This window comes from Anguilla anguilla, chromosome 3 (assembly GCF_013347855.1).
Source record: "Anguilla anguilla isolate fAngAng1 chromosome 3, fAngAng1.pri, whole genome shotgun sequence".
NCBI classification, from domain to species: domain Eukaryota; kingdom Metazoa; phylum Chordata; class Actinopteri; order Anguilliformes; family Anguillidae; genus Anguilla; species Anguilla anguilla.
In genome coordinates, this window is record NC_049203.1 from 33608726 (window position 1) to 33680814 (window position 72089).

The 72089-nt window shown below is 42.1% G+C and overlaps 2 protein-coding genes across 7 annotated transcripts; both read right to left on the reverse strand.

Moving 5' to 3' along the window:
• Positions 1–5345: 5345 nt before the first annotated feature.
• On the reverse strand, positions 5346–31903 carry atf2 (activating transcription factor 2). Of its 4 annotated transcripts, XM_035411405.1 has the most exons (12): positions 31591–31903; positions 28578–28647; positions 28380–28476; positions 26733–26851; positions 26468–26593; positions 25233–25411; positions 24451–24565; positions 23347–23433; positions 18187–18342; positions 16923–17129; positions 12245–12350; positions 5346–7310 (listed from the first exon to the last, which is right to left on the reverse strand). In XM_035411405.1, exons 2-12 carry the CDS (start codon positions 28623–28625, stop codon positions 7129–7131), a joined length of 1422 nt encoding a protein of 473 aa, XP_035267296.1. In that variant the 5' UTR covers positions 28626–28647; positions 31591–31903; the 3' UTR covers positions 5346–7128. The 4 variants fall into 4 exon arrangements, with proteins under 4 accessions (XP_035267296.1, XP_035267297.1, XP_035267299.1 ...); XM_035411406.1 differs by lacking the exons at positions 28578–28647; positions 31591–31903 and adding an exon at positions 27444–27545; XM_035411408.1 differs by lacking the exons at positions 28578–28647; positions 31591–31903 and having other exon boundaries at positions 26468–26552; positions 26733–27545.
• Positions 31904–32058: 155 nt separating this feature from the next.
• On the reverse strand, positions 32059–35013 carry atp5mc3a (ATP synthase membrane subunit c locus 3a). Of its 3 annotated transcripts, none has more exons than XM_035411414.1 (5): positions 34920–35013; positions 34602–34696; positions 33573–33650; positions 33157–33347; positions 32059–32680 (listed from the first exon to the last, which is right to left on the reverse strand). In XM_035411414.1, the coding sequence occupies exons 2-5, from the start codon at positions 34638–34640 to the stop codon at positions 32566–32568; spliced, it is 423 nt and encodes a 140-aa protein (XP_035267305.1). In that variant the 5' UTR covers positions 34641–34696; positions 34920–35013; the 3' UTR covers positions 32059–32565. The 3 variants fall into 3 exon arrangements, with proteins under 3 accessions (XP_035267305.1, XP_035267304.1, XP_035267306.1); XM_035411413.1 differs by having other exon boundaries at positions 34905–34990; XM_035411415.1 differs by lacking the exon at positions 32059–32680 and having other exon boundaries at positions 33153–33347; positions 34905–34992.
• Between the last annotated feature and the right edge of the window lie 37076 nt (positions 35014–72089).

Below are 72089 nucleotides of genomic sequence, written 5' to 3' on the forward strand. Positions count from 1 at the left end.
TCTACATTTTCAAATACAAATACGTATTTGTATTTGACCCAGGTCTGGTTGCCACAAATGTAACAGTTTTTGGATTTTGCCCATTTGCTCAGAACATATTTAGCCTAGCACTATGAAATTTAAAGTTACAATCTCGAAGATGTCCGTTTCGTTCTCTTTGGCAGTATCAATGGCGAGAAGCGATAATTGCAGGTGTGTTTTTGGATCTCACTTCCCATAGATCCAACTGGATCCAGTGTCGCCTGTGTGACGTCAGTCAGTTGGCACCTGGGCCACGCCAACCATAACACTTACTGAATAAAAAATGGTTGTTATAAAAGTAACGTTATATACATACTCATTCATTGTCTAACATTAGGCTAACAGACCTGGGGTAAAATTAGAGATGATCAATTTCCACAAACGTTCTTTATCCACGTTTTGCCCGGTATGAACATCTTTACACTGCAGAGAATAATTCGCGACATTCGCTGTGGCTTGTGCAATTAGCATCTCGTGCACAATAAGCAGTCTTTTTCGTGAATGATTGTTGTGTGATATTTTTGAAACAACTGCCTTGCAAAATGTTACCCCTGGTGTTTCTGGTTTTGCTAGTTAAACTGTTCGAGAATAAAGCTGAGCTGGGTGTTAAATTAGCAATCAGAACAAGAAGAATAAAACAAAAACAAAGGAGATTTCATCAAAAAAGGGCATCAAGGCTGAAGGAACATATGAAGAAGCGTAATAAAATAATAACAACGCTAATCCATACTGCCGTATTCTTTTATTTAGTTTTCTCCGACTTGACATCTTTACACAGAAATCAGACCCGGCTCTGCTCCACCTATTCCCCGGCTTTATTCCGATCAATATATTGAGGAACTTGAAGGCAATGTAAATAACGGTAACGTTAAGGCCAGTTCAGATCAATGATTCGCAACGAGACAAAATGGTTTTAGAATGTTGCAGAGAAAATTGCAGTGGTGTGAACTGGTTAGTTGCAGAGCGTCTGAAGCCGTTCCCTGGGGTCTCAAAAGACCCACCTTGTCAAATCTCCAAGTGCAGTTTTAGAACGTTTACAATCAGACGTCCTGGAATTTTGCAAGTTGCGTCCAGTCTCGTTGCGAATCATTGATCTGAACTGGCCTTTAGTTAGCTACATTGCAACGTTGAAACAAGGTAGCATTGCATTCGAGAGACGGTTTGCGAGGTCGGTACCGGTCGGTAGCGTTAGCTAGCGTTTTTTCTAATTGTTAGCTGACATTAGATTGTGTTCATTACATTAGCTAGCTAGCTAGCTAACGCAACGCTACCTGATATGAGAGATGGATACTGCGCTCAACGTTGTCTAAACTAATGTTGCCTTTCTTGACATGGTCCGGTAGCTAGCGTTAGCTGTGCAAATAGCTATGTAATTTAGTAACGTTACATTGTCATCAAATGTAATACGAAATGTACATCAACAAATAATATGACCTCTCATGTTACACAAAAACTTTTTAGGGTTCCATAACTCCCCCAACCCCCCGAGCCTGTTGCGTTAGCTCTGCCTACCCTCTCTGACGGAACAACCACTGATGGTGGAAAACGCGTCACTAACTATGCGCCGCTTGTGAATTTTTCCCGGGAATGTCGCCACAGACACCCAGTTCTTTAATCATAAATTTTTATAATAATAATAATATAAATATAATATAATAATAGGCTCAATCACCATTGTGTTACCTAATTCGGCGATAGATAGTGACTTAACAGACATTTATTTTAATGAAAATCTTCGAGATTATTACTTGAACTTCAAAGCTTTGACATGTCATTAGCCGTTTCAAGTGCTTTCATAACTTAATCAAGTCAAATACAATTAAAACCAATGTACACACAGTCCGATGTTACATTCATGCCACCTAGTATGATTGTAACAGAGGTGTGGAATAATTGTGACAATACATACTAATGTTAATAAATGAAAACTATTTCCAGTTGTAACTTGAGGCCAGCCTCATCTTCTGATTATGAAGCATGGGGCTGTATTCATGAAAAAAGACATGCGTCTTTTTAACGCAGAAGCAACTTCCTAACCTACTGTGAAGTGATTTGTGGTAACGTCCAAATCAATGAAGAAGACTGTCAACGCAGCAAGCAAATTAGCAGAACACATTTAACATTAAAAACTGAACGAATTTAAAAAGTCAAATGCACTGATGTGTAAATCAATTTCTTTAATAAATATTAAAACACAATTTCAAATGCCTAAGATCTCCCAAAAGGGACACAAAATGTAGATAGTTTATAACACAATCTAGTGCCCCGAATCTCCCAAGCTGAAGCCCTCTCCATGACCTGCCTGTGTATCAACCCTCTTTTTTCTCTTTAGATGGCATTCTGTAAACATATAACTGCAAAAAAAAAAACATGTTCGTTATAGCAACTCAGAGGCAATATAACAGCTGTTTCATTTATAGAAATGGGGCATCATGTTTTTTTGGTCACTTAAAATCCAGTTCCCTCTAGGATGCACTCCCCCAACCAACTTTTCAAGGACCGATAAATGATGTATGATTTGATTTATTGTAAATAAAAATAAAGTATATACAATAGATAAAGCCTAATACCTGAAAATTACTTCCAGAACAGATTTATTCAGCTCGCTCTAAAACATAAAAAAAAAAAAAACATTTCCCACAAAAGTTATCATCACATTGCTCCGTTCCTTTGGGAGGTGGTAGAATGCTGAATTTATATAATTTATATAACATTTATAACGACTCTCCCCTACATTAAAAGTTGGCATATGTGCCATAGCAGACGCCTGAATGGCACGCCTCTTCGGCACTCTGACTGTTTCATTCTTTTATGCAATTAAGTGGATTCTACTGTAGTTAATTTAGCGTTTTCTGGTTGTACATAAACTGCACGTCAAAACTTTCAAAACATGAAATGCCATATCGTTCACAACAAAATTGTACCAATAAATTCACAACAAACAATTAACCTGTCTGTTTGAAGGTAGCCAATTTTGTTATTTATAAGACTGAGAAGAAAATTGAAGAAAGCAGAGAAAATCACTTGTAAAAAGCAGGAAATACAATACCCTGCACATTCCTGTATGAAACAGGGTTAGCCAGGTTTACTTTATTCTTTCAATTCATTATCAAAAGGACAACACTAGAGGACATTCAAAATGGGAACCTTTCTAACTCGTTTCAGTTTACCTCCAGCAGACAGCATACTCATGCCCTGAATCTTGCAGATGCTGCAATATGGAAATATACTGCTGAGACCTTGGGCTTCTCAGCATTCCCTGTGTTCATGGACGGCCCTCGTCAGCAAAACACCTGAGTTTGGCAGGTAACTTCTGTTACAGTGCTTGATTTCACATTTTGTCTGAGTTCAGACAGTTTACATCATGGATACGCAAATCTGGCTCTCAAATCCAAATCTGGCCCTGGTTTTCATTTATCCAAGGTAATTAACTAGACAGTTAGTGCTGCTGATTGGCCAGACTGTTTTCACACCTGACTCCCAGGTAAAGGGAGGGTGGAAAACCAGCAGTTCCCAGTCCTCAGTGACCATGATTTGAGTAACAGGGTTTTGATTGTCAAAACGGCAACGCCAGTAGTTTCATTTTGTGGGCCATTCAGTGCTCTAAATGAACTCAATGAGCTTTATATGGGAATCTGTGTGTAGAAGCCATTGGATTGTGTGTACGCACATGTGTATGTGTGTGTGTGTGATGTTTTACCAGTAGGTGTCACCACGCTATTTGGCAGTAAGATGAAAGGTTATAAAGCTGATGGGCACACTTGTGTCAATCATACTTGGGTTACGGGAGGTCACACGGTTTTACTGTAATGTAACATAACACACAGCATCGCGCCACGTGCACGCACAGAGCACTATTGTACAAAAAGTTTCCAGTGCAATCCGTCCAGTTGGAAGTTTTCTTCAACGGGTACTATCAAGGTAAATTTTTAACAAGATGTGTGTCAAAAACAGTATCCAGCAAAGTGACTAATTTTGATTTAGTCAAGATAGTCACTTCACTGTTTTTCTTCACGGGAATGTCTAAGTTCTGACAATATTATCAGAGCAATCAGACTCAAATACCTAAAGTCACTTGCTGAAGTCATAATACCCCTTGGATTGACCCAGACACTCTTCAAATGCTTAACCAATCTGAAGATGGTACAGTTAAAAGGGAATCAAATGTCAAAACTAGAAAAACACATATTTGCTCACTGCACTCACACAATAGAGCTTGACCTCAGCAGCAGCTTAACCTATATTGTGGAGGAATCGGCAATGGCAGATTTGGCACATCTCAGGGTTGTGAAAGTCACCCACAAATAGATTGTGCTCAACTGTCATTTGTAAACACAAAAAAGAACCTCTGGAGCTGTGGTGGCAGTCTGCCTTCCCTAAAAAATAGCTGGAGGCTCCATCCAACAATTTCCTCTCAGCTTCTGTCATGTGCAATAAACCAGAAAAGCTTACAGGGAGACACCTTGATCCTTTAGGTAGAGAACTGATTCTAAAAACAGACATTTCTTGCAGTGCGTAATTCTTTTTGGTGAATCTGTGACAAAAATTTCCTCAAGCGCGTTGTGTCTAGCAAGACAAGACATCCTTGAAAGGGAGGGAGGTCTTTCCCGAGGCAAGACAATCACAGCCGCCCCCTTGCTGTAATAAAATCGGAATAAAACCATAATGTTGTCACAGCGCAGTCAAGACAATACCAAGACTGGCCATCAGCAATAACTTCTGGAGAAAACGCCACTTCCGCCAGATCAATATTTTTGCTGTGATATTCAAATCCATTATGGCTCAGAGTCTTGCAAAACCAGAATCTAGGATGTGTATTTCAGTATTATAAATGCCACTTCGATGCAAAGCCAGATTCAGCGTCAAACAGGATGTAGTCTGTCATTTCTGTGACCCTCACACAGTTCCACACTTAGAAAAAGTTTAAATAACTGAATAATGCATCACGAAAAAAGCACTGCTGATGGTTAGTTGGCATTAATAATTGCTAGTAAATGGACTGTTAAAATCAAACTCAGGAAACTCCATATACAGGTTAAAATATACACTGCTTAGATAGGAGTACACAGAGTGATATTGCACATTGTAAACATCAACTTTTGTAATATGAAAACCCTGGCCTCCACTTACGCAAATACCATTGTCTTTAATTATTGTTACTACTATTCTGGCTGAGATCAGAGATCAAATTTAGCCACAAGATGGCAGTGTTCTCCAAAAGAAAATTATTCTTGTCCACGTGTGAAAGCTAGCTCTAGCTGTACAAGTAGATTATGAAAAATCATGATGATTAAAGCAAGGGTAAGCAAAACAGGAGCCAGTGCTAAAACAGTCATTATTTTACTATAGGGGAAGCAAATTAAATACACTGTCGTACAAATTTAGAGGGTTTACATATACTTTAAAATAGTTATTAAAAGATTTATTACTCTATATTCATCTAAAAGGCAAAATGCATAACCTTTATGTTAAATGTTTACTGCCAACACAGTAATATAACATGTATTTTATGGACTTAAACCAGGATGAAATTACTTTCAGGACCAGTCCTGATCCCAAAGGCTCCTGGTAACAGGCAACTCAAGGGGATATAGCATGGGCAGTTTTGCTTATTAATCTGAGACACTGCTGTGAAACTGAGATAATTTACTCATGCAAATAGCACAAAACAGTAACTGTACAATTGTAATGCTTGAGGAGAAAGAATTTTCTATACAGGATTTCTGAAGTCAAATAATGTAGTGAAGCCTCATGAAACTACACAGTAGTAAGCCATTACATTTAAAGAGGAAAGACTAATAGATTCAAAATAACAATTCTGTGATTTGGAAGCTACAGTAAATAGCTGACATTCTCCATAGAAGCTTAAGTAACTTTTTTTTTTAAATTCTACATTGTCTTACATTTTCAACATGTGATTATATTCATATTTTGATGATTGTATTGTAGTTAAAAAATACGACAGACCTGTACAATCCCACAAGGTTTCGATTGGGATGATTTTTCCTTGTAAAAAGAATTATTATTAAGCTTATTACTGTGTCTTTAATACAGTATTAAAACAGTCATATTAAAGACATAGATCTTTTGAAAAGTCATTTAAAATTTTCTTAAAATGCCACACGTACAATTCCTTTGGAAAACAAAGAAAAACTATATTTGTTTTGCTTGATACCAATTTCTTGAACAGTCACTTAAAAACAACTGGAAATGCTGTTGTTAAAAATATACTCCTTGATCAAAGTAATTAGGTGGACAGAAACTTTTGTCAAGAGGACAAAGAATCTGAGTGATTTTGTTTTGCATATAGAACAGTCTTAGCAGGAAAGTAATTATAAAAGAAATAATAGCACATTCAGAAAAGACAGCATTAAGGATGTGTCTGAGTGATGTTGTTCAATAAAGCTACAACCACTGTATGTCACATTCAAACTGCACATGGAATGTCAGTCAAAGCACTAAGTTATTCAAAGATTACATTTCACAATTAGCGGCACTGTCAGCATTAAAAGCACACTGTGCGAGTGTTTCAAGTCTCACTCTGTCTCTCTCTCACACACACACACGTACACAACCAAACATAATGCAAAGTCAACATGCCTTCCCACCTCTTGTGCAAAATATAAAACACAGTAATGAAAGTGCCTTGTTCCTCCTATGCCTCTCTCTTCCAAGTAGTGTTTAAAAAGATAAAGTTAAAAAACAGCCATTTTATAAATAAGCCAGAAGACATGCTTCAGCTGGGATGCCTCATTATCGAAGCACTGTTAACCCATTCAAAACATCCCATCACCATTCACTAATTTTTACACAAAACACACACACACACATACACACACATCAAATAAACACAGTACATGTTAGAACAAAGGAGAAAAAAGACACTTCTGGCAAAACCATGAGGAGATGATTCCTCCTGCATCCGCATTCACGTCAAATGAGACACATTTGAACAGTGTTAAAGAGCAGTAATAAATTGCTAAACCACAAAGAAACCAATTCAGACATAAATACAGCATTTTCCCACATTGAGATAGTTCCCAAAGCGTCTTCCCCGTCCAGCTCCCTTGCCAGTGTGGCTCGCTGAGAAGGGCGTGACCCCGAGGCTCATGTGATCAGCTCCCTGAGAGCGTGGCTCTGCTCCGCCACTGGTGCAGGGGTGGCAGCCGGGGCGGAGGAGGAGGAGGAGGAGGAGCCCAGCCCGTTGGAGGTGGTGATGGAGCTGTGCTGGATGGCCCCTGTCTGGGGACTCCCGGGTGCCTCCTCGCAGGTGTCCTCCTCTTCAGCGCCTGGAAGATGGGCACAGCAACACATGCAATGCCATCAACCCTCCCACTCCGAAAGTTCACCTTCAACAGAATGACTGTTTGCCCCTCGTTTTCACAGTTGTGTTTGTAGGTGCGTGCCATCGCTGAAAAACTTTCCAAAATTTGCGCGGCCAGCCGTGGCTTGTTTGTACTTCACAGTTCACCGGCGGCGCTGCACAGATATGGTACTGAAGGACGACACTCTGTGTGTGAGTGTCTGAACAAGGCGGGGAACGGTGTGCCAACTGCAGCTCTGCCTCCCTGTGCAACGCCAGTGTCAATATGTGCCACTCAGTTGACCCTGGCATGTTCAGGATTGGACTCCAGACTGCACGGGGTCTATCTGGCTTGCACTATCCCAGAGCACTTCTTTCTATTCATTGAGTATAATTGGATGTAATGTGATGTGGTCTGTTTGACAAACGCTTTTTTTTTTCATTGCAGATAGTTGGGTTACTGCTCACGTACACTGACGCCTTTTAGATAAACTCTGCCCTGCATGCACTATGGACACCTGACAAAGACCTGTTTATCAAAATGTTCCTTTCCCTCCCATTGTTTTTGGGAATGATGCAGTATTGTGCTGCATAGTATTTATGTTTTTTGGGAGCCTGTTTTAGAGCATATTGACCATAAACATTCACAATGTCCGTTTTTGTAATTTATGCATTTGCTTGGAATTGACCACGATCTGACAGATGGATCTTCGTACAGCTGGACCTCAACTAGAGGAAATCTGTTACAACACGTTTCTAAGGGGTATAAACAGCAGTAGGGTACTGGATTTGAATCCTGTGTGCTAATTCTCTGTCACGCCTCTAGGAATATGCAGTAAGAAAAAATCCCACAACAGGAAAGACAGGCTACCAGAAAAATAAATATAAACACAGTCTGCTATTTCAAATGTGACTTTAAATGTGACCCCAAGAATTGGAAATATCAGCTAAAGGTTTGACTCCATTTTGCTGAATTTAAGATGTACAGAAAACAAACAATGCTGCTCTGCCATTTATATGAGAATGTGCCCGCCTGTGTGCGTGTGTGAGTGTGTGTGCGCATGTGTGTGTGTGTTTTATCACATCGTGTGTTTTAGTATCCTTAATTAAAGTTACAATGTCAATTTAAACCAACATCATAAGGCTACATTACATTCTTTGGCACACTGTGGAGTTTGAGTATCCCTCATTGTGTTTCCATTTGTTTTTTGTTACCTTGCCAACTACTGCAGCGACAGATGATTACAGCACCTGATCTTAATGATGCTCACACTGGAGAATATGCAAGACTTGGAGTCGAAATGCCACCAGCTGTTAGGCAGTTGCATTGAATTAATTGGATCCTGATGAAAAAAAAACCCTTTATAATGTACTGACTCATAAAGGAATACAGACCACCACAATAATTAATACCACTAATGATAAAAAGTCACTTGAAATGGCACTTGGTAATTAATGATTGGGTTTGGTATTTGAGAATGTGAGATACAGAGTCTTTTATGTAGGCTGCAATAAAATCTCATTTAAAAGGCCTTCTGTGTGCAACGTTTCCCTGAGCATTCTTACTGACTGGATTTTGATCAAATGATTTAGCACAAACGTATGTCAAAGCGCTGTAAATTATTCAGTCGTTTATCCCCGCATAAGGTCGGTCTCAGTGTAAATCAGACTAATTTCTTTGTTCTGTATTCAAATGCATATAATTACTCATGGCATTAAGTATAAGAGAGGAAGATGGGAGTATGGCTGATATATTATAATATGCAAGTTTTCAGGTTCCCAAGGCAGTGTTACACCTCTTTTTTTCTTTATTAATTTCAGTGCTGGTTTTCTCCGCAAGCAGATGGAGGCATAGGCATGCCAAGCAAAAGCGTGGCCCTGCTTGTTTGCAGGGCAGGCTGGGTAATTCCCTCCCACCTGCCATGGCTATATCTCAGCTGGATGATAAAGTGTGTTAACAGACAGGCTGCTGGAGCTGGGGGCCCCCAGGAGGCCCCTTCTCCTTGGCCAGAAAACTTCACAGGAGTTGAGGATCCCCATTTGAGGCCCCACACCAAGAGATAGTGGGGCTTTGAATTGGACCCTCCAATCAGAAGTATACCTCATCCTTTGGAAGAGGTGAGTAACCAGTTTTTTTTTTTAAAGAACACAGTTAGCGGGCACGCTCATTTACATAGTTTGAGCTGTATGAGCTCAATATTTCAGAGACAGTAAAGCACAGGGACTTAATGGTCCGCTCTTCATGGAGGCGGTTTACACGCCGCAGACGATCGAAGCCCATCTTTCATAAAGGGAATCAGAAATAGACCCCCACAAACAAAGTGAAGTATGGCCCAATTGGATCTCAAACACTTCCAAAAACAATTGAGCCAGTGTCAAATGAGCTGTATCGATGACAGCACAATCCCGCTCAGAAGCCATCAGTCCTAGCGTATGCGCGGGCCATGTCAGCTCTGGTTAACAATGGGCGTGTGTAATGAACAGAGTGGCGCCATAACCGCCTCTCACAGGGGGAGAGCCATGGGCTTGTCATACTCGCCATTATAATGGACTCATTTTGGAAACAATCATTGTCAATACGAGTCAGGGACGGACTTACGGAAAGCGTTAAAGAGGCACGAGACGCAGTTGACCGCGCTGCCGCGCGACTCAGCCAATCGGGGTGCCAAGTCATGGGCATGAAGCTGAGCTGACAAAAATCAATATTCTAAATGCTCGGCGGAACGGGGTATGGGGGAGGAGGGTGAGGCGGGCACAGCGGCATTGAGGGAAAGAAAGTATTGCTTGTTCTTTTAAAAGTGCTTACAGGCACTGTTTCAGCCTGGCAGCCGTTAAGTTTTACAGCGAGCACCTGAGGAACTGTAACTTGCAGGCAGCGCCCCCCCCCCCCCCCCCCAACCCCCCTTTCCACCCCTCTCGCTCCACTGACAGGGGCAAATTGAAATGAAGTGGGTGCATATGGCAGAAACAATCCACAGATTTGCAAATTGCACAACATCATTAAATCATAACGGCGAAAGATGTTGCACTGTACATTCCAGGTGCCCTCTGTCTGTGTTCGGAGGTTCAGTCGCTCGTGACATGTTTCTTTACGGTGAGCCAGGAAAAACAGCAGATGTGACGAGGTCTGTAAAAATGACCCAAAAGCAGGCCTAACAAGTGTCAGCGCAACCAAGTGCTGGAAAACAGGGGAAAGCGCTGACAAGAGGTCGACGCGCCAGCACTGCTGGGGTTTGCAATATGATTTTGAACGTGCAATAAACCCACCAGAGGAATTAATGTGGGGTAAAACGGAACATAAAAAAATGCTTCAAAGCATCTGCTGCTCATGTAAATCCCTGCACTCCTATGCAAACAAAAGCTCCCGCACTGTTCTATCTCTATATTCTGAGTACAAAGCTTTTTTTTTGGCCCAAACATCCGACAATATTTACCCTACAGGTGAATGAGTAGCGCTCAGTCATTGAGACCAGTGATATCTGTGTCCACCAATGGCATCTACCCGTCCAACAGTGTTATCAACATTTTCAAGGGTGATATCACTGCCTTGTTGACCGTGTCAATTTCACTGCTGTACATGATGTCACTGATGGATGTGTAAATATTACTGTTAGTCATGTAGATATCTTTGTCCACAAGTGGTCAGTATACATCCAGCAGCGATACCTACACATCCAGATCGATGGGAGCCACAACCACAGCCCCACTAGGTTATGTAAAAAGCACAGCTGACAAATATCCAATACTATGAACTTCAAAGCACTAAAACCATCCCAGATGTCCCTAGATGGGTCCCATTTAAATGTGATGTACAGTAAAAGATACCACACAGGTGCCTTTTACAAACAACTACACAGTTTCAAAGCCTAGGTTATTTCCTTAAGCTTTATTTGACATTAAATTTAGTGATGCCAAAATTATGAAGGGTCAAATTTTTGACAATTGCTAAGCTGTGTCACATTCATGACTGCCTACTACAAACAGCAGCTAATGATACCAAAACTACCTCTAAATAATAAAAATACTCTATAGCACCTTGCTGATAATTATTATTCAACTAAAAGAAAACACTTTGGGTCCTACAGTACTGGTAAAAATACTTTCCCAAGACACTATTCTATGGCTGTGTACAGTTTGTGCCCTTTCTTCTGTTGTTGATTCTCTGAGCCATTTTCGTCTGAAAAATGTATTTGAAGCAGTTATCTACCTGACAACGAGTGTTAATGTCATCATGTGATGTCAGTAATTTGGAATTAAGTACACAAGACAAAAAAGAAACATAAAAATGTATTATCCATTTTATGTAAAAAAAAAAAATACTGGACAAAGAAATACAAGTTCAAGCTGATTATAAAATTTCCAGCAGTAAGACACCCTTGACTGCTCATTTATGTTGGTAGGAGATAATACATATAAATTACATTTATTATGCCAAAAAGAGAAAATCCTGCAAAATATTTTATTAATTGTCAAACTCTGTTTATAAATGCAGTGTTACCATAACATTTACCAGTGCAAATACACTCAATGGTATTTCCGAAGAGTCTCTTCACTCAGACATTCTGAGATGACCCAGTTAAAAGTAAGGATGCTTTTGAGGATAAAGCTGTCTGTGTAAATGGACTGCAGACAGGAAATATAAGCTGTCTCTGGACAAGAACGTCTGCTAAATGTAATGTGATCTCAAGTTCCTTTACAGCATGGAAAATCCCTGAGAATTTGGGAGTTTATCAGCAGCTACATTCCTCAGAACTTTTCCCTTCACAAAAAAACAGCGATAATGCGGCCATCGCTCAGTCAGTTTGCGAGTCGCTGAGCCCGGGCGCGAGCGGGACGTGTTCCTCATGCCAGTTTCCCCGGGCTCGTTTTGGCGGTATTTCACGGCGGGCCCGAGGCTGGGGATAATGGAGCATTACTCACCGTGATGGCCCGATCTCTTCTGCATGGCGGTTACAGGACAGTCTTTATGAGCCAAGAGGAGCTGCTTCAGCTGCGCCACTTCATTTCTCAGCAGGGCCACTTCGCTCTGCGGGAGGGGAGAACAGAGAGGCCAAGCGCGCACACTCACTCGCGGGTCACACCTGACTTTCTTTTTTTTACGGCTTCTTCTGTGGCCTTCATGCCACGCCCCTGTGGCCCCCGCACCGTACCCCCATGTTACAGAGACAGGAGATTCTTGCAGGAGATGTGTGTGGGATCGGGTAAAAAAAAAACCACAGTCCTCAATGAACTCCAAAATATTTACCAATGGACCCCAAAATAGGCAGAGCCACGATGTATTAACAGTGACTCCCTGATGAGAACTGATTTCAGTGTGTCACAGGATGGCCAGGATATAGCCATTGCAGTACCTAATGTTGATATGCATGAGTCAGGATTGACAGCGTACAGTAGATTCAGGTCTGTGATGCCAAGTATTTCTCTCCTCTAAGACCTGCTTTAAAAGGCCCAGTCCAGCAGAAACTCTGGCCTAGTTTTAGTGTTTTTTTCTTTCAAAAGCAGAAATAGTCCCAAACCTGAACATCCAAGGCAAGAGCACTTTGGGTGAGACATCTTTACTCACTGTTCAAGTATACAAAATGCCCCTGGTATTGTTACTCCTTAATACTTCATGAGACCCATATTTCTCAGCGCTGAATGTGATGTTGAATGTTAAGTTTAACATATTACCAAAGATTTTGAATAAAATTATGTATTAGTATTAGAACTATGTATTAGTAGCTAAGGGATATGACTACGCCCAATTCTAATCCAGCTCCAATTCACAGGTTCTCTCAGGAAACTGAGATTACACTCATCTGAATGCACTCACAGTACAGGTCAAAGTCTCCTGTAATACACCCTTATTCTGTCTCTCTCTCTCTCATGACCGAAATAAGAGACACATGATCAGTACATCATTACATATGCCCCCTGTGATAAAGCGCTCATATTTCCACCTGTGGTGGGGGAGGAGACACATACTTTGAGTAGAAGGTAATAGCATAATGGATGCCGTTAGAATAAAGTACGATGCACTTCTTCAATTATGTTGTTCCAGGGATATAATTACGGCCCTTTAATAGCTGCGGACTGGCACATTTGTCAGAGGTGAACTCCTCCGATTGTCACAGCAACTTTGTAGATTCTGCTAAGATTTACACCCCACTGTCATTACAGCCCTCGGGGGAGTCAGGAATTCTGCATGCAGTAAAGGATGTGGTTTCGGGGGGGGGGGGGGGGGGGGGGGGGGGGGTGTGTGGAGGGAGAGGAGGTGTATTATTGTGAAGGTGACTTTATCAGGATCTAGCGCAGCCAAGAGCCGATGGAACATCCTGTGGCAGATTTAAGCGCTTTCTGTTCTCTTTAAAGGACCACGGCAGCCTAATCTATTAGTCTAAAAGCAGCCAATTTATTTGAATCCATCTGTTTAGGCTTGCTCCTCTTGGCACGAACAGACTGTTCGTGAAATACATTTGAACACAGCTGGCGAAGCCCCTATGAATTTCAACACCGCACCGTGCTCGCTGCCATTTCCCACGATGCACCTGCCCTGCACTGCTTCACGCTGCAAGCTTCACATCATCCTTCCCCAGCATTCACCAAACCAAAATGTTCTGTTGGTAGAAGGACTGCATGTGAAAACCAAAGACAGCAATGACTAACTAGCACTTGGCTGAACATACGGACACCCCCCACATCATCCATGTAGTTTGTAATACAAATTGCATGGCTGCTGGAATGCCTTGTGCGTATCTCCAGGCTTGTGCGTATCTTGTGTACATCATGGCGTAGCTTGATGTACTGCTGTGGATCTTGTCTACACACAAAGAAACACACACACACACACACATAGTACCCTACAAAATTATTCATGCTATATTTTCATTTAACTATTCATATAACTCTTGATATGAATAAGATAAAAAAAATGTTCTCCCGTAATAATGATTTTTTAATAATTATTTTTTTCATACTTCTTCCAAGTAAAAAAAAATTTATTCCCAAAAAAATAAAAATGATTATTTGCATCACAAAAATTCACACGTTTCCAGTACTTTGTGTTGCCTTCACAAGAGTGTTTTTGAGATTGGTGAACATATTGGGTGGGGGTCTTTGATCATCCCTATATACTGAATCATTCAAAATCCTTATGTCTGTGCTTGTGGACTGCCCTTTTAAATTCAAAACATGAATATTCAATCAGGGTTCAAGTCCAGACAAGGATAGCCATTGTAAAAGTGCAGTTTTGTGGTCAGTTAACCACGTCTTGGTTGATTCTGAGGTATGCTTGGGATCTTTGCCTTGCTTGAGTTTGAGCTGGCAGAGGAGACCAGGTTTCTTTGCCAAAATATTTATGTACTTGCCGGAATTCACCTTGAAAGAACTGACTTTAAAAGAGTTCCAGGACCAATAGATGCAAAGCAGTCTCATAACATCATAGAACCACCACCATAATTCACCACAGATACGACATCCTGTTCAACATAAGCATCCTTCTCCTGATGCTAAACGCCCTGCTGGTATGTGTGGCCAGAATGATCTATTTTGGTCTCATAAGAGCATAACACCTGATTCCAATGAAAGTTCCAATGCTGTTTAGCGAACTCCGGGCATGTATTATTTTGTTGATTATCCTCAATAGAGGCTTTTCTCTGACAACACTTCCAAAAATCCCATCATCATTCAAGAGGCGTCTCGTGACAGATTTGGAGACTTTGTGCCCCCAAGATGCGACCAAGTTTTGCAGATCTCTAGACTGTGGCCTGTCGATTATTTTGCCTCGCAAACCATCTGCCTCATTGTGCGTGTGTGTAAAATGTAAATACAAAATGCAAATGCATCCTCTACCAAGCAGGTTACAACTGTTCCAACTTTTAAATTGTTGACCTAAGAGTGGAGAGAGGAAGGTGGTACTTTTATTTTGTTTATTTTTTAGTAACCATCTCCTGACAAGAAGATCAACAATGCATTGTCTTGTTTCTCCTGATTTTTCTTTGCCTTTCCCAATGGTGATGAATGACACATGCACTTTACATGTGTGTCACGTCATTTTAATACCCCAGTGATACAGGAAACCATAAGAGGTCACAGAACACTTCCGTAAGCATGAGATGAACTTAAAAAAGTAGTACAGTATGTTACTCCAGATTTATTTTTTGTTGGGTTTTATTTAAAGTCATTATTAGTGGTGTGAATAATTGTGACAAATTTTTAATAGAAAAAAATTCTGAGAAAATGTATTAGTATAAAATAATATAATTTTATAATTAGGCTCATTACCTGTATTTCTGGATTGTTGTTTTATGTAGTCCTCTTTGGCCACTTTTATCAAGGCTTTGAATAATTCTGGTGTGTGTGTGTGTGAGGGTAATTTTTTAAAGTAAACAATTAAAAACGTAATACTGTATCCATTACGTGGATTTCGCATATTTACATGTGAGGTGATACTAAGGGAAAAGATGTAAGGTGTTCTATGCAATTGGCCATGGGCTTTTTTGTAGGATACCTCACAGCTAACATACTATTTCATTGGCCGACTGAATTTCTCAATCAAAGGCCGGAAAATATAAGGAAGCGCAAAGGCTCATGTGCAGTGCAGCTTTCTGCACTTGCTCTCCATTCTGTCTCCGAGTTTGACGCCACAGACCAAAAGTCATGAAATAGTTTTGTGAATAAAGAGAATGTGTGAATATGGTGCTTCCCATGAGCCCCAGAGCCTCCGCCTGTCCTGACAGCTCATTAAAAAGCCAGTTAAGGATGATGCCCAAGTAATCACGGATCATTAAGGCCCACTCCGCTGATCGGCTGGGTCCCGCGTGCTGGGGCAGCAGCTACCACGCCAGCCTCGCCACTGATTAATGCTTTCATACATCCAACACTTTCCTTCCTTGACATTCAATTTTTGCCACCAGTCATGGCATCCTTCACAGTTAACAGCTTTCGATACCCCCCCCAAATCCCCAACCCCAACGCTTTCATCCTCTACCACTGCTTTAACCCTTCTCTTGCATGTGGGCTACAAAAAGAAGGCCATTTGTATTTTTAAAGCAATATATTCTTACCTCCTCGCACCCATCCCCCTTCTGCCCCTCCCACGTATGTCTCTCCCTAGTTTAATGGACAGAGATGACAGCACACAAATAAACAGCACATCTCATTAAATTGTCTGGAACGCCAATGCGCCGTACCCTGGCTCGCACTTATCAACAGAGACAACGGTTACGTGAACTGTTTCGAACTTGTCAGCATTAGATCCTAATTGCTTTCTGCAAAATGAAGGTTCAAAAAGACACGTTTCCCTGGGAGATTTTTTAAGGCCATCCTGTGAGCCGGAGAGACGGGGGAAGTGGAGACACGCTCGCGCGCCGATGACATCTGGAGATACGTCTTTATTGACAGCGAGGTATCAATGTACGGGCCTGGCGCACCGCCGCTGTCATGCCGCAGCACTTCTTAATCGCCATTAATGACTTCATCACAGTGCGAGGAAAGAGGAAAAAAACAGACTCGCACACAAGACACGCGCAAAATGAAAGGCTTTTGCCCGGCGGAGGACGGGTCGCTCTCTTGTCGCTGTTACCCATAATGCCTCAACAAGAGAGACGGCGGGTCGTACCTGCAGCTGCCCATTCGTGGAGCTCAGGTCCTCAGCCTTCTTCTCCAGAGACTGGACCCACACCTTCCTCTTCTGCCGGCAACGCGAAGCCGCCGCCCGGTTTCGCTCCAGGAATTTGCGCCTCTTCTCGTCCGGGTTCTCGCACGCGGCCCGGCGACGCCTGCCTCCGCCACTCGGGCCGGGGTTGGCCGGCGGGGCTGGGGAGGCCTGCCGCAGGCAGGACGGGAGAAGCCGACAGTCACAGCTTGTCATTACGTTTACCTGAAGCCATGCTGCACAACACAGACTGGTGCAGCAGCATCATGTAGCAATAACACATCTCGTTATTTTCCTCATCACTTAATTAGATGTGATTTCCTTATGTGAGTGCAGTCTGACGATGATCAAGATTCAGTCTTGATCTTATTTTATTTTGTTTTTGATAGAAAGGAAGAGAACTACACAGTCCCATGAGATCATCTGCCATTTGTACTATGCCTGCTAATGAGTGCATATCCATTGGAAGTTTTGACATTGACACACTACTTAAAACTGAGTGGTGACTTATGAAGACTTGCCTTCTTTCACACACACACACACACACACACACACACACACACACACACACGCACACACCAAGCAGCCAAAACCGGGCTGTGTATTTGAAGCTCACTTCCTTGTCCTGTTGAGAGATGTTGATCACTAGCACCAGTCTGGTGGCTCCAGTATAGATGTTTCAGCAACCCATTTCAATGTAAGTTGGTGGTAACAACACGGTCAAAATACGAAGTAAATAATGTTTTCCGACAAAAACATGTAGTCGCAATAGGTGTTTTTTCTTTGTCTATATCTTGCATGTGCCGAAGTTACTGTGTTATTTGGACATGATTTTTATATTTTGCGGACAAATGAGGGACTCACTGTGGACTGAGTCACTGTATCTCACGCTTAGTGGATATCTGGACTTCATACCCATATAAAGTCCCCCCCCTTTCCCTGCTGCGCAGTCTCTTGCTCCAATTTGTACAATATGGCGGCACCCACAATCTGGATTTCCCAGGCTTCAAAAACGCTTTTCACCAAGCCAATGGAGAGTCAACGAGTGACATGACAGTGGCATGGTCCATATTTTTTCTACAGTCAATGGCACACACACACACACACACACACACACAAACGCATACACACACACACACACATACACACGTTCACACACCACACATGCACAGACACACGCTCACCCATACACACACACACACACACACACACATATGCAGTTGCTTACAGGTGCTTCTGTGGTGGAGGAGGCAGGCTGCTGGGGACAGGGCTCCTCGGGTTGTGCCGGGGGTGGAGTGTGGGTCCACATATCACTGCTCTGAGCCTCGCCTGTCCTCCCATTGGTTAACTGCGGTTGCTGCTGGGTTAGCACAGCTTTGAGCCTCTGGGGGATTGAAAGAGAACAACTAATGACAATAACCTGTCGAAAAAGTGTTTACGCGCATGCGGTTCAGTCAAGGCCAAAGCTGAATCATAAATACAAATAATCCACCCATTATACAAGATACCAAGATACCAAGATAAGATATGGCTCTGCATTCAAATATAAAATTTGCTAGATTCTGCCATTTCAGAGCAGCCAGGCAGTGGCACAGTAGTTGTGGTCTCATCAGAGGCATTTCATGAAAATGAATATGTTTTGTTTGGTAATACTATAGTCCATGTTAGAAGATGGGCAGGGCTTCTGCTGTCCTGACCACAATGGGAAGCTCATTCTACCACCAGGAGGCCAGAACATACAAGAGACGTGACCAGGAAGTGCAGGAACAGAGGGTGGGAGGGGCCAGGAGCCCAGAGGTTGCAGAACAGAGCGGTTTGGCTGACGTGTGGGGTCTGATGATCTTTTTAAGATACAGTGGAGTGATCCTTGTAGCTACCAAGGTCATTTTAATTTGGTGTGAGCTGATATTGGTAGCCATTGGAGAGAGATGGAGGGTGTAGATCAGATGAGCACAACATAACATAATAACATAATGATGAGAACAGGCCATTCAGCCCAACAATGCTCACCATTTCCCCAACTAAATTAGTGCCCTGATTACCTACAGATTAGATAGTACCTAACACTGTATCAAGCCTAGTCTTGAGTTTCTGCCTCTACTATGTGACGACCAGCAGTGTTATGGATCAGCTGCAGGTCTGAGGGCACAGGTAGAGGAGGCACTTGTAGTAGTCCAGATGGAAAATGACCACATCCTGGACTAAGAGCTGGGTTGAGAAGGCAGTGAGGAAGGAGCTGATGTTGTACAGGAAGAATCTGCGAGGCGAAACATACCACTATGATGTTCTCAGTGAGGGACAGTTTGTTCCTAGTAGATGAAAAGGTTGACACTATGGTGCCGGTTAAACAGAGGCAGAGACTTGGGAAATACAGCATGGCAGTTTTAACCTAACTGAGCTTCAGGCAAGGGTTTGTCATCCAGCTGGAGATGCTGAGATGCCTGCTGAGACCAATGTATCGAAGGGAGAGGAGAGAAAAAGCTGCGCATCACCAGAATAGCTGTGATTATGCATGATTGATCCAAAACTTTGGTTGGGCTTTGAATAGTGAGTGCTAAGTGCCCTTAGGAAAAAAATTCTAATTTTGACTGCCCAGATGAGGGAAGCAAGATGGCTAAAACAGACGTGGGTTCTAGTCATGTTCCGTGGAGCAGTAGCAGTTATGGCTAATTTCCTATTCCCTGAAGGAGCCAACAATATCTAGCCACTTGTCAGAGGAATGCTCTCCCTCTGGGTGTTATGTCACAGTGTCCCACATGTGGAGAGCTCTGCTTCAGCCTCTGCTGTGACTGTGCTTCACCTAGCTTAAGCCACAAGAGCAATACAACGTCATTAACCAGAGACAGGCTGTCAAAGGGGATACACACAATATCCACACATGCATATAGACGGCAGTCCCACTGGTAATTCCAGACGAACAAATCAAGTGCAACGGATTTCATTTTTTTAATCTCCGATTTTTCTTGTAAACGCGAAATCAAGTCTTAATGAACGTTAAAAATTATCATTAGGTTACTGAAATATATAGCCAATGTCACCAGCACACACACTTTGCATGCTGTCACCAAGGAATATAAAGTTGACAGCGAAGAAGCTGCCAAAACCAACAGCATGAAAGTATGTGCAAACTATCCTATCGAAGCGAGCGAGAATACATTTTGTTAAAAAAAAACGGGAGGAAAAAAAACCGGGCCATATTATCACAGCTCCCTATGCCAGACCAATCTGTCTACCAAATTTGTTTGCCGCGTAATACCCATCCAGATTCTCTTCTGGCTGAAACGAGATATTATTCTCCTGGAACGGACTGCGAAGGGAGGGGAGAAAAACAGTCGGATCCATATTTCATATCTGCCATGGAAACCTCATCAGTGTAATAACCCTCCTTCTCAAGGGTGTTATTCCACCATCTGCTGCTATATTACTTATCTTTATTTTGCAACTAATTAACAGCATAATCTTCTAAATTCAGCAAGTTAATTATCATTATTGTGGTCTTTGCAGCATCATCAGTCCTTGTAAAGTGGCGCCTGTGCACCCTGGAGAGAGGCGGAGAGACGGGGGAAGGGGGGGTGTGTGTGCGTGCATATGCGGGGGAGGTTGGGTGTGTGTGTGTGCGTATGGGGGGGGGGGGGGTTTCTTGACGTGGGCTCATTAGGTGTTTGCTGATGAGCGCGGCGCTTGTGGGGGGATGGGTATGGGGGGGGGGGGCGCAGGTCAGGGAGGATTCTGCTGAACAAAAGGTTCCATGCCAGGCGAGGCTGACTTAATGTGCCTTTCTGAGCGTGTGCCAAGATGCCCCAGTCAGCTCTCGGCGGAAGCGCCCCTCCGGTTGGCCCCGGCGGCGGCCTGCTGAGCACGCCGCTGTCTCCGCGTTTGTCATCTCCGCGCCCCTCGATCCCGGCAACCCCCCCCCCCCCCACCACCACCACCACCGCCCCCGCCCCCTCCTCCCTACCTTTCTACCCTCCCCCACTCTCTGCCCCCCACCTCCTTGGGCTGGTTTACCTGTTAATTTCACAAGAGTGTCGTGCTGCGAACACTTACGCTTTTGTGGTACGCAGTCCATCACCGTGCCACCAATCTCCTTTACACCTCTTCATATTCCCGCCCCTCAGCCATCGCTACTGTTGCCGCGTCAACGTGTAGAGGCCGCAGCCTTTGCCACATCATGCAGGCATAATCCGCTGGTTTATCTCACCGCGAAAACAATTCTGGAGCTACTGAATTGCGTAGGTTTGCAGTTTGATAATGGTGGACAATGCAAATAGCGATATCTGCTGATTTATATCAGCAGCTGATTGGAGGAACAGTGGCAAATGACCATTCCTCAACCCGTCCCTCCTTAAAGGTATACTATGCAGGATTTCTTTCCTTGCTTTGCTCATGTGTTTACAATTAAAAACATTTCCTCCTCTATTCTCAACCCCACCTACACCCCCAAGATAATAAAGTGCACTTACCAACAAAACAACTAAATAGATATTTTAGCTATACTATCTAGATATGTCAGTAATGTTATAACATCATATTGCAGACTGTTGGAATGAAGTCTCTTTCAAACATGCAGCAATAGATGCATTCATAGCAGTCAGGCAAACACAAGTATGCCAAAATGCCTGACTGACATATCCAAGAGCAAAAACTCCCACTTCGTTGTCATATGCAGCAAAGTTATGGGGTATCTAGCTTTAGCTTAGTGGTGGAACATACCTACACTAGCCACTGCTAGCACAGCAACACCAGGTCTGTTCTAGCCTGCCTGGAAGCATGGCAACATTCTATAACATAAAAATGCATCTTTACAAACACATCAATTTACTGCCGCTTTTACTAAATTTATTTTTACATCCGTACATAGACTAGCTTCATATTTCTATAGCAGCGAAGTCGTATGCCTCTCCCGCCATGTAGCTTGATGGGAGGCCGCCTTCCCCCTTCAGCAGATTGGGAAAGTAGACTAGAAAGCTCCAGACTGCAGCCTACCAGCCAATAGCTGTGGCAAAGAGGCACACAACCTATGATAAGAATTTAGTGAAATTTGTATAATACAGACCACGGATATTGGTCTGTAGTAGTCGAATGGCACTTGTATCTGGAAAAAAATACCTAACGTTGCCAAACAACTGAATTTAGTTAGCTAATAAAGGCAACTACCCAACATTACCGAACACTGACCAGCCACTTGGTTATCATTTCTGCGCCTAACCCAACTGAAAATGCACCACAATAGCCAATCCATACACATTACCTCTTCTCCTTCTTCTTCTATTGGCCACATGCTTTTCAGACACAGCCCACAAAGAATAATGGGTCATGCCCAGAAATGTCCCAATGACTTTTCATACTAACAAATACAGGTAGATAGGCAAGGACTGGGCAGACATGCACACGGACACAGATTGCCAGTGCATCATAGTAATGACTGAGCATGGTTGTTTTATAATATTAGCCGGGTGAAACTCCTGCATAGTATGGCTTTAAGATAACGTGGAGCCAAACTCATCACCACATTCAGGCAAGATTATTTTACCTACACACACCTAAAAAACACTTGCAGTAATACCTGCTAGAAAAAAAAAAAAATCATACCATTTCCCATGGATGACAACAAAAATACTACTAGAGTAAGAGTCATGTCTTTATGTTGTGTACTCACAGAAACCCCAAGATAATAATGTTTATATTATATCAATCCAAAAGTGGCAATTGTGTTTTTGTTTCTTAGTTTTGGAAAAGTCTGCTTCAAGGGAAAGTGAAGCCCCTTCCCAAAGGCATAATATAATTTGAACAAAGAACAAAAAAGAAATACAAAGCGTAGCAATCCAATTTAAGCTCTTTCTAAACAGAAGGTTCTGCAAAATCTTGATCATTCATCTGAAAGAAAAATATTGGAGGTGTGTTCTACTTTAAACTATGATAAAAAAATGGTACTCACTGTTTATTACAAGCAATGTACACTAAATAAAGGCAAGATATACAATTCTAAAAATAATGCTATTCCTTCATTTTCTGCCCTCATTAAATTAATAAGACTGATACACACCCAACATAGCAATTAAAGTAATCTATTAAAGTGCAAACCAGCATAGTGCAAGTTCCCAGGACCTAGGCAAAGACTCAGAAACATTTTTCATTTATTTTGATATTTGTCAGAGATAGTTCCCTCTACTGGTTAAATGAGGAACTGCACAACACTGTCGCTTCCAGTCATAGTCACCATAAGATGACCCCATTGTAATTTTTAGAACTGAGTTTACATGAAGGAGGAATATGACCAGTCTCATCTCACTCAGCACATCACCATGCTTCCTTGGGTATCATGGAGAGATTTACAGTGTTGTGGGCAAGCTGGGCTTGCGGCATATAGAGAAGGAGAGCGAATTACCATTTTGGCCTCTGATTGGATGGGTGACGGGGAGGAGGGTCCTGGGATTCCTGGCACATTAGGCATAACGGTGACGGGCCTGACAAGCTGACAGCAGAGACACAGGGAGACAGCGGCACACAGCAAATTACTCTCTCACAGTGAGGGCTGGCCCTCCCCCGGCCCCTCCCCCTCACACACCCAGCACCATCCACAGAGCTCTGCCTCACATCTGAGCCTCATTAGGCTGGATGTGCTGTTATTTTGTGGCGGCAGCGCCACGTGGAGAGGCATCACACACACTAATGAACAGTCCTGCCTGCTGCTGCCTGCCTGCGTGGAGAGCATATGGACAGAGAGGAGAGGACCACTGTGAGGGATTCAGGCAGACGCGCTGGACGACCAGAACACTGCCGCTTCACACACACGCACGCACACACACACACATCCTTCACACAATACACAGACACACATATCACTCAACCACTTTAAATGATCACACACACACACATACACACAAATTATTCTTTCTTGAGAGAAAAAGAGAATTTAACAGCAGGCTCTGATATACAGTAATAAATATGCTGTGACGCCTTAAGAATATAATCCTCTGCACCAGCCTGTTCACACACACACAGGCACACATACAGACACACGTGCACACACACACACACACACATACAGACACACTTGCACAGACACACACACACACACACACACACACACATACAGGCACACTTGCACAGACACACACACACACACACACACACATACAGACACACAGGGATACACATATGCAAACACATACACTTTCCATACAAACAAACATTCCTCAACCACAGGTGCCTAACGTAATGCATGAGCAGAAACACCAACACCCCCTTAGACACACACATGCACGCACGCACGCACACACACACACACACAGACAGCACTGAGATACTGAGTCTGCTCTTGGAATGAAATGTCCCAGATAAATAAAACTGAGCCTCTCTGGCCAGGGGCTGCAATGGTATAATAATCCGTTCATATAATAAAGCCACATATGGAGGGCATGAAAACCACATGCAGGATAAATACTGAATAAAAAACACAACAAGGAAAGAGAAAGTGTTCCAAACTTACAGGGATGGCAGTGGGAATATGTCCACTCGGGTCTGCAATGGCTGCTGGGAAGGTAAGGGGCATCGTCTGTCCATTAGGTAGCTGTAAGAGTACAGGGAAGATTCCGGTAACAGGACTGGAGGGGGAAAAGAATATGCTGGTTACATAACCACTAAGAATTTATTTAACAATTCAACAACTTTCTATCCCAGTGTAGTTTCCTTTGCTCAATCTGAGGAACCCAACTGTAATTATAAGCCGGCCCGCAACTTTCTTCTCTAAAACCCCCCAGCTGAGCTGTCCAGTTATCGCAGCACAGGACTGCCAAGTTAGCACAGCGGGTAGAGGTTGAATGCAGGTAGCTGGTTAACCTGGAGTCGCTCGCCCACTTTAAGGTGGGAAAACATGCTGAAAAAGCCTCTGTGCCTTGATTGCTTTATGGCTATGAAGTCCCTGGCACAGTCAGGATGTGACACCTTACACACTCTAGTGCATCACCTGGACATGCAAGGCAAGACCTAGGAAATCCCCTTCTAATAGGACACAAAACACTGTAAACAAAGTACTTTTTAGTAATATTCTCCAAATAACGACCCATAATTTTATTCACATTCTGCAGCTCCTTAAGAGAGGAACAAAATGATTGCATATTTAATGAATATACTACACTGAGAAGAGACATGTATGAAAATTATTAGAAAAATATATGACGTAATTTGGGGGGGGGGACAAGGTACTAAAAATGTACTAAGCACTAAAACTAGGAGAAAAAAAGGTAGAAATAACACATGTGGGTTACTTACACAACAGACCTACTTGAGGCTGGGACTTGTGTAATTACAGAGCTCGAGGTTGGTGATGGTAATGCTTGCTGTATTACGACACCGGTATCATTGCTTGCCAGAAGCACAGTCGGAACTCGGAAGGACTCAGTCCGAACTATGGTAGATGGTGGCTGTGAAACCAGCTCCAGAGAAATGTCCTGAAAGCATTATACAAATTACAGCTACATTAAACTGACAAGGCCACTGCGCTGGCCTAACGACAAGTCAACATCAGGAATTGGCTTTGTTTCCTCTTCTAAATTCCCCATTCAGAAAGTCTGTTTCTTTATGGCAAAGGTAGTAAAGTGGGTAAACTTACTGGACTAGCGATTTGGATGTACAATACTCTTTGTGTATAAATCTGCAAACCCAGTAAGAAGGCTGGTCAAACGTTTACAATATAGCCAGATTGAGTAACATATGCAAAAATCCAAAATCCAAGATTAAATGCAAAACTCATCAAGTTAAAATAGCAACATTAAAAAGACTAGGACCTTCCTTTGATAGTAAATCAAAATTCTCTGCTTCCAGGCACCCAACATGCCTATATGCTGGACACATATCAATCCTCCACTGCTACAGGTATTAAGTGTTTATAAGTAAACCAACCATAAATCATTTCTGTAACATTTACACACACCACATTCAACAAGGAATTGTCAAGCAATAAATATCACATGGTTTGAGAGAGATGACATTTTAAACTACCACTCATATCACTCATTCAATAATCAAAGTTTAAAACACAATAAATACAAATATTTAGGCAGTAGGTCTAACAGCTACACAATGTCCCCAGCACAGTGTGTTTCTTATATTTCATCCACAGTAATGAGCAGGTGAATTTCTACTCCTACAGAGGAATCCAGGTCAGAGAAATGAGTACATCTACTGTATGGTTTCTTTGTGCCGTTTTTTTTGTGTATGTCAGCATTACTAAAGTGGAACCCTTTATAAATGTAAATATTATATCCCTCTTATTTAAGAAGGCCAATGCCATTGACATGACCATTATACCCAATCTATTCTAGAGCAGAATGTGACGGTACCAGGCTCAGCAAAACAAGCTCAAGTAAAGAAATCAAATTTGAACACTGCGCTCTTTAAACTGAGTTCACCTGATGTGCAAAACAATGATTTTGCATGGAAAAGGCTGAGCTGCATGCATACAGAACCACAGACTTTACTGCGTAAGCTGCAGTGCTGTGCTTCACCTTTTCATCACAGGTGGTAGACTCTGGGCGGGGCAGGGGGCTGTCTCGATGGGTCTCCACTGCTGAGGCTTCCTCCGATTTGCTTCTTAGGAGTGGCAAAGCAAGTGGAGAAAAGTCTAAGGGTAGCTGAGAAACACCACACTGTATCAAACGACAATTAAAAACTAGTGGCGCAAAACCAGCTATGTGTACTGGAGGGACTATGCTCTAATGATACAATGCAGTGCAACTGTCCTTTAGAGACAATCTTTAGATGAAGGCTTACCTTTCTGATATCATCCTCTGTGGCCTTTTTGAAGTCATGTTCGAATGGACTAGTAAGTTCATTGAACAATCCCACTTCTTCACAATTCTTCAAGAAACGAGTAGGTGTTGGAGTTTGGTCTGAAACAACACAGGTCTCACATTAAGTGAAAGAGGACATGATTCTACATACTAGATTCAGATAGCCTACTGTATGTGAATTTAATTTGCATGTGTGTTTGTGTTCAGTGCTGCAACCTCCACTGTCTATTTTGGAGAGCACAGACAAACGTGATCTCTTCTAAAACATATAACGTCAAGCCGCTGGGCCTTTTACCTCTGCAGTTCACCAGTTAATCTGACCAGAGACAGACTCTCCAACTGGCCAGACTTGGTCACTGGCGTACAAGGACATACGAACATGACCAATTATATAGTGTCCTGCAGGTGTGCTGGCCTTGCTAGCGCCAATTTGGCATCAGACTCTGGGGTGGATCCATTAAATTAAATGGTGCCTTAACAGGACTAGCCGCAGCATAGCCCAAGATTCAGATTTGTTTTCTTATTAAAAAAGTAAAACATGCAGCCTGACTCAAATTTGGAATTGAGGGTAACAATTCTTAAAGTTTGAGTTTAATGTAAATACCTCTGAAATTCATGTGAAAATTTATTTCCAAATATTTTCATTTGCAAAATGAGTGCTGCTTTGGACAATGTGGCCTTCTTGACTCACCTTGAATGGCCATTGAAGAAGGTAGAGTTCACCAAAATGTCAACTCAATCACTGGCATCAATTGATGTGGTGTAAAGCCTTCAATACTTACATTGGTGGCCACTGTCCCACAATATTCAGGACAATGTTCAGAGAAATATGTCATTTTTTACATCCATGTACGTTACATGCTCTAAATTATTTCAAAGTGATGGTACAACATCAGTAGTCAAAAAATCTTCCTTCCAGCATCAAACACACACCACTTCTCAAGCACTCAAGCTACCAGTGCCTGTCAGCATGACTTTGATCAAATCTGGTTGGTTAAACATAATTTGGTAAGGATAAACAAATTCATCAGCCCAAGTGAATTGAGAAACGATATGCCTGCCTGTTTTTAAGGCATGCAAGGACTTTTTATTAACTTTTTTAACATATGAGCAGTGGAAAGAGAAAGAGAAGACAGGTTTGTTTATGGTGGTTCTCTATTATTGTAAGTCAGTGAATCCATCAGCTCTTGATCTTTCTCAGTGCTCCTCATTTGTGCAAATATTACTTAATGCACACATGCTTTATGATAATACCATCTAGTGTTTTTATGGCAATGAAAGTAACTGTAAAAAAAATTGTTGAACATAGAAGTTTTTATGGTAAATGGACTGCATTTATATAGCGCTTTTATCCAAAGCGCTTTACAATTGATGCCTCTCATTCGCCAGAGCAGTCAGGGGTTAGGTGTCTTGCTCAAGGACACTTCGACACGCCCAGGGCGGGGTTTGAACCGACAACCCTCCGACTACCAGACAATCGGTCTTACCTCCTGAGCTATGTCGCCCCATATAACCTCCTTTCCCTTCCCCTTCCCCATGTTGATGCCGCTGCATTCAATTCTTGAATTTTGTGAATCATGTCAATACATCAGTTACTTATGTTAATGAAGCCTTATTTGGTACTTACCAGCAACTATGACACCATCATTGCGTGCTGGACCAAACTTCAGTGTCATCTCATGTTTGTGTTTATGGACAGCCAAATGATCTTCATTGGTAAAACGCTAATAATATTAGACAGGAAATTTGTTTAGAGAAACCCTTCTCTTAGAAAGTTACAAAACAATACAAATGTAGAAGTAAATATGTTTGGTACAATACATACCTGATTGCATCCAGGAATAGTGCATACAAATGGTTTGTCATCACTCATATTCAGAAAATCCTTTTATTCCCTAATTGTGACAAAAGTGGATATGAGTACTTCCCACACTTCAAAAATAACAACTGTATTTATTTTTACACCTTTTATACCTTGTTTTTTTCTTATTCACTATTTTGAAATGCTCAGTTTCACTTCTAGGCAATTGCATCAATATCCTTAGACAATTGGGTGAGTGCAAACAAGCACACACTATGCTACAGAGTGTGTGCCAACATCCACTTCATTTCACCCTGAAGTCCAGCATATGTGTTGGTGCACTCCATACAGTTTATAGTAAGTGTCTGAAGGATCAGAGTAGCTGCTGGTGCGTAATAAGACATTGCCCAAGCAATGGTACAGGCATTTATGCCCATACAGTGTCAGGATTAAATACCATGGCCAATAATGACCCCATGCATTGCCCATATGTTTAAAATGTAATATAGGTTGCCTAGTTTATGTTGCAATAAACTTTCCATATAGGCATCTGTGGAAGTGACTCACCAAAGCATGTTGTTGCAGGGCCTATGTTGGGCATGCTAAAAAACATACGTTTCCTTTTATGTCAGAGATGCCCAAATTATGGCCTGTTTGCCAATGCTCTGGATTGGCCCATGAATGGGATGGTAATTAAAAAATACATTTTACTAAAGTGATGTGCAAAACTCTGATTTAGTCCACTAAGCTCAGAACTGGGCATGCAAATTGCTTAGTGGCTCATCCTGTTAAAGGCATACTATGTAGGACTTCTTAGCCTGTTTACACAATAAAAAAAGTCTCCTCCTCTGTCTTCAACCCCACCCACCTGTGCCAAGTAAGTTACCCCACCTAAAGTAGTTAGCTGGATAGCTAGAGGTCACATTAGTACCGTGAAATGAGCAACCGTGAGTGACAGTAAGAAGGCAGATTTGATTACAGATTCATTAATTCCATTATGTCGAACGTAACAGGGGTTTTATCATTGGAACTTTAAATTTGAACATTTCAGATCCTCCCAAATGTCCTTATGTTCACCAGCTTCACACCACCGGTAACATTACTTACAGGTCCGACAGAAAACAAGTCAACTCCATGTCGCTTTGCATCCCCTTGGCCAACTTCAGCTGACGCCACCCAGGAAGAACAATTCCAAGGTTAACTCTAGTAATTCAACGAGCCCTGTCGGCTTGTCTTTTCGCTTTGCTATATCTGGACTTCTTTGCTAGCTAGCTCTGTAGCTACATCCACCCCTCCACACACAAAAAACAGCGGCACACCCAGAAATGTCCCAAACACATTTTAGAATAACAAATAAAGGTGCACGAATTCTGCAAAACTGTGTAGAGAGATTGCCAGGGCATCATAAATATGCCTAAGTGTGGTTATTTTACGATATTTTCAAGGCATAGCATGACTTTAATACACTGTTCTCTTGCATGGATGGGCCCCATGGTCCAGGATTGAATCTAGACTGATATGGCTGGTAGCACGACAGGGCAGCATAAAAATTGGCAGTAGTGTCACCCCACGTTAGGGTTCAGTCAGCCAGCATACGCATCTCATCTCTCTCTAGCAGGTCTGCTTGCTAAAGTTGCACTTGAGTCTTCCTCAAACTCGCGTTCGTACAAGTTTTCCCTGTGGGCTGAAGCGTGAAAAGAAGCTGGCGACATCACATGCTTCAGAGGGAAGTGCACCGTTTCCTGCAACAGACGCACCATGAGCACGGCCGTGCACTATTGGGCATTCAATGGGGAGACAATGGGGGGAAAGCATTAAAACTTTGGGCATGCCCACATTATGTTCATGTGCGGTTATTTAATATTGACACATTTATGGAGAGGCAGGACTGGAGATAGAGATGTGAAGGACTGTGCGTGTGTGTGTGGGTGGGGGGATTAACAACACTGGCAAAATCAAGTGGGACATGGTTAAGATAACTTTACAATTTTCTATTACAGTGCAGCTATCACTGCATTTATGTTCGTAGCAGAGCGTGATATCAGGAATATGTCCGTTTAAATAATGGGAAAATACCCTACAGTATATAATAGTAGTAAAAATAGTAATATAGTGATGAACTTAATAGTTTTTACTCTTGTTGTGGGAGGGTACTGGGATGCGTAAAATGTCATATTATTTTAAAAATTTAAAACACAAAAGGTACATTTTTCTAGTTTATAGCACGAAGCTGCAGAGATGTTATTTTGTAGCCATATAAAATACACAATGATTACGTTTAGATATCCAACTAACGCAGACTTGCAAATGAAACCCCGGAAATTAAATCCAATTGGTGGATAAAAAATGCCATCGATCTGAAGAATCAGGGAGTCCTCCTTGTACCAGGGACAGCGCCGATAATTTGCGGTATAGTTGTGATAAGCAACTTATTTCATGCCGATTAACGAAATATTAAATATGACCTAGATCAGTCAGGTGTCAAATGAGCCAGCGAATAGACATGCTGTGTGATTCGTTAAAACGAAAAGCTTAATGAAATGTCTTCTATAAATCCACACCAACGGTGACGCACAGACGTAGTACGAACATTATGCAGGAAATATACATCAAATACAGTGGGAACCGCTTCCCGCTAGCTTTCGCAGTGTTCAAAATCAAATTCAGCCAGGCAAGACATGCTCATTTACTTTACGTTAACTATGCTTGTGCCCTTTCACATCAGGTCAGCAAGTCATCCAATTGTAGAAGCTAGAAAATAGAAAACATTTACGTATCAAGCAAGCCACACATCGTACGGTGATCGTACTTGTTTGCACTCGATGCAGCTTGAACTAAGAAAACAAGCAACCACCGTCCCTTGTCTTGATTCGGGCTGGGCTATCAGCGTCGCCATATTATTAGCGAGTATATAGCAACCCTATTCATTCAGCACACGCTCTTAGTGAAGTTATTTTATTCAAAAGGACAGAACCTTATCAGTGCAGTGTTTTCACCTCACCACCACTGCCAATTTATATGGTCCATTTACACTTACCCGGTGCTGAACCGTTCTGCGGGCTAAATCCCACGGCTCTCGCTACATCTCGCGAGCACACCAACTAAAGCCTTCCCACTGCTCGCAACTTCCTACACGTCTGGGATATTGCGCACTGTATCGCGCGGGATAAACGCGATTTTAATAAAAATCATTACCAGAGAATACATAAAACAATTGACTTACGACGCGAATACCGGACAGTTAGGTGCAAAGCAACTTTGCCGTGTTTCGGATTTTACTAGGAAATCGTGCCAATGTCGTATGCACTCCCTGCAAGGGGAATTGCCAATCAAAATGACAAATAGCAGGGTTTCCAAACTAATCTACTTGAACGAATACCAGGACATGCATCTGCACAATTGTAGTCACCAAAGCACTATTTTGCATTCCATTCCATATCGACAGAACGCGTTACAGTCAGTAGCTCACAGTGGATCTAAAATAATTAACGCAAGACAATTTAGCACCAGTAAATAACGGAGGTCTAAATTTATTAATGCCATTTACAAAAGCACGATCTGGCAATCAGTGGCCTTTACGCAATTTCATCCCACAAACATACTGCAACTGACCTGCAGTTAAAACCTTTATAGAGGATCTACCCTGTTCATCTTCACAGCTTTCAATCAATGCATTAGAAAAAAAATGTATGGAATAAATGTTCTGAATTCATATACTGTATACAGAATGTGTGCAGATGGCCAGTTGACACTTGAAAGCTGATCACCCAACCGGAGGAAGGAAAACAGGATTCCCACAATACAAAAGTTAACTGCCATTTTTTTTTTGTTTGCTTTACATAGTCCAATACATGTATTTTAATTCTGTATTTGGTTACATGTGTACATGCCTGTTTTGACAGTGAACAACCTGGAAAAGTATGTTTTATGATAACACAGAACAGTTTTTGTAGCCACTGTGAAATGCCATTACATCTGTACTTTAGATGCATGTTTACAGCCATAGATTTTTCTACATAGCAAACAAGATTAAGAATGCAACCATCAAACAGAATAGACCCATGGCTTCAGACAAGGCGAATCCAAGGATGGCGTAGGAAAACAGCTGCTGCTTTAGTGAGGGGTTCCTGTGGAAAATACCAAACAAGTTGGTGTTTAAGTATGTACTTCTCTCCACTGTCCCAAGTGTCTCTCTAAATGTCAAGAATTGAGAAAAACTACTGCAGTTCTACAAGACACTCTATGGGTACGACATTAGAACTGCAGTGGAGAAGAGACTTCAAAGGGAAAAGCATTTTCATTCATTACTTTTGTCAACTAAAAGATGGAATAAAACTCTGCAGTGCTCCTTGCAAATGTTTTTCAATAAATGTATGCAATATTCAATAAATTGACATAGTATTGCAAGAAACACAACCTTATTTAACTGAGATTGCTTAAACACCTGCAAATAGGCTCATCCTGCATGCAAAAAAGGGAATCTCTACGGTTTCTTTACTGTATCCACTCTCATCAGTTTCACAATTAAGCTGAGAATAGAATAGACAGTGAATGACTTGTGAACAGTATTAGAGTTGAAGCTGGAGGCAGACTGAGCTCTCACCTGGCATATCCAATGATAAGGCTGCCGAACACTGTTCCAATCCCAGCCCCAGATCCAGCAACTCCAACAGTAGCAGCACCAGCACCAATAAACTTGGCTGCAGTGTCAATGTCCCTGCTTACAGCACTTGTCTGGAAGCCTCTTAGGGCTACCTGAGACAGGCCATTCTGTGGCAGAAGAGCTGCATTGGCCTGGGAAAAAAAGGTCAAGCGATTCACCAGAGAACCATCAACACAAAGTTCACAACATCCTTAACTGAGGAGACAATTTTATTGTCAAAGGTTCATCTGGACTGACATGCATTCTGCAGTGAAATGACATTGCTGTTTAGTCCAAGAAAGAAAAGCACATTCAAGGACAATAGCAGTTCACACCCATGAATCAGTGGTTTGAAGGTCAGAAATGTCATTTCTCACCTCTCCTGTTCTGGTCTGAGGTCCAGACAGCACAGCTGCAGAGAGGGGTCGGTATAGAGCCCGGGAGCCAACACGCACCTGCACCCACAACAAAGGAAATGTCAGAATGACATGTAGTCCCGAAATAAGACACCTACTGGGCAGTGCATTCACTCAGAGTAAAGGTGACTGCAAAGGACTCAAATGTTAAGTAACATTCACACAGCTTCCGAAAATGAGGAATGTCTGTTTAGAGTTAAAGTAAAATATTGCTGAACTACAACTAAGCTTTCATTGGTTCCTAGAGATAATGCAGTGCAAGATGCAACATCAACCTCAAGTAATTTAAGCGATACAGCTGCTGTCAAGAGGGAGGCACTTTGAGCGTTGCTGCAGCAAGACCTTCTTAAGGAAGCAGTTTTACATGAGTACCCGAGACACTTTGGCTTTTAGTGTGTCCATTTGCACAGCTGATTAACACTACAGTACAGCTTTTGTATTGCCCCGCCATAGCAATCTGGCTTCCTTAGCACACGCCCCAAGTTACAGGATATACATCACCAACCCAACTTACACAACATGGCCAAAAGTCTACATGCAGACTTTATACTACATTTGGTTTGCTAAACCACTTGCAGAAAGTTTACACGCATAGCTTGCAGAATAACTTTTACATGCTATCACGGCGTAGAATGACCTTGGAATTTAGAAGCCTGCAAAAGCTAGCTAGTATATGAACTTTGCTTGTTAGCAAAGCTAAGTTAGCTTGAGATATTTTGGGGGAATAGCCATCATTCAAAATCGAGCTACAAACCCGGTGTCCAACGATTAGCTAAATTGTGTCATCTGAACTATATACCAGCTAGCTATAAACTCAAAAAGTATTTTCATTGTTTAGCTTACCCAATACACTTCGCAACATCGATCTATGGCCAGCAAACCAGTTTACTGACTACTCGCATTCAAGTTCAACAGGCCCCGTGCAAATGCAATCTGTGAAAGTGTTAGCATCGTTTGCGTTGCAATTAGTATTTCCAACAAAACACTTACCAGTGCAGGCGTAGAGACGAACTTCGCACAGGCATACATTTTAATTTCTTTACTTAACCGGTTCGTTCCGATTTGATAGAAACCCGAGTCTGTCCCTGAAAAGACAAGCCAAAATTAGCCAATGTTAGCTAAGGTCAATAGAGGTTTGCAGGCGTAAATTCTGAATGAGAAATTACAAAATAAAGGCTGAGCATACGCTTGCCCCCACACTGTACGGGGATGGGATCGGTCCGGCATTAAAGCCATTTTTTAGAGAAGATGACACAGGATTGTACATGTTCAAGTTTTCAGCTCTGCATTTACCTTCGCTTCACTTACCGGCAGCAGAGGTCGAACCACAGAACGCGCACTACGCATGCGTCGACTTTATTTAGAATCCCGGATGATAGCTTTACGACGTCCAAGGTCATTTCATTAAAACTTTATTGAAAACGCTGAAAACAATAACACTTCTATTCAGATAACCCACTGATAAAATAAACATAACACTGATTACGAACATTATTCGAAATTTACTCTCTTGAGAGGGAGAATATTTGAACTGCAGTATACATTTGATATGAGAGTACGATCATCGCATTTTGTTACACAATCGCTTGTGTCTAGTGCACACACAGATTGCGATTGATTATTGGAATTATATATTGTCCTATATTTATTATTCATCCAAGTTATATTTTTTCCATCCAAAAATGTAAAGATAGATAATGTACTTAATAAATACTTAATAAATAAACTGCAGTCTAAAAATTCAGAAAAGGGACCAAACAAACAAAATATCTGCCCCATTGACCGTATCTCTTCAAAATATTGTCATTTGAACTGATGAGGGAGCACGCAAAAATATCAGAGCACAAGGCCAGCCCTCTGGTTTTGTAGGAATGGAATATAAACTGTTATCACCATGAATCTAAATAGTAAATACCACCCTTTGCATGGCAAGCTTGGAGTGGGGACTGAATAGGGCTGAAGCTTGAGAGCCGTTCTGCTCTGATAGCATGCTTCACACAGCTCTCTGCTCTTGCTGCTGCACCTGTTGAGGTGTGAATCATGCTCCTCCCACAGGGGGTGTCCCAGGGACCTGTCTCTGCACCCCTCAGACTGGAAGTGTAGAGGCTCACCGGCAGAATTTATAATCTTGATGAATGACTCACTAGCAGCTGGGGCAGGGAGGCAAAGGTAATGAGCGCTGAGAAATGGCTTTCTTTCCACTGGCTTCAGTAATTGAAGCATCCCCCACTGGTTCCTCTGGCGGGACATATACAGGTGCGCAAGGGGGTTTGAGTCATAGCCTTCTGATCTCACTCAGGCTTTTTCTTTTTTTCCAGAATCCCTCCCAGGACTGATGTCCCTCATTTCCCATGCGCCAAAGGGAAATGGCAGGATCAACAGTTATGAAGGGCTCCGCTGGGCAAATGCGTTCTCTTTCTCCAAATATGAATACAGATTCATTCAAATACCTGCACAAAAATTCAATAGACATTCATGCTGTTTGTGGTTTATTTTTTACCAAGGTATACCTGGTGATATGAATTTCAAAATAAAAATATTGAGGAAACACTATGAACATAATTCAGATTTTATGTCAGTGAAAGGAAAAACTAATCTGAATGAGGATTACACATTAGAATTCATCCTCTCTGCACTACTGCATGTAATATACTACATTCTATATGTTGATTTATGACTTGTGTGTGGATTTTTAAAATTCAATTTAAGAATTACTTGTATATTTGATGATAGAGAGGACTATTTATATCCAATTATGGTCAACTTGGCCTTGTTATTTTTTGAGGGCATGGGTCTAAGTCATAGATGGCGAGTTCCAGTTGTGGAAATCTAAAGTATCTTCAGGTTTTGTGGTTTCCTTTCAATCCTGCAGCCAGTTTAGAGTTTGGAAAGAAGGTATGTATACTGTTCAGCCAAATCTGTTACTTAAATGAAACTCTGGAGTTCTATAACAGCAAACACTAGGACTTGATATGGAAATCCTTGAGTTAAGTCATACATATCACTTATTGACCTGACTATTCACCTCACTGTAGCATGCAGAAATTCGAAATAGCATTTTATTGAAATATTGACCAGCTGTAAGGAGAGGGATGTCTTTTGCTATTACAATAATGCCCAGCAGAGGGAGGTGTTGGGGCTATTGTGACTGATGGGGGCTGTGGCTGACAGTCACCTTTGGTAGCCAAAATGTTTGTTTATTTTTAAATTATTTAATTTATTTTTACTTTTGGGAGGAGAGCTGCATAGATTATGCTGTATGTTAATATGCACACAAGATACACAATAATAAAAAAATGTGTGCAAGTATTAGGCCTATAGCTTTTTTAATAAAATTTTATTTTTATGTTTTTCATCAGAGACCTACCTAAGATGCAGCCTTTTACTACATCAGTGTTTCATGCTTTCTGCATGCACGCGCACGCACATACACGCACATACATACACATGCGTGTGTTACGAGCATTCATCTGTTTGTAAAGAACATGGTGAAAGATGCTTCATCTGAGCATATTACATTTCTCCACTTCTGAGTAGACCACAGTACTTGCAAATGTACATTGTCAGGTGTAATGAGTGGTTTGTGTGCTGAAACCTGGGAATGTTATCTTGCTATGTAGAGTTCTTAATGGGCCATTCTTGATGAAACCGCCTGTTCACACCTTAGATTGACATTTGCAGTCAAGGGATGTAGAATTACTTTCCTGTTTAAAAAATGTGCAAATATCACAATATAGGAGTATGTGGTTCCACACACATTTGCCCTTTGTTGATGATGTCTTTCCCTCAGAGTTCAATGGTAAGATCCCCCTAGACACTATTCCTCCTAACCCATCAACAAGTTGTGCTGTCTTCATAACTGAAGTACCTGCCAAACATGCCCTGACCCCTCTTTCAAAGTCACTGAGGTCTCACCTTCTAGTCATGCCAGTCATAATTATAGGCAACCAGGCAATTGTTCCGACCAGGCAAAAGTTGGGAGATGAAGATTGCCATTGCAGAACAATATTTTGTAATTATTTAACCAATTCATTGTTGATTTTGAGGTATGCCTGAGAATTATTGGCTTGTGGAATGATCCATTTGTGGCCAGGTTTGAGCTTCCAGGGGTGGGGGATACTAAGTTTTTGCTGGAGTTTCACCCCTTTTCCACCAAGGCATTTCGAGGGCCGGTTCCGAGCCGGTGCCTAATCTTGAACCAGTTCTTCACGTTTCGACAGCAAAAGAACCGGCTTTCGGCCAGGAAAAATGGTTCCAAAGCAGCACCAACACTTGGCTGGTCTAGAACCAAGAACCGCTTACGTCAGGGACTGGGGGCGAGATTATCGTGACCGACCAAGACCAACTAAAACTTTGTGACCGCCAGGTAGAGTGAGAGCACCTTCGTTTGACAGACAGGAAAACGTAAACTGATTTGCAACTATATATGAAATAGGAAAAATATCTGTAACAACCTGTACCTTAGTTATGTAGGAAAAAATGTCCTCGTTATCCTCCAGTGGTTATTTTTTCAGTACTTTTAATTTTTTTTCTGTGCTGGCAAATAAGTTAGAGGTGGTCCAGAGCTAGCTTTTGGTTGCTAAGGGGACGTGTATCGACCACCCCGTATAAATGAATGGAACTTGACATAAAAAAGCTAGCATACTGTTTAAGTGTCCTGTCTTGCGTATTTGAGATTAATATGAGAAAGGGTGGTCACTATCAGCATGTCTAGGAATCCGTACATATTCACTGTTGTAACCCAAGTCGCAGGACGCAAAATAGCCGTTAGGAAAGCAGTTTGAAATTATGAAGCAACGTCTGCGCCATTGGATTTAATGGGTGATGATGAGATAATTCTAAGCGTGTTGATGGTCTTAAAGTTGATATGGTAAATAAGGCTGTAATAATACAACTAAATGTATATGTATGAAGTTGGTTTTTTACATTTAGACAGTTTATTTTCTGTATTCTGGTGGAAAAGGGGTATTTGTGATCCTTTCGACCTTAACATGAGCCCCAACATTCAAGATTCAAAACAAGTTCACAACACCAACAATCTACCATCATATTTCAGTGAAGGTATGTCTTTCCATTCAACATAAGCATCCTTTTCCTGATACCAATTGTGCTGTCTTCTATTTTGTGGTTTGACCTGACAATTTGTATTACAAACGATTACTGTTTTATTATAAAATAATGTAATCATTTAATAATATAATTTTCCCATTTTCTGAGCATATAACATAGGTCATTACCGATGCTGTTCAATTTATACAGCTTTTTATATTTCTAATATATATATATATATATATACTGTACAGTGAGCTCCCTAATGTTTGTGACAAAGACATATTTTTTCTTGATTTGTCTCTACTCCACAATTTGAATCAAACAATTCACATGTGGTTAATTGGTGGAATATCTGGTACTGAAGTAGACAATGAGATAATTGAGTTCCTTGAGCAACATGGGCCAATTGCTAGGGTAATTCAGGTTGCTAGCTCTGAAGTGCAATTTGATAACACAGCCATTGTTGCATTCCAATTTAACTGAGCTTATCCAGTTGCTTCAAGATGGTTTACCATGTTACCGCCCTATATCTGTCCCAAAGATTATTAACCACATCCAGCTTCTGTCAAACATTTACTCTGCAACTGAATCATAGTGGAAGTTCGGAATAATAAGCTGAAAGATGAATCTCTGTGTTAAACAAAATCTTTACTGGAAATGACTGTATTTCCTTAGACAAAGGCAGAAAACTCAGAACTCTTCTGTGTTTTTCTATACAAACATCTTATTAGAGGAGACAAAGAACTGTGAGTAAGCCTTGCTTCAATGTTCAAAATAAAAGACTATAAATGAATCACAAATATACTGCATTTTCTTGAATATTCTAAATCATGTCTTTTAACATCACACGTAAATAGTAACTATTATTGTAAATAGTTTAATCTAACAAACATTTTATCAACTTAATTTAATTCCAAATATGAACTATATTAAACTGCAACAGCAATGAAGGGCTCAAGCTTAACCCTTCCCTACTTCTCTACTGCTGAGTTAAAAGCCATTGCTGAAGTGAGTGGTGCAGACTTTGATGAAGTTCTGCTTGATGAACTAGATAGAATTCAACTAAATTCTACAAACTCTGACCCCCTCAGTTGAGTGGAAAGGGTTTACAGTAAATCAATCACCATCATGCACATCTGATACAAATTCAGCCGCATCATTAGCAGATTGATAAATCCCAACCACTACATTAACATACTCTAAACTTCCTGAAAGCAGCCTGCCTCAACCTAATGATGGGGTCGAAGCTTCACTTATACTGTAGGTGCAATGTCAACAGACTTCTTACCACTTGATCATCTCAGCACATCCAAAGTCCAAAAGGTGGTACTTGGGCAAATTGTAAAAAAGAATGACCTGTCCTCCCAGTAGCGTGGCTTTTCTAAATTGTCCTGTCCGATCTTGGAAGCTTATTATGCCATATGGTGTAGTAATGTTGAGTTCTACCTCACAGACTCTTCATTCACTGACAAGCAGATGGTCAGAAAGATCCTAGAAAGTCTTTTACATCCCACATCATGGGCCTCATTCTAGCCCCCATATTTAGTTGAGCTTGTTCGATTCAGTGTATGGCAACGTAGATGGTGGTGACAAGCTCTTAACACATTTTCTCAGCACAAACCAAAACTCTGGGGGAAAAATATCTGTCTATCTGAAGCAACCACATATAGCATTGAACAAAGTCATGAAGAGAGGTGGCATTGGTGCTGGTGATTCTGACCACCAGCTGCAAAAACAGTTTTGCAGGGGCCTTTCCTATAACCACAGCTTAATCACTAGCTAACAGCTAGTTTAGCAAGCACTACCTGCTAGCTAACAGCCAACCACATTTGCCTTACCTGGTGGTATCTTTGCCGATTGCTAACTTATCACATTGACAACACTTCCCACTAACTGTGTTATTGCTGAACTGCATGTTTCTGATCAGGTCTATGAAACCCCACACTCACCTGAGAAAGATTTTGACACTGCCAAATGCTAGAGCATCCACTCACAGCCAAAAGCAAAGCTGCTGACACCAATTTAACATTCGACTTCGGAAATTCTGCTCTGCCAGAGAAATGGAAGAGGAGCGTCCCAGTCTGGATCTAAATGAGTATGTTGATGTCTTTGCATGCCATGATCTCGAGTTTTGGACATGCTAGGAAGGTTTTGACTACATTTAAGCTTAAAGAAGAGACTCCCTCAAGCAAAGGTCAAGACCCATACACCCAAACGATTATGAGGCAGTGAGAAAGCACCTCCACACACAGCAGCAGGCGTTATAATGTGAGTATGAGTCCCCTTATTCCTCCCCAATCATTGTGGTAAAGAAAAAGAATGGTGAAATCTGCTTATGTGCCAATTACTGAAGCTCAGCGCTCACAACATAAGGGGTGCTTATGCACTACCAAGTTCTTGAGGAGACATTCTCAGCCCTTAATGGTTCCCATTGGTTTTTGGCAGTGGACCGTAAGTCTGGTTATTACCAAATTGAGATGGAAGAGTCTGACAAGCCCAAAACTGCCATTGTGTGTCCTCTGGGGTTTTGGGAATGTAATCATATACCCCAAGGCATAAACAGCACACCCAGCACCTTCCAGTGATTAATGAAGAAATGCTTGGGTGACATTAATCAGAAGAAAGTGTTGGTGTCCATGGGTGATTTAGTTGTATTCTCAAGCACCTTGGAGGCCAATGAAGCTAGGCATCTTCATGTACTCCAATGCCTGAGAGAGAATGGCCTGAAATTATCCTTGCTGGTTCTCTCAGACTTCAGTGCGCCATCCTGGGCACGTCATCTCCAGAAACAGGGTTGAAACTGACCCTGAGAAGGTGCACTGAAAAACTGGCAAAGGCCCCAGATTCTGAGAGAGCTCAAGTCTTTCTTAGGTAACTGACCTCACCTCAGGGTATTCACTTTGATGCAAAGGCCATAAGATGCCTACCTGTAAGGGCAAGTACTTTAAAGAAAATTAGCCTTCTGCAGAACGATGGACACCTGCCTGTTAGGAAGCTTTTGAATACATGAGTATTTTTGGGTTTCCAAACCCACAATTACCCTATTCTCCACACGGATGCCAGCACCACTGGTCTAGGAGCCACTTTATCTAGAGCTGTATATTCAAATGCATGATATTGCCTATTATAGTAGGGGACTTTCACCTGATGAGAAGAGATATCCAGCTCACATGCTGGAATTTCTGACTCTTAATTATTCCTAATGTAGAAAAATTTCAAGGCAATCTGTATGGCAACACCTTGAAGGTTGTAATGGATAATAATCCTTCATATACATATACACACTCAAGAGAATGTTAATCCTTGGAATTAACTGGCCTGCATCCAGGGGTCGAGGTGGCTCAAATGGTGGATGGGAGATTATTTTTCATGGGTGTGAATGACCAGGGCATATCAGATCTCAGTGCCCAGAGCATCCCAGGAAGGGGACATCTGCTGGAGTGGCACTGGTGATGCCATCGACTGTGCCATCAGTTGGGTGTGATTTTGTTGAGCAGGTAGTGCTTGCTAAAGCCTCTAGTGTGGCGGCGCCGCCTCCATTCATTTTGAATGAAGGGTGGCGGCCAGACCCCGCAAGGCATTTTGGGATTGCCGGCGGCGCGGCAAGAGGCGGCGAGGCCGCAGGGGAGATGGCAAAAATTTAACTTTGACCCCCTCGCCGCATCGCGGTAACCAATCTGATTTGAACTAATGATCCGTCAAGTAAATTGTCCCCATTTTTTTCTAATTTTAGTTCCACATTCTATCGTTCCACATTAAAAAAAAAAATGGAAGACTCGCTCATAATTTCCGTGTCGGGTTACCCATGTCTGTACGATCCTGCGCTGCCCTCCTACAGAGACACCAACAAGAAGAACGCAGCGTGGAGGAGGGTTGCAGAAATTGTCGGTGTCTCTGGTATGTGGATAGCCATTACCATGTAAATTTAACAGAAGATGCAATGCTGCCGAAGAGCTCGTGGCTAGTGGCTAGTGGCCAGTCGCTAGTCGATGTCAGACAAGCTAATGAACGTTTGCCTGAATGCATGCCCATGAATGTATATTGTGCTATATTGCAAACAATTATATAAAAAGAGGTAACAATAAATAAGTGATAACAGCACATATGTTTTACCCAAGGTAATTGTTATTCTGAATAATATTTATCGGATGCAGAGACCGATCTAGTTGTGAGAGAAACTTAGGCTAAGTGAAGTCAAAGTGACCATAAAACTAATAATGTATTAGTTGCTAGCTGTTTGTGATAGTTATTAACAGCCTCTTAGCTAGCGAACCAGATCTAACTTTGATTAAATTATCCGGCTAATTAGCAATACAATGTTAGTGTTGTTATTGTTGGTTGTCTAGCTAGACGTTAAAAGACAATCTAGCTAGGCAATTGATTTGAATGTGACATAATGTGACTGTATATACAGGTCCATCTTATTTTGTTAAGTCATTGGGCTGATGTTGCCTGCCATAGGAGGCTACCCCAGGGTGATTATTGGTTAGAACAATTGCATGACAATTATTATTAATTATTTTCATTGTTTTAATTTAATTAGAGGAGGTTTGCAGACGCAGGTGGAAAAGCCTGCGTGATACATTTATGAAGGAATCAAAGAAAGAAAAGGAACTGATCAGGAGTGGGGTTGTGGGAGTCCATCGACAGCCATGGAGGTACATGGCTGTCATGGGCTTCCTGGCCCCATTCATAGAGTGCAGGGCAGGTAGCTCTAATATTGAGCCCCCAAGCCAGCCAGCCCCCTCAGCAGCCAGCCAGCCAGCCACCCCCAGTAGCAGCCAGCCAGCCAGCCACCCCCAGCAGCAGCCAGCCAGCCAGCCAGCCACCCCCAGCAGCCAGCCAGCCAGCCAAGCAGCAGGCCCTTTATCAGTGCTGCAGCCATCCCCGCCAACCCAACCTCCCATAGGGAAAAGAAAAAAGGCGCAACACGTGGAAATGTCCTCATTTGAGGATAGAATTGTACGTGCTCTAGAGGAGCCCACCCCCATCCCAAAAGCTTTGGATGAGGATGAGCTCTTCTTTCAGGGTTTCCTACCTGAGTTCTGGAAGCTCTCTCCCTCCAAGAAGCCAAATCTGAAAATTTTTATACACAAGCTTATATTTGAGGCAGGAGGGGGAGAAAATGAATAATTTGCCTGACAAAAAAGAGCCGTTCCACACTGTTTTTGGTAACTTCTTTAATAAAAAAATAATTCTTTGTTTAAATCTGTGTCGTCTGCTTGAGTGTACATTTCATAAAATTATTAAAGCAAGACTTTTAATTAATTACTTAAAATAATGGTGTGGGGGAGGGGTTATACTTAACCGCTTTCTGGAATACATTTTGATGTGCATTTATTTTGCAGCTTTTGCATAAGAGTGCATTGTGGGGAAATATATTTTATGTATTCATTTATTTCTTTGCTTTTTCAAGAGAAATGATGTGGCTCTTAAAAGAGCCATTGCTTTGTAGACTGGGCCAGACCGGAGGCTACACCACTTGGTGCTGCCAAGCAACAGCACCCTCCTCACTGAAGTATGCGCAGAAGGCTTCCCTTGCTTGGATAGCTTCCCTGGGTGCATTGTTGCTCCCCACCCTCCCCATAGGTCTGAGAGCATCATCGACGGTGTCGGGGGTGAGTGCTGATGCTGTGTCTCTCCTCGGGCCTCTCATGGTTTTCACCCGCAGGAAGTTGTGGAGGATGCAGGTGGCCTTCACACAGAGCTCCACCTTCTCAGAGTCCAGCATGATGACCCGGCAATATATCCGCCACTGAGAAGACAGGATCCCAAAACTGCACTCGACTGTCAGCCTGGCTCGGCTCAGCCGATAATTGAAGACCCTCTGCTCACTGCGGATGATGGAGCCTGGGAAGGGGCGCATGAGGTACCTGCAGAGGGGGAAAGCCTCATCTCCTACCAGGACATAGGGGAGGCTGCCACGCTGCTCTGCTCCCGGGATGACGGAGTCTTCAGGGAAGTCCAGTGTTCCATCCAGGAGGCGCTTGCCAAAGTTGGAATTGGCTAAGGTGCCACCGTCACTGTTCCTCCCATACCCTCCAACATCCACAACCCTAAACCGGTAATCTGAATCCACAACAGCCGATAGGACAATGGAAAATGTCCCCTTGTAGTTGTGGAACCAAGAGCCAGAGTTGGGTGGAGCCTGGATGACCACATGCTTCCCATCGATGGATCCTAGGCAGTTTGAAAAATTCCAACGCTGACGGAAGCCTTCTGCAATGGTCCTCCATTCCTCCATGGTGGGTTGGGGCATGAACTCCTCCACCAAGCACTGAAAAATTGCTCCAGCCACATCAGGGACAATGTCAGCCACAGTGCTCCTCCCCACTCGGTAGCTGAATGCGATTGTTCGGAAGGAGTCCCCAGTAGCAAGGAATCTGTAGGTACATAATATAATTAACAATGATTTATTTGTGTGTGTGTGTGTGTATATATATATATATATATATATATGTATACGCACACACACACACACACACACCCATATATATATATATATAATGTGTGTGCTGTGTAGGATATTATTTATTTGGCCAATGCAATACAGGACTGAAAAGTTTAACGTTATTATTCTTAGAATCATTATTTTGTAATACCTTATAGGCATACCTAATTTCGTCAAGACAACATTCTATAGCTGGTTATAAGTGAATACATACCGTAGGCAAATGGCAAAGCGAAACACGACATTAAACCCGGTCAACATTTAATGAACACAACTGTCTGTCAAAAATAGGTGACACACCCACAAACAGCCGTATAGTGTGGCTTCACCGTCAGTCGTTGCTTCTGGGAGAAGCAATCAACCTACCTGCACCTACTTCTAGGAGGGAAGTTCTCCTAGCAGGTCTGGGGAGAGGGTTTGAAATGGTCCCTTTACATGAGGTTTATTTGTGGTCTGACCTGGTCATTGGCCATTTACCATGGGCATGGTATCTTCCCTCCCTGTTTATAGCATTGGCTTGCTACTGGGTAATGGTCTTGATGGTGCCCAGGTGATCCCCATAGTGTCAAGTGCTCCTTGTGATGAAGTGAACACACAAGAGCTTGAGCAGGAATTTCCAGAAGTGTTTATAGCCTGTGTGCTAACTCAAGCTCAAGCTAGCATCGATTGTGAGGTGCCTCCCAGCGGTACTGAAGAACTACTAACAAGCTTATCAGACACCATCATTACCACCCTCAGGGAAGCACAGCTGAAACCTTGCCTGAGTCAAGAGACATTGGTGGAGTCTCAGTGGGCAGACACTACTCTGAATGATGCCCTTAGCAGATTGGAGAAGCAGTGATTACTGGGGACTACTTTTTCCTGTCCTGATGCGGTGGTGACGGCCTCCCCAGCGACCTGTGGAGGAATGGAATGTGGTTGACCAGGTGATGTTACCACTGTCATATCAAGAGTGTGTGCTCCAGATGGCACATGAGGCACCTGTGGCAGATCATGGTGGTGTGCGCCGAACTTTGGACCAGATTGGGTGTCATTTTTGGTGGTCAAGTGAAAGGGCAGATGTTGTGAAATTCTGCCGATCATGTGATACAAGGCAGCAGATAAGGAAGCCCAGTCATGCTCCACCAGGTTCTCCTGCACTCGCTGCCTGTGATTTTCGTACCATTTTCTCAGCTAATGGTTGATTGCATAGGGCCCTTACCAAAAACGAAGAAGGGGAACAAATACCTTTTAACTATTCTGGATGTAAGCACTCATCTTCCAGAGGCAGTACCATTACATAATATATGGGCCTGTACAGTCATTGACTGTTTGACCCAATTTTTCACATGGCACGGCTTGCCAAAAGAAGTGCAGTCTGTCCGGGATAGTAATTTAGTAAAGTAGTTTACCCCTGCTGTGTTTCAGACAGTTATGCATACACTCAATATACAAGAAGTGACTTCATCAACCTATCACCCTCAGTACCAGGGTGCTATTTAATGTTTTCAATGGACCCTGAAGGAAATGTGGTTATACAGTTGAGGCTAAAAGTTTACAGACCCCTAAGCTAAAGATATTCAAACTCAATTTTTCACAACTCCACACATTTCATGTTACCATACATTTCCTGTGTTAAGTCAATTAGGGTATTTACTTTATTTCCATAAGAGGTAATTTCTAAATAATAGCGACATATATAAGAGACATATTTATTTCAGCTTTTATGTACTATATCAGATTTTCAGTGGGTCAAAAATTTACATACGCTTTGTTAGTATTTTGTGGTATTGCCTTGTCATTGCTTAACTTGAATCAAACGCTTGGGGTACCTTTCACAAGCTTCTCACAATACTTTGCCAGAATTTTTGCCTATTCCTCCTGACACAGCTGGTGTAACTCAGTCAGGTTTGTGGGTCTCCTTGCTCGCACACGCTTTTTCAGCTCAGCCCACAAATGTTCTATGGGATTCAGGTCAGGTTTTTGTCATGGCCATTCCAATACTTTCACTTTGTTGTCTTTAAGCCATTTTGTTACAACTTTGGAGGTATGCTTAGCATCATTGTCCTACTGGAAGACCCAGTTGCGAGCAAGTTTTAACTAGCTAGTTTTAACTAGCTGATGTCTTGAAGTGTTGCTTCAGTATTTCTATATAATCCTCCGTCCTTATGATGCCATCTATTTTCTGAAGTGCACCAGTCCCTTTTCCAGCAAAACACCCCCACAACATGATGCTGCCTCCCCCATGCTTCACAGTTGGGATGGTGTTCTTTGGATTAAAAGGCTCAGCCTTTTTCCTCCATACATAGCACTGATCATTATGGCCAAACAGTCCTATTTTGGTTTAATCTGACCAGAGGATACTCCTCCAAAAGGCTAGGTCTTTGTTCTGGTGATCTGCAAATTTCATTCTGGCTTTTTTGTGCCGGTCTTGGAGTAGGGGCTTTTTCCTTGCGCGACAGCCTTTCAGGCCATGGCGATGTAGGATTCTTTTAATGGTAGATGTAGATACTTTGGCGCCTGATGCCTCCAACTCCTTCACCAGTTCTTTTGTTGTTGTCTTGGGATTCAGTTGAACCTTTCAGACCAAAGTTTTTCAGCCCTGGGAGTTAACTTGGGGCCTTTCTGTGTGGAGTTTGTTCTCCCCATGTTCATGTGGGTTTCCTCCCACAGTCCAAAGACATGCAGGTAGGCTAATTGGAGACTCTAAATTGGCCGTAGGTATGAGTGTGTGAGTGAAAGGCATTGTATCAAACAATCTATCAAACAATGAAAGGCATTATTTGATAGATTGGCGGCCTTTCCAGGGTGTATTCCTGCCTCTCGCCCAATGCACGCTGGGATAGGCTCCAGCACCCCCCGCGACCCTACTCAAGATAAGCTCCTGTTTGGAAATAGCTCCTAAGGAGGAACCAGACTTGTGGAGGTCTACAATTTTTTTTCTGAGGCTTTCTGAGTTTTTCTGAGTTGCTTGGATTTTCCGAAGGTATCAAGGGCAAAAAGGCAGTGGCTCTAAAGGTAAGCCGTTAAATACAGCCACAGGTGCCAATTAACTTCCAATTAATTCCTAATTATGACAATTGGCCAAACAGAAGCTTATAAAAGGCCATTAGATCAATTTCTGGAATCTTCCAGACTGTTTAAAGAGACAGTCAGCTTGGTGCATGTAAATTTTCGACCCACTGGAATTCTGATATAGTGAATTAAAGTTGAAATAAATCTGTCTGTAATCGTTTTAAAATGTTTTAAAATGACCGCTGATGTGAACAAAGTAGATACCCTAATTGACTTGCTGAAAGAAATGTATGGTAACATGAAATGTGTGGAGATGTGAAAAAACTGAGTTTGAATATCTTTAGCCTAGGTCTATGTAAAAGGTTTGGCCTCAACCTATATATATATATATATATATATATATCGGAGGAGGCTGGTCCATAGAGGCAGAGGAGGTTGCTCCTCCTCTATTTTTGAGAGGCAAGAGGGAGATCAAAATATAAAAAAGAGTGATTGGTTGAAATAAACCATTACCAAATCTCAGTATCATTTATAAAATATGTTTTATTTCTTCTTTGGAAAAAATCCATTATTGAAATTCTGATTAAAATGCTTCAACAGCGACACCTGCAGGGCAGGCAAGAGGGGTAAGGGCAGTCTGTGTGAAGTGGTGGTGTGGGGCAGAGGAGGACAGGCTTCTGCTGTCCTCCTTAGGGCGGGATCTCTTATATCAATTTAATGTACTTCATTTTTTCATGCTAATCTGTTATTGGCCAAAACACGTAAAATGATGCTCCAAGGGAGGACGTCCTCCCTAACCAATCAACAACCAGAATACAATATTGACATCGCGTTGGTCCAATGATAATTTCCAAATTTCATCGTCAATTCTCTACCACTATATTTTATTATCACGTGCAAATTGCGAACTACTTTTAAAACACATCACTAAAAAATTACATTTTATTTAAGCCTTTTCTGCCAGAGGAGGCTGGTCCAAATTTCCTTTTTTCAGATTTACGTTTCCCTTTTTTATCGAGCAGCAGCTAGCTACTTGTGTTAGCCAACGCAACAGTTAGCTTGTTGTAGCAGCGCTGAAGGACTGAGCTAACGGCGAGAATGGATTTTGAAAAGAGTGGTGCTGCTATTGCTAACGAGGCAATTAACGGCAGCATGAGTGAGGGGGTCACAGAGAGGCATGGATGCAGACGCAGAAAGTGGGATGGGGAAGAACATCTTGTGGATTATTTGTTGTCACAGCCATTCCACAGTTTGGATTACGCAGCAGGTAAGGATCAAGACTGCTGGATGACCAGTTCCACAGATAACCATGATCAAAAATGCTAATTCTAGTGACACATTCACACACGAGGTTCATTCCCATCCAGAGCCCGCAGTGATTAAATGTGTCTTTCCCTCTCGTTCACCTGGCCCCTTTTTTATATTCATCCTTTGTGTTGTAATATGATATGTAAGGAATAAACCACGACGGGTTGTCCCGTTATTGGAAAATAATGCATGGTCGCTTAACCAGCCCCGAAGTAGGCTACAATATTTTCCAATAACAGGACATCCCGGAGGGGTTTATTCCACTTATACAACGGGTTACCAACAATGACTAGGGTATATGGTTACTTCTTTATTTATTGATTTTTATTTTCGATTTTTTAATATTGAAATATTCTTCCGCGGGCGTTTGGGCATATTATTTTACTGTTGGCAAGCAAAACTCTGGTTGGTAGTTTCATTTGCACCCCTGGTCGTTAATTCTATAAAAACAATGATTCTATCAAGAAAAAATAGTTCCTTCTCGTTTTATAGCCTGCCATACAGTTAGCACCAATTTTGGTAATTTTTGTCATTACATTATTTAATAAAACTGCATGAAACCATAAGTCAATCAAATTCATCTCCCTAGCACTGTCTTACTTTTTAAATGTTGTGGTCGCGCAATGTAGAGATAACGTTTTTCTAAGACCCTCTGAAACTGGTTTTGAATGCCAGCTAGCTAGACAGGTTCGCCATCACTTGTCACCTAGCCAATATTAAAATTATTGGTTTTAGGTCAGAATGGTCTCACGGCATGCTTGTTATCCCGGCTAGCTAGCTAGCTAACTATTGAATTCTATTCAAAAACAGCGGTTACTATAAACGCAATCGTTCCCAAATACACGGATGAAAATGCGTCCCATAGCCATGAATTAAATGCGGAACGCCTATTCTACTGTCCAAATAAGGGACGATTCCGATTTGCGCAATGGCTGGCAACCGTAAATAAAGCTAGCAACATTAACTAGAAATGTGATTCAACGTTGCCATCAGTTGTGAAATTGGACATTGAAAACGGGAGGGGATGTATCAACAATTTGAAAGCGAAAGAATAATGTTGCTGTTTAAACTGCTTTAGAATGCTGGATTTTGTAGCGAATTGATTTTAGAAATGTTAAAAGGCCGAGGTGTCCCTTTACTGAGAAATAATGCCCACCCTTGGACTAATCAGAATCGAGTATTCAGCCAAGCCATTGTATAAATGATAATATGATATTTGTTCCTTATGGAAGATGGGGATAAACTTTGGGTGCATTACTTACCTTAGTTGTATAGTAAGTTTGCATTGGGTTGCTAGTTGGATTATTGCTACATTTGAACATAATAACATAACATAACTTGAACATAAGAAAGTAGAGCTAAGTAGGCAACTAGTGTAAAATAACATGACGCCGTGGGTTGGTTTTCTTCCTGTCCTCCCCAATTTTTTGAGTCACCAGTCGCCACTGATATATATATATATTGTAACGCTGACATGGACTGTGGGGGGTAGACACACACGCCCACACCCACATGCAGGTCACAAGGACTAGTCATGGACTGTTGGGGGCGGCACATGGACTGTTGGCGGCGGCAACGCTATGTGCACACACACACGCAGACACGTGCACACACACACGCAGACACACCCACACACATCCCACTACAGGGTCTCTATCCCAGTTGTCCGGGGGTGGGATTATTAATTGGGGGAGAGAGATGTCATGTCACTGTTCTGTGTTTATTTGATTGGGGGGAAGATACACTCTAGGGGCTTATTAGCCATACAGTTGAGGGGTGGGATCAGACGGGGATGTTTTGTGTTGTTGCAATCGACCATGAGGTCAGTTCCCGCATGTACTGCTAGGACTACCGCTACGCCGGTTCTACCGCGAGCTAGCTAGTTACGAGATAAATAAATGTGCTGTTTCTGGGGACGGCCACCCCATTTTTGTTGTTTTGTGGGTTATCTTCCAACCCTCCGGGTTAGCTGCCCTGTTAGGCAATAAACGGTACTGTTCAGCCTAAAACAGAATGCTCAACTCCGTCTCCATCCTTCCTGCTACCCGTCGCAGTGCTACATTGGTGTCGGAAGTGGGATTAAAAACTCACGTCAACCGGGTAGTAAAACATGGACTATACGGAGATGAGCACCACCGAGGACGACATGGAGAGAATGTTTACAACTCCCCAGGGAATGGGAAATGGGATGGAATTCACTGCGACGCTGGATAGCGAGACTGCAGCGGAGTGCAACGGCAGATTGGATCATGCTGGGAGTCGGGGAAATGACTATCAAGAGCCGAGGAAGGAGGTAGAGGAAACGGCAGGGGCATGGAAGGGTTTGCGGGGAAGTAATAGTGCCCGGGCTATTTCCATAAATGCGAAACCATTGTTCAAAAAATGGTTTAGAGAAATGTATGTCGAAATGGTGAAGGAGTTAGAATCTGACGATAAAGGGCGCCAGTCTAATGTCGGTGATATCGCTTCCAGGTTACCAGCACTTGAGCGTGTTGACATTGGTAGCCTTCCGGTTAGCCAGCTTGGCCTAACAGGCCCCTTGGCTAGACAGTTTAACCCAGCTGCTAGCCGGACTAGCCTAGCCCATGCTACTGGAGTATCCATTGCTCAGCCTATGTTTGATAGCCCTGTGGCTAACCTGCTTAGTGTAGCCCATGCTAATGCAGAGTCCATTGCTAAGTTGGTGCATGGTAGCCCCACTGCTAGCTCACCTAGCATAGTAGCCTCTCCTAGCATATACGGCTATGGTGCTTCGGCTAGCGCGGCTGGGCCCCATGTTAGCCAAGCTAGCGAGGGAGGTACAACCCCGGGAACCTGACCATGTGTTTTGTCTGTTTCCTCCGGAGCCAGGGCAAGTCAAGCTAACCAATACCCTGTCCAGTCCAGCTGTCATCTATCCCTAGACCCCACAGAGCGGCTAACCACAGCTATTGCTTCAGCCATTGCATCTGCCCTGTCTGGAGGCGCTGCAGCCCCGGCCTCAGCCCCTGATCCGCGGAAAGACAGCTTGCGTGCCGGATGCTATGATGGCCATACTGTATGGGAAACCTATTGGACACAATTTCAACTCATAGACAATGCTAACGGTTGGAGCCAGACTGAGAGGGCAGTTCGGCTGGCTGCAGCACTGGAAGAAGATGCTAGGAGGGTGCTACTGGATCTTTCCGGGAGTGACATAGCAGACCCCTAAGCCATAGCCCGGGCTACAGAGAGGCAGTTTGGTTACCCCACATCCACAACGGTGACCAGGCATCGCTTCAACTGGAGGGTGAGGAAAAGTGGTGAGAAGCTAGGAGTGTATGCCGCGGAACTACGCCAGTTAGCCTGCAAAGCCTTCCCTGAGTTCAATGAGGAGCAGCGGTTCATCCTGGCAAAGGAAGCATTTATCAGTGGTCTGACCGCACACCCCCTACGCCAACAGGTTTGGCTCAGCAATCCACTGTTCTGGGAGGATGCGCTGGAGCGCGCGCGGGAGGTAGAAAAAATTTTGGGGGAGGGATTGGATGAACCCCCTCACAGACTACCCTCTCAGCCCACGTGGACATGCAGGCCTGCCGCTTTGCCCCTAACCCACAGTTCCAGAGCTCTTAGCTTGTGGCCAGAGAGGACACATTCGATACTATTGCCCTGCTTCCTATCCTGATTCCGCTTCCCACTAGCAGCCCCCGGGAAACGGGACAGGAGCAGAGTAAAGGGAAGTACCTCCGCTTCGGTTGCCACACCTTCCCCACCCTCAGCTGTGATGAACAATTGCCTTCAAGAAGTCTACCCCGGGTCCCTCACGTTGCTGTCCGAGGGGTGTCATTTACTTGTGGAAGTGGAAGGAAAACCAGTTTGGGCTCTGGTGGATGCGAGATCCACTGTGACCCTGGTTTGTCCTGAGCTGCTGACTGAAGGACATGGCCCCAACCCCCACAACAGCCCCTCATCACTGTTGCTGGTGACCGTGCACCGATGCTGGGCCACTGCATGATGAACATTCAAGTAGCTTATTGGAATTTTCACCAGCTGGCCTGGGTGGCTGACATCCCAGAACCTTGCCTGCTAGGCCTTGATCTCCTCAGAAGGCGGGGTGTGTGTTGGACTTGGTGCACAACACTGTCTCAATGACGGACAGTTCAGCCCACCCATTGTGCTGCCATACACCCCACATGCAACCGGAGCATCGTGCTAGCCCTATGCCCCTCCCCTAACCAGACCCAACCTCTGCCTCCCTAAGCCCCCACCCAGTGTTGACTCCAATAGCCCCCAAAGACCAGATGATCGGACAGGCCCCCCCATCTCCACTCACAACTTGTGCCTCTCACGTCCGGCTAGGCCTTTTATATGCGGCGGAAGCCTATAGGGCACTCCTGCCCAAAACCCTAGCTGATCGTGGCCCCCCCTGCCATGACACCCCAGAACCCCGTGTTCCCCCCCTGCTGCCGAGCTCTGCCAATGCCACCACGGTGGAAAAACCACCCCCTCCCCCCTCAAGAGAAGAGGTGGTAAAGTCGGTGTGGACCCAGAACAGAGAGGGTCTAACCCAAGAACAACATCGGTTCGCTATAGGATGTGCTGTTTGAGTATCGGGCTGCCATTGCTACTTCTCCAATCAATGTGGGACGCACCCATCTGGTCCAGCACGACATTGATACAGGTGAGGCCTGCCCCATCTGCCAGCGACCACGCCGACCACACGACAGGCAGCCGCAGAGAAGTGCTTAGAAGAGATGTGCATAGCAGGAGTCATCAAACCATCAGATAGCCCCTGGGTGTCGCCAGTAGTGATGGTCCCTAAGAACGATGGCACCTGGAGGTTTTGTGTAGACTTCCGCCAGCTCAATGACGTCACCATGAAGGACTCCTACCTCCTACCCCGTATCGATGAGTCCCTGGATCACATCGCCGGCTCCAGCTGGTTCTCATCTCTGGATTTAAGGAGTGGATACTGGCAGGTATCACTGTCACCAGAGGCGTGCCCCAGGACGGCGTTCACAACTGGGTCAGGGTTATGGCAGTTCACCACAATGCCGTTCGGCCTGTGCAATGCCCCAGCAACTTTTGAGAGGCTAATGGAGAGAGTGCTGCATGGCGTCCGGACAGAGTCCTGCCAGGTGTACTTGGATGATGTCTTAGTCCACGGACCTGAGTTCGACGTAACCTTGGCTGCCCTCAGTGAAGTGCTCTCCAAGATAGAAGTGGCTAGTCTGAAGTTGCACCCAGACAAGTGCAAGCTGCTTCAGTGGGAGGTGACCTTCCTGGGCCATCGTGTCAGTAGGGAAGGAGTAGCCACTGGCAACGACAAGGTCGTGGCCGTCTGGGACTTGCCAGTCCCCTGAAATCTGCAGCAGCTGCGTGCATTCCTTGTTCTGGCGTCTTACTATCGCCGTTTTGTTCCTGGCTCCGCCACGGTGGCGGCACCCGTATACTGCCTCACTATCAAGAATGCTCGGTTCGACTGGGGCCCGGGACGACAAGAAGCGTTCAACACCCTCAGAGCTGTGTTGTGCCAGTCCCCTGTCCTGGCAGCCCCAAAACCTGGCAGTGACTTTATGCTGGATACCGATGCAAGTGCTGAGGCTATGGGCACTGTTCTAACCCAGGTGACCCCCGAGGGCAAGTGAGTAGTAGCCTATTACAGTCGTGCCTTCTCCAGTGCAGAACGTAACGACTGCGTGATGAGGCGGGAACTGCTGGCTGTTGTGGAGGCTGTTAACCCTCTGCAGTCTGAGGATAAACTGAGGAACACTGGAGAATTGTGCCATGCCTTGACATTCGTGTAAATTTCATCAACTGTATATACGGTGATTCCGAAGTGTTTCATATCTTTGTTTTCAGCACAAACTCAGCTACAATAATATGGCAGCAGTAAGTAGGTCATAATAATATGTGGATTGTAAATTGCTCTAAAAACACAAATTGTAAGCAGTAGTTTTGAACATGCACAGGAATGTTGTAATAAAACACACTAAATGATAGTATCAAAGTTTTTGGATCACTGAAATGTTCATCAAGGTATTGGGTATCAAAAGATGACAACATATTTTAGCAAATCCAATGAGAAATATAAAATATAAATCAAATACAAATATTTGTGTATATAAGCGTGCAGTACATGGACAGGCCAAACATATGTGTGGATGGCTTTCTCACAGTCAAGATTGATTGAATAGGCATCTATATGTCCAATTTGTATTGGTATGTGTGTGTTTTGGTGCCCAGCCTTTCTGTTGCGTGAATGATTGTATGTTTCTTGGTATAAATGTCTGTTCGTAAATGTGAATGTAACATGCTGCGAGGGAAATGTCCCCATGGGGATAAAGAAGTTCTCTATGTATGTATGTACAATATGTATTTTACAAGTATTTATTGTACGTTACAAATATACAATCACTTGTACATTTACTCAAATTCAGTTCAGAAGCAAGTATAAACATATGTTTTCTGGAGAAATATGCTTCCTGTAGTGACTGACCAGCAGTTTTCTACATGAATTTCATTGTGTTCCATGAGGCAATACGAAATATTTGACACTTTGATCTGACACAAAGTTTGCATGACATTGTAATATGGTAAGATTACAAAACACAGGGCCAAGTGACTTGAAAGAATTGAGGAAATATTGGGTAGCATTGCTTTGGAATACATGTTATTAAATTTCGGTGAGGCAAGATAGCCTATATTGTTTGTAGTACCGTAACTTGGCGTCATTTTGATATCAATACTTTTAATGGCAGGCCTGGATTTTGGCAGTCTGAATGAATGAGTTATTGACGGTGTATGTCTTGTATGTGTGAGTAACTTGGCATTTTTGTACGTTGAAAACATGTTTTTTATGAGATATATACATACACACACACATATATATATATATATATATATATACTGTATATACATACACACATATATATATATATATATATATACACACACACACACATATATATATTTTACATATCTATATGATACGTATGTATCTTATATATTATATAGATAGATAGATAGATAGATAGATAGACAGACAGATATGCAAGAAGTCTTTAGCCACTTTAACCCAGCGTCTCTGTGGTCCAAAGTAAGAGGGATTCTCTGTGGCAGCAGACAGTGGTAAAACTCAAGCCCTTCACCTCCTGTTCTACTCACATCCCCTCCCCCATCAGCACACACTCGCTTCCCCTGTCTGAAGAGCTACACATTACAGCTAGAGACGTTCTATTTGCATGCGGACCCCGTCCTTGCCGGATGCACTCAGACTCATAATAAAAGGCACTGACCTTCTTAACCTTTATGAATTACAATTTGTGCCAGCAATGCGTCCTGTCAGAGGCCTCAGAAATGTGGGCACCTCCACTAGGGTGCATGCGCACGTGTTGTTTCTGCCGTTGTTAAGGGAGAGGGGAAAAGGTTTTTACTGTTCCTCAGCGGAGCCCTTGACAAGCCTGGAGGAGCCAGGCTGACAGTGCAGGAGGTCTCCAGCAGTGCCGACTGCTCCATGCTAATATTGGGGCCTGCGTGCTGTAGGAAAATATAGGACTGCACTGGTCTGCCCGGGTGGAAGGGTGTGTTATGGGGTCTATTAGTAGTTAACCATTTGGCATAAAATATCTCCATTTGGCTGCCATTCTCCTCAGTCTATTGGCCTCCTCAAAAGCAAATGGTCCTTCAGTAGTCACTTGAAAGCTGTGGCCAGAGTAGGCGGTTTGGTAACACAGTTGGGGTGAACAGGCAGCACAGCTGAAAGATGTTCCAGATTACAGCCAGACCAGAATGCTAAGAATTCTGGGACATTTGTATGCAAGGTCCTGATTTTTCCTGAAGAACCCATGATAATACTGATCTTTGTACCACTGCTGAGCAGGGAACTGGAGTCAAGACCTAGTCTTTCCACTATCCAAGTACTGCCTTTATTACCCTGCTACAGAAGGTTTCCACCAGAGAGCCAGGCAACTTCTCTTGTGAACACAGCATTGGAGGCCCCATTATTATTCAGTTGAAATGGACAGATTAGTAGTCAAATGAACATCACATCTATTACTTGACTACATGCATACCATGAAAACAGACACAAATTCAACTGAAGTAAGGTATCTATAAAAGTTTATATAATGTACTAGGGAATATAAACATGCTACTATTATGCATTTCTGAACAGTTTCACACTTTTTAAAGGGATAGTTCACTTTCTGGGTTTTAGTACATGCTGGCAGTTGCTGCGCTCTTGACAGTTTGTGTGTGCAGTGAAGGATATTTTAGTGCTTCTTTCCTTCCTTCTCAGTTCTCCAGCACTAAAAGCTCTTTACTCTGAGGGACATGTATAGCAATAAAATGAAACTAATTTTTGAAGAATAATCCGGTAATATACATATGTACAACCTCTGGAGGCTCAATGTCACTATCTTTATGGGCAGCTTTGGAGTTACCTGAAGCATATTTTCTTGCTTCAGACCATGAACTCCTAATGCCTCTGTACCAGTCACTAATATCTAAAATCTCAATCAGTATACACAGTGTAAAGCTGAAATAATATCATAAAGCCACAGAAAGTGGAATATCCCTTTAACACAATTTTTCACACTTGCATTTCTGTTGTTGCACTTGTGTCTATTTATCACCCCCAGATTATGTTATTTGGAAAACCTGGATCCCCAATTTATGAGGCACTGTCACCACTTATCTTAGCTGGATAGACAGTACCCACCACACTCTTTGGCTATATGGGGGAATTCTGCTGCATCCATCCTGGCTAAAATCCCCAAAATATGTTGGATACTACAGAATTTCTCTCATTGGTAGTGAAGCAGAGGAACAACCCAGGCTGGAGACTGTTCTGGTTAATAGGACATGAAATATATTATGAGTTTTAATGTGACGTATTTAAACTCAAAATGTAATGCTGTAAAAATGATGTTGTAAACTATTTCTCTTCATCTAAAAACAGTATACAAATGCATTTTACTTCTTAAAACACACACACACACACACACACACACAATATATACATTCATAAAATATTACAAAGCATATTCATTTGTACATTGGTACATGTAAATCACCTTTCAGTGAGGTGGTGGTGCCTGAGGGCCACATTTAGAACCTACACTGAGCCAGTACTAAAACTTACATTTAAAATGTAAAAACTTAACAAAGGACAATATGTATATAAATGATGCCATTTAAAGAAGTTATTTTTGTGAAAATGTGATTAAATTAATATGCCACAGGACTTCACAGAAACAGTAAGAGCTATAATCCTTGGATTCTTTTTAAAGACAAAGACTACAAGAATCCATTGATATGTGATTAACATATGTGACAGTTTTTTGGGGATCTGTCTTTTCAGAACTTATCTATTGCTGTGTCAAAACAGAGTTAGCCAGAATCATAGTTGTCAGTTAAAATAGAAAGTGGAGCTGTCTGAGTTTGCTGTAAGAGAGAGTTTTGAAGAATTAGGGCAATGCAGAACTTCTGAGAAAACCACTGACATCGCTGGGCTTACAGATCAAGAAGTAAAAGAACTCAGCCATAGGAAAAAGACTTTCACTTGCATTTTAGTCATACAAATAGAGTTCTCAGAGGGGCCTTGTTATTTTGTGAAGAATGAGTGGTTTTTGGTGCTCAGTAGGTTAGATTCTTTTTGACAAGATATATGAACTGTTGTACGATTAATGTTTAGCCACAAATGTGTGCCGTCATTCCATTTCCCTCAAAAAAGCAGCTCTGACTTCTGCTGAGTGGAGGCCTCTGTCCATCTGAGGGCAAGCTGTTAATTGTCAAAAAAAAAAAAAAACACCAGAGAATTTCCAATGGGAGCATAAAAGAAGGTAAAAGCCCGTAGCGCTTGGTCGCACTTCACATAAATTACATGGGTATACTCCGTTTGCCATAAAACGTGTGCTACAGTTTAATTGCCTGTTACCACAGAAATTTGCAATGAATCAACAAAGAAAATATTTTAATGTGGCTGGATTCCAAGTGCTCAACAGCTGAAATTCTGTGCCTCTTCCCTAGATACCCTCCCTTCCTCCAACCCTTCTCTTCTGCATACTGGTCAAAATGGTCCTCTGAAGATCGTTAATAAGATGTTGACTAGTGGGAGGTCTGATTCCTTTCTGAATACTGGAACTGACAAGAGCTTCTCCAGGGGACCAATAAAAATGTCTTTTTATCAGTGAAACGGATATGGTTACTTATAATAATGGTTGTAACAGCAACTAAATCACCAAAGCAATCAATGAGACATACTAATTAGGTTAGTCTTGGATCTCAGGATTTAAATTTTTTTTCCAAATGACTGCATCACCCTGCCAATGGGAGTCTTGATCACCCAGGGGCCAGCATGTGTCTAATCACACCAATTTGCTCAAAATCTCACTACCTTCAAATGTACCTCCATTTCACAAAATTAGTATCAAATGGGCTGTTGAGAGTGAGAGAGAGAGAGAGATAGAGAGAGAGAGAGGGTGAGAGAGAGAACGGCTTTCATTGTGGTAAAGATTAAAAACTGCTGCGCTCCCCCATGCACACCCCCACATTCCCTTCTGATTCCTCCTCTGCTCAGCGTCAGGGTTGGCAGTCCACGGCTGCGTGTGAGGGGGAGCGTAGCTGACAGGGGCAGCCGCGCGATGATTGGTTTACAGATGCACGCTTCCTCTGTCGTCTTCAAGGTCGCGGAGATTTACAATCAAAGCGCTTATGGCTCTTTAATAGCGGGTGTCTGAGGCTGATTAAAAAATCTGGGAGTGGGCCTTCGTTAATGGAATTTGCTTGACCTTTTTTTGTTCTCAACTATGCAATATCTGAATATATTACCACATGACAAATAATACAGGCATGCACATACGGTGTATAATTCATAAACAGACGGATGGCAAGGCAGCTATGCGTGCAGGCATCTGTGAGATATGTTGATGGGTATAAGACAGGCAATATGTGGCACATTACTGTAAGTAAGGCAAAGAGATTTGCATTTCAGATTAAAACAATGGCAATTAGGGTTTATCGCTATTTGTGCTTTTACGAAGCTGTAGGAGTAGACCTGTATGGAATGCTGGAGTATTTAACGGGCACACGTATAAATGGAATTTAGTCTGTTTTAAAAGGTTATAAGGTTAAACTATGAGGAAACCTTCATTTATTTAATTTACTTTGCACTAAAAATCCATGCCTGACAAATCCCTTTAAAGTACCTAGAAAGCGATCAGGTGCCATAAATGGAACTTTTTCAATATTTACTCTCAAAAGGACCTTCCTGTCATTAATTGCCTGACCTACATCCTAGTTCAGAGAACTAATAAAGTTTGTTTGGTGTAGGTCCTGGTGCTGCAGTATGTCAGTAGCAGATGCCTCCCTCAGAAAGTTCTGGAATGCTCAATTAGTTGCTTTTATGGGGCCCATTAATAAACATTAATTTGCTTTCTCAAGTGCAGGAAAACACCGCAGTCTGCTTCAGTTATATGCATCAAAGCCCCTGGTTTCCCAAGCTGGTAGAGTTACAATGCATTCCTTACAACTGGCGGGACAAGACTAAAGTGGGACTAATTTCAAGTGCAGAGACCTAGAAGCACCTCTGCCAATGAAACAAAAAAAGAACAACCTGGCGAATCTAGAAAAGAGGACGCTGGGAAACCCAGAATTGGTGACAGATGTTTAATGTCTGCTGCAGAAATAGATTTTTACAAATTCCACAAATTGGGTGCTACGGGGCAGAGAATTTGTGTCCTGAATGTCTCTTCTTCCATCACTGGTGTTAATTATGGGAGTCACAGCAGAAATATGATTGATAGCTCAAAGAGATGGGAGAGAAACAACAAGGGATTTTGTCTCAACAAAGAAAAAGAAGGGGAAGGGAAGCCAAAAGTGGCAGAAAGTCATTTGACCGTGCTCCCAAATGCATTATCTGGAAATGAAGTGAGAGCTGACTTTTGACAGCCCTGTAAACAAATTATGGGGGGCCCGGCACCACACTAAAGAATAACCCTGGAGCACCTAGCAAGCCTGATCAGAGAGGAACGAGCTGTGAAATGGAGCCAGCAGCGTGGAAGTGCATGAAGGGAGAAAATCCATAAAATGTGAATAAGCCAAATGGCAAGTGTCTAAAATGTCCTTATTCACCCCTGTTATTACTGCCACCTATTCAATCAGAAAATATGCAGCAGTAGTCTTATCTACTCCAGCAGATATCAAAATTGCAAATTGGATGAAGATTAGAATGTAGAAGCCTCATATGGCCTCTGTATTGCTTCTCAAACTGCACTCTAAAAATAATTCAGTGGCCTTTTAAATGCAAACAAAAAAGTTACTTGGTCTCAATAAAATTACTGAATATCACTGAAGTGATTATTTGAATTGACCATAACTAAATAAAAGTCCAACTAGTAATTTTGTCTGAATCTTATTTAAATTATTTAAGTTTATTTCATGAAAAGAAATGAGGATTTGACCGACAAATCACATTGCATAAATATTGTTGAACATTTCGTTGGCATTTACTTAAATTATTAAGAATAGGCTAAGTATACTGTTTGATTAAAGAAATCATTAGGCATTCCAAATCAAAATTATTCATCCTAAAGAACAATTTTAAAATATATAGACGTCTGGTGCTGTTCTAGAGTTCTAGAGCTCCGCCCATTCTCCCAGAGTTTTCTGTGGCACAACAACATTCAGGCTGATATTGCAAAATAAATGTTGTTACAGTTGCTGAAAATGTTCAAGTGTTACAGTGGTGCAGTGTGCATGACAGTAGTTTCAGTATAGATAGTTATTGAGTTATGCTTAAATTCACACCAGGTGACATGCTTAAATTCACACCAGGTTTGCCGTGTGTGGGAAGGACCCCCTTGTATTGTGCATAACAAAAGTTATGTCTTTTACTGCCAAGTGCACACTTTTTTGAAGACACAGCGTAGGTTTTTTTGAAACTTAGTTCCTGAACGAAAAAAGGACAGTGAAGTTTGTCTCAACTGTTGCGTTGTTATCATTAGCATATGGATTTCAATGAGGTATTGCAATGAATTGGGCTTATTCAGAAGAAAACAACATACTCATTTGGATATATTCACATTTTCTATAGTATCTACCCAGAATTTCAGTGATATCCATTCAATTTGCTTTTTCATGGTACTAACTTTAATGAATCAGAACCAACTCAAATTATCAGTTAGATTTACAAAATTTTGAATATGTATGTAACATGATTTCAATGTTTTAAAATTGACTCAGTATTTATTTTAATGTTACAAAAATAAAACTGAATACATTGGGGTTAAAGTTTTTACAGTGTGGGAGCCATGTTGTTAACCACAGAAACGCCCCCAAACCTGGTTTTACTCCTGTAGCACAATAAACCAATCTAGTGCAGGTTCTCCTGAATGAGCCATTTATTAGCCTGACAATGGCCAGCTTCCTGCAAGTGTGTTTTCTCTGTTGGCATTGCTTTCCGATGCACGAATGGTCAGAATATATATGTAATGGAAATTGTGGAAGGCCAGGAGTAGCGGGGCCCAATGCATCACCATTAACCCGACATATCGTCAGGTGTTACGGTGACAGTGACCCCGGGGTCACCCCACTTTAAAGGCTTTACCAATGACTCCTTGGTGGGCGCTGTGAGGGGCTTGGCCTGCCTGAACCCAATGGCTGGCCACCAGGTGTGGCATCTGCAAGGCTGAATATGTGATCCACTAGCAGGATTGAGTTTCAAATGTTCCCATGTGCCACAGAGATTGTCATGACACATGAACAACTGTTCTTGATCATTCATACCCACCCCATTGCCACAAAGATACAGCAAAAAAAGGAACCAATGGCATTCATGCAGGAAGTAATAGAATGTTTACTTATCTCAGTGGAAAGTTATCAATGCAATGGCTGTTAACATTCTGAAAATTACAGTGTATTACATAAATAGAGGATATTCAGTAATGCTTTTATTATTTGTATTGCACCTATATTAATAAGTGTTTTAAAAAAATGGTTAACCATTTAAAGTTAGCATAAATTTAAGAGCAAAATATTAATAAAAAACTATGCCAGTAAGAACAGAGTTTTCCAAAATATGCAAAGACTATCAGTATGACTAATTGATGCCATAAAAAGTACAGACTATCATTTGTACAGAATGAGTGCTTTAAGAGGAAGTGTCGAGTGACCACAAAGAATACTTTACAGCCTCAAACATGGTTAATATTTGGAGATGAGCAGTATGAAGATGCCCTTCCTTCTTTCAAATTAAATCCGTGGAAATGTTTTAAAAGATAATCAGATTTAAATGAATGCAATTGTAGCAACAGGAATATGCGCATTTTACAATAGTATACAGATTAGAAATAATGGCTGAATGGAGCAGCAGCAGCCTTTATTAATTGCATGGCAAATTGAAGCTGTCTGCTGTTCTCTAGTGTTATCCTACCTGCAAAATACCTTGGGAAAAAATTAAACACCAATCAAAGTACATTTCTTTCATCATAATTTCTGATTGTCAGCGTCACCTTTCCACACATAGCATTTAGCAGCATAACAAATCTTAGGTTTTATTGACTGTCTCATTTTGTTACCTTTCATATTTCATTTTTATGATGCATTCAGACACAATCCTGTTTTTTTTAATAGGTATCCACACGATTTTTGATGTGGAACATAATTTATTCGACATGGAAATATGAGAAACTGAATTTAATTGATGGCGGGAGAGCCAACAGCTCCTCGGCAAGATGGATCCCAGCCTCGGTCTCTGATGGAAGAGCTCTCCTGCAGCCGGCCCACTCCTGCAAAAGTGAGGATCCTGCTTTTCCTTCCCCGTCAGGTAGATCATCTATCTAGGTTTATTTTTTAAATTAGAATATGAAAAATAATTAGCATTGTGTTTAAGTGCGTGTCAGATTCATTTAACCGAAACACGTTCAGATAATGTAAGAGTTGCTTTACAGCCGTGGTTTATATTGGCCTGGAGACTCATAAGTTATGAAATGTCAGGATTCTATGCATTCTAATTGAGTGGAGACTGGTTAATGGTTGCGGAAATTCAACTGCTTGACTTGATATTCCCCCGTGTGCTGTTTCACAGCCAAACCCATGAGCCTCAATTAAATAACAAAATGGGAGGGGGGATCTTAAAAACATCTATAAAGCTGAAGCTTGCACAGAAATAATGTGTGGCCCCACTTTGTGTCAACAAAGGCCTGGTCTTATCATGCAGATTATTAAAGGTAAACCTTTTCACTTCAGGGAGAAAGAGCTTTTCTGTGGCCCGGGATCTGAGAGTACACTGAGTTTCGACTGAGAATCGTATTATTTCCAGCTGAGTCCTACAACAATGCCACATCATAAGAGCCTGAATGTGTTGTACATTAAACACATTTTCATGACCCCTTGAAACTGCACAGATGATTCAGCAAATATAGCCTTCTGTTCAATAATAATATGTGAGCAAAAATCCCTTCCTGCATGTGTTCCCTGGTCATTGTTTGTGGTTCTTTGTAAAAGCTACTAAATCTGCGCTGTAACTCTAATATCTTTGGCTTGTCCACCATGTTAGGGACCTGGTAATAGGTGAGCTGGAGGAGCTGGTGCACTTGTGTCTGAGAGGAGGCTGAGGGGCTCATTGTGTTGATCTGGCTGTCAGTGGCGTAATGATCCTAGAAGCTCACCATACTCGTCTCTAATGGTCTCACTGAGTCACGGTAGGAATCGCAGTCCGGCCGCTCACTCCATACCTCCACTTCTCCTCACTGTGTCTGCAGAGAAGGCCCTGCTCCTGTTTACACCCTCTATAATTAGGTGTAGTCTAAGCAAAGGTTTTAATAGTATATCCATCACATCTTTTTTTCAGATGTGATGGATATATTATTCCTATGATGTACACTGTATCAAATCATACCCTTTGCTTGTTGTTTGCGCAAGTATAAAATTCACCATCTTAGTGTCAACAGTTAAGCTTGGTGTTCAATATTTTTATTATTGTATACTGTTATGGATGACAGTGTAGAATAATGGTTAGAGAATTGTGTGTGTAGCTCTAAGGTTGTGGGTTAAATTCCCAGCTGGACTGCTGCCATTGCAACCGTGGACAAGTTACTTAACCTGAATTGGTTCAGTAAAAATATCCATCTGTATGAATGGATTGTATGTACAATAAATAATACTACTAATAATATTTTTGTGAGTCCCTCTGTTTAAGAGCATCTGCTAATACCCCCTGATCATGCACCTGGTGTTCATTTTCCAAGTCTTTCTCGATCAGCTTTTCAGTTACAGCAATGTTAAATAGTAAATTGTACTGTTCATAGAATGATCTACCTCTACATGTGAAAAATATCTCTTCTATGAAAGAAGATCCTTTGTACCAGTCTGTTATATGGAACACTACGTGAAGCTGCATGGAACAGCATTCACCACAGTAATTTTTTTCTCCATGTGTAAAATTAGTATGTAAAGTATGTGTACCACACAGGAACTTATTAAACTGGGTCATGCAGACGATGCATTCTGCAGTTCCAGACGTGATTAGGGAACTTATCACAGATTTGCACAGATTCTCATTTCTTTATGGTACTCTGACTTTAAACCTAATACTGCTCCACTGCGTTTGTACCACAAAAAATGGATTTCCAATAATTAAATTTTCTGTGGGGGTTTAAGTGGAATCCAGGATGCAGCATAACTCTGCCGATGAGCAGTGGGATTCTCTGGGCCCTCTTAAAACGCTGGGTCATGAGTAGAAATGTTTTAAAATAAATGCAGGTTATTTTGCGCATGCCCCACGTTCTCATTAAAAGCTTCTCATAAATTACAAAGGGAAGTGTGTGCAATGTGTGGACCAATAAGAAACAGACGGCACAGGGGTTCTCATTTGAAAGACTTCCACACCAATGCTGCAGTGATGCAGTTCTGCTAGTTTTTTGTGCTCTCAAATTTGAGCACCAGAACAAAAAGGAAGCATTTGGCCATAAAAAGTAAAAATGACTCATATCTCTTCATATGTCTGCTGGGTGTTCATAATTGCATTCATCAACTGTCAATCGTCCACTTTAAAATGAGCAAACTAATGTACATTCACAAAGTGTTTTATTTTTCTCTTCAGTCACTGTGGTAAGCAAAACTAACATCCTCTAATTCGTGGAAAATGAATGACCTTTTTTTACAATTTTCAATTTGGAGCCGGCAAGTACGGCCATGATGAATTGCTGAATGGTCCATTTCCCAGCACTCTTCCTTGCTAACCTTTCTTGACAGCTTCGATATTGCCTACCTGGTAATTTGCTCTACAATAATGGTTACTGTGAGATGTCTTCTAACTATTTCCACTGCTTTTAACAAGGATTCTTAACACCCTCTGTAGGTGACAAAATGCAATTACAAAGCATGAAGTGCCCCGTTGAGGCTGGCCATCAGCATCTGCCACCTCCTTTTCCCAAACACAACTGTTTCCATTAATGGAAAAAGAGATCCAAACAGATTCTCCAAACATTTGCTACAAATAAAACTTTAATCAAAAGATATGAAGGCGTTTTATTGATTAACAGCATTGGTAATTAAAGTGTACAGCTGACATTTTTTCTTCCCTTCTGCTCTTGTGTTCATCCTTAGAGATCACTAATTGTTGTACGGCTATTTATTGATAACTGTGTTTGATGAATGCAGATGTATCTGTTTGGGGAGGGGCGGGGTGGTGGAGTGGGGTGGGGGGGTCTGTTGATGGAGCGATCATATTGTGTGGAACACCAGGCTTGTGGAGGAACAGCTGTTGCTGTTACACATGCCTCCACCCACTGGGAGGCTGTGTTTCACAGCTATCCTGGGTGCATGTGCAAATGCGCGCCGCAATAAAGCGCTAACTAACATTTCCAGAACCCCTAACAACTCTATGAATTTTATGACACATCATGAGAGCTTTGATCTCTGTCCAGCACTTAAACCTTAATTATCAGACTAATTGCTCTGGCTATATTCATTTCCCTGGTAATCCTTTTGAGATTAGTCTCTATGTTCAATAGAAGGCTTACACTTTAATTAAAAGGATTATTAACCTTTAGGATGTAGCAATGTGGGATTACACCTTGTAACATTAGTGTCAATCCAGAGAGAATGTATCGAGACTGATGTGCTGAAAAAGAATTAGTCCAGATGTGATCAGGAAGCACTGCAGCACTGACATCCAGTCATTCCAGAGTTCGATGATAAATCAAACCAAAGACTTAAGAGTGTGGACTCACTTGTAGTTGAAGCTAATGGTCAGACCACCAGATACTGCTCCTTTTAAGTTGGTTCATGTGTACTTCCATACGGCTCCATCAATAGCAAAATTTAGTAACAGGAACTGAGAAGGAATTCCATTCATAATTCAATTAATGAAATAATATTAATAATAAACTTTGTTAATCTTGCACAAACAATGCAGAAAAAACTCATATGTGTTTGAAACGACTGTGAGATTTGAGAGTGTGGATTGAACAATCGCTTTGTACCACCTGAAATCAATCCACAAATATCTTGGCACCAGAATATATAACCTTTCACCCCCAAGACAGTCAACGTGGGAAGTGGTTTGGAAATAGAGGAACAAGGGTGGGAAGAAGGCGGACTCGAGGAGGGATAATGACGTTGCCTTTAAGATGACTTAATGATAGCCATGTGACGATAGGTAATGATAATAGGATGTGAATAGGCTGAAAGGACATGGAGCTGGAACTGCAGACACTTACACATCTTACACAGTCAGGGTGAAAGAACATCTCCAGCAATGGACTGTATCTGCTACCATTCTACATTCCTGATTACTTCTGTTTGCAACATCATTTTTTACATTGTAAAAAAAAAGATGGAAGAGTATATACTGAGGCCCACATATATTGTACCCCTGGAACATCAAAGCAAAATTAAAATAACATCTGGGGGCTAACATCGGAATAACTGTGGTAGCATGAATTATACCAAACCACAATTTAATATCCTAGATCTTGATTCCTTCTTCATTCACACTACAAGAATTATTGTGTGCAATTCATTGCATTAGAACATTAGAATAATTCCTGTGGATGAGAACAACAACAATGATGTTTTGCTTCTTTCGTAGAGTAAACCGCAACCCTTAATTACAACATTAAATGCACAAAATAAACAATTATAAATTAAAATAACCAGACATAAAACAAATCAGTACAATTACTCAACAGCAAAAACATAAAGGAAATAAAATGCATTCCTTCATAGACTTTCATGCATATCTTGCACAGTACATCCTATGCACACATCAGACTGCACCCTATTAATAGAATTTAATGTAAAATACTGCACAGTCCTCTACATTAGAATGTTCTTTGCTATTTGTTTAGAACATTGCTGTTTATCACAGTTCTAGAAGGCTCCCCATTATTGAATGTATAGTAGCCTATATTATATTCTACTGCTACATTATAATGCTCTCACTGAATAAATTTACTGTAGGCCACCTCTACTTCTGCTCATAATCAGTTGTGCTGACGTAAAAGTAAAGTGAAACATTTGATATTGGACTGAATAAGAGGCATACATCACGTCTCAGCCCTGCTATAATAAGGAGCCAGAGCAGTCTTCATTTGGATATACTAATTAGTCAATTAATTTGTGGTTAAGAATGATGTGAGTGGCTCATCCATCTTCCGGGCACTTAGAATAAACATTATGGCGTGGTTGGCGTGTGGATCATTAAAATGTTCTAAGCACTGAGAGCGGAGAGGGGACTGGAGACAGAAGCCTGGAGGACTTATTTCTTGTCTGACCACAGGCCCATTAGTGACAATGAGAGCCCCGGTGAATTCTCACACCACGTGAGACACACCCTGCTGCTTCCCTGATAGGCTCTTTACAACCTTTTCTTGAGGTTGAAACAGATGTGGCAACCAACAATTATTTTACTGTCAATTAATTGCTTTGCTTAATCTAGCCACTTATGAATCTCGAGCACATTTCACAAAAGTACATGAATAATTAATCCACACTACACGGAGGAAAGTGGAAAACGGTTACATGCCCTCGAAAAATGGGTAAAGGCAATGGACAGAATTTTGTGATTATTTGACTGATGGGGATGAAATGTGTTTCCCGACGCTGACGTGGTTTGCCCCTGATGGCGCAATCCCATGGTCCCTCCGTGTCGCGGCAGGCACTTGAAAGCGGGTGCGCTGACCTTTGTTTTTTTTTTTTTTACAGCGAGACAAACCGCAATCGTATTCATTATTTTGCATCGATTTTCCTGTCCTAAAATTGCAATGGCACAACGTAACTGCAGAAAACCTGCAATGATGCCTTTAAAAGAAGAGCAGGAATATATGCAGAGTAAGAGGGAGGGAGAAGAGAGTGAGGGAGAGAGATTAGGTTAAAAATAGTTAGCATATGGCAGAATAAGATTGAGTTTCCAGGGCTTTGAAAATTCACTCTAATTATTCAACAGTATCCCTCTGTCATCTCTCCCAACGCATTCCCGGACTCGGAAACGCAAGTGACTCTCACTATTATACATAATTCGGCTGCTTAATTGGCACGAATCGGGTGAAAAGTGGGCTAGGGAAAATCCTATGAGACTAATAGGGGCACATATCAGTGCCTTCATCAGAACATTAGTCCCCTAGGTGATTGAAGTCAGCAAATATTTCAGGAACAGGACTATCAAAGTGCCTCACCTAGGAAGCCCTGCACACACTTTCACTGAAGAGCTCTCCTGTCAGATGTATTTATAGCAAAGGGGGAGGACATGACGAATGCTAATGCCGTGGAAATTATGCAGCGCGGCATTGTGCCCATAACGATACGTTAGACTTGAACAGAAAGGTTAACTAAACTAGTCATTTAAGTTATAAGTGGGCCAGTGCCATACTTAAAATAGGACGCCTGGCTTTCGATGCACTAAAAAGTGTTTCCCCCAAATAAAGACTGGCCTTGCTTATGAAGGCTTCTTGGCGTATGTATTTATTCTTAATAGCGCAGGCACGTCGGACACACGAACATGGCCGCTTCAGCAATATTCCCAAAAGGCTCATAATGGAGATGAGAAAGTTAATTTTAAACAGCTTAAGACTTAAAAAAAGTGATTTTCCAACAGCAGCCATTGATTTTGTGCAGCAGTGTTGCTTAAGCACTTGAAAGGGCAAGGGAAGACAGAATTTTTCACTCCGGTCCTCGGGTTAGTAGAAACAGTCATTAAACATAGTTATGTCTCACCTTGAACAGCAGGAAGAAGATGCAGTCATATTGTCTACTATATATCTAAAAAGAAGCCAAGGACAACTTGTAAACCTAGCATTTCCCCCATTCTCCTTTGAGAAGAGAAAACAAATTCCTTTTGCTCTTCAATATAAGCTCCTTCCTTAACGTGGGAGGGAAGACAGGAACTCATGGATACCTTAAGAGTGAAATGGTAGTAGGCCTACCCCACGTTAAAAGACGTCAATGAAGGACGGCGGTTAAACAGAAAAAATATGGAAGGTTTTCGGCACACTGAACATATTGAGGGCACAGGTAACAGCTCATCCCTCCCTTTTGACTTTATAGTTTGGCAAGCCTGGAGGATACAGGCATTGTGGCAAATGTTTAAACTGAATGGGCCCTTGAGCAAAATCTTTGTCACACATATTACTCACGCTGGACAAATACATGGTCCACTCAGCAAATGACAAGGAACATCTGTGTTCTATTCAAAGCCAGTTAAAGATTGCGTAATCTGACAACCTTGGGAATTGATGATGGAACAGTACACGTGATATTACAATGGATGCATCAAATCATCTTATCATTTAAATAGCGAATGAAAAATTAATCTGAAACAGTAATTTACATAGTGATAATGGGAATCACTATGTAGCAACTATAGGTATTTTTTGCTTAAATGCTTTTGCTTAGTTGATTTGACTGGCAACAAAGAAGTTGTGATCTATAATTTGGTTTTTGTATTCTGATCTGTCATCAGCATAAGTACTTAGACATAGATTTTCTACATTAAACCATTATAAACATAGTTTCAACAAAATCTGTCTTGTTTTACTGTGATATAAATGTGTAGCTACCTTGGCAGCTAGCTACCTCACACAAAAAAACATAGCAAGAGGGACAAAGAACAGCAGGTCAAAATGACACAAATCTGAACCCTCAACAGCACATGTAGTGACCAGCCAGTAACAGTCATTCCAAAATTATACCACTCATACATTAATACATTGTAGTAAGCCATATATAACATTTGATTATTCCTTTTAAAATGTTCAATTTAGTCAATTTAGTTATTACTATCGCGTTTAGCCAAAGCAAAGAGTTAGAGACAGGCAAAGTTACAACAAAATAAATGGGGGCGGCAGGTGTTATCTGAAGACATTCCGTTGCAGTAAAACAGCTAGTAACAATAATGGTCGGACAATGGAGTGCAGGCCGTTTTTGAATGGCAATAAGTCTTTTGATTTGAATCTCAGAATTTTGAGTTCCACAAGAACTGATGAACAATGACTGGAATAAACAATTCCAATTTTGCAAAGGACAGGATTCTACAAGCTTGTCATCACCTTTCAAAAAGAATGAAGACCTTTAATAGTTTCACAAAAGCGTTTTTTTCCCCATCCTTATCTGACCCCTAAGAGCACTGAGGATAGCCAGCTGCTTGGGCTGTGGATTCATTTTAAGAAGCCCAAATGACTCCCTCCACCTCAGAGAGCAGCTGTTGAGTTAGT

Bases quoted from the DNA above. Each gene is read 5' to 3' on its own strand.
- atp5mc3a (XM_035411414.1), bottom strand. From the start codon at position 34,640: ATGTATGCCTGTGCGAAGTTCGTCTCTACGCCTGCACTG. The intron at 33,651-34,601 runs GTAAGTGTTTTG...TTGTGGGTGCAG, and splicing joins TCGTCTCTACGCCTGCACTG to GTGCGTGTTGGCTCCCGGGC. The intron at 33,348-33,572 runs GTGAGAAATGAC...TTTTTTTCCCAG, and splicing joins CTCAGACCAGAACAGGAGAG to GCCAATGCAGCTCTTCTGCC.
- atf2 (XM_035411405.1), bottom strand. From the start codon at position 28,625: ATGAGTGATGACAAACCATTTGTATGCACTATTCCTGGATGCAATCAG. The intron at 24,566-25,232 runs GTAAGTAACCCA...TTCCCCCTCCAG, and splicing joins GCCTCAAGTAGGTCTGTTGT to TCCTGTTACCGGAATCTTCC. The intron at 17,130-18,186 runs GTAAGCAACTGC...TGCCTGCGGCAG, and splicing joins CCTCCACCACAGAAGCACCT to GCCTCCCCAGCCCCGCCGGC.